The sequence below is a fragment of the Phoenix dactylifera genome, chromosome 18, assembly GCF_009389715.1.
Source record: "Phoenix dactylifera cultivar Barhee BC4 chromosome 18, palm_55x_up_171113_PBpolish2nd_filt_p, whole genome shotgun sequence".
NCBI lineage: Eukaryota > Viridiplantae > Streptophyta > Magnoliopsida > Arecales > Arecaceae > Phoenix > Phoenix dactylifera.
Window position 1 is genome coordinate 8,959,509 of NC_052409.1, and position 72,089 is coordinate 9,031,597.

The following is a 72,089-nucleotide window of genomic DNA, read 5'->3' on the forward strand; positions in this document are numbered from 1 at the left end:
CATTCTGCTGGCCACCAAGTCGTCGACTTCGCCGATCAAGCTGGCGGATTTTGGGCTCGCCGCCTATATCAAACCAGGTATTTTTTGAATTCTCAGAATTACACTTGATTCAATTCACTTTGTTTTCTTGTTGTTTGGTTTGAATTGGTGTTGAATAAATTGAACAGGGCAAAGCTTATATGGCACTGTTGGAAGCCCCTTTTACATAGCCCCGGAAGTACTGGCAGGGGGTTACAATGAGGCGGCCGATGTATGGAGTGCAGGGGTTATTCTTTACATTCTTCTCAGTGGAATGCCACCTTTTTGGGGAAAGACAAAGTCGAGAATTTTTGAGTCTGTTAGATCTGCTGAGCTATGGTTCCCATCTGATCCATGGGGTGGTGTATCTCAATCTGCGAAGGATTTGATAGCTGGAATGCTATGCAGGGACCCTGCTCAAAGGCTTACAGCCAAGCAGGTTCTAGGTAAGATGCAACTTCCTAATTTGATTGCATTAACTGAAACTAAGGGTGCGCCTAGGGTTGTAAAATAAATCGAGCTCAAGCAAGCCAGGCCTGGCTCACACTCAGCTCATTGTAATCGAGCCAAATGCAAACTGCTCACATATGGCTCATTGAAGAAATCTAGCAAGAGCCTGAGGTGCCTTAAGGCATTTATATGTACTTTGTGCTAATTTCCACAGTTATCTCAATATTATAGTTAAAGTATATTCTTTTTATTCATTAGTAATATATTCTTGAAATAATTCTAATACAATGGGTCGTTTTATTAGTAATGATAGTTCAAGTAATCTATTTGTACTCATGCTTAAGTGAGCTGAACTCAAGTGAGCGAACCCTAGCTCTGGCTTGGCTTGTTCGCTAAACAAGCTCGCTAAATTTTAGCCAAATTCTGAATTGAACACGAGCTGCTCATGGATGGCTCTGTTTGTAGCCCTAGGTGTGACCTATAAATTTCTAATGTGCTGACTATAAGTTCTTATATGATCAAAGTGATCTGTCTATTCAATTTTTGCATAATATATCTGCTCCAGATAAGTGTATTTAATTTTTTTTACATATATGTTGCTGCTTAATTGGTGGTAAGCTTTGGATAGCTACTATTTGAATTTATGGCAAATTAAAAACTGTCCAGCGTTACATGATCAACATTGATCCTATTTCCATGCCACTAACAGTATCCCAAGAAGGCAGTTGCAGTGACAACTGTATGAGAAAATCATTTTCTAGTTTTACTCTTTTTCTTGTATTTGGATGTTATTTTCATATCTGGGGCTTATTGGGCTGTATTGAAAGGCCGCATCAAACCTGACGTTGCTTGTACCATCGCGCAGATCATTCCTTTATATTGTAATCATTTGGTTCAGCTGATGGCATTTGCAAGCTTTTAAGCTGTTTTCTTCCCTTTTGCAGATCATGCCTGGATTAAAGACCATGCACAGGAACCAAATGTCTCCTGTGGTAACTGCAATGAAACTAATTCGGGACAAGGAGACATGCGAAATTGTTCTTTCTGTACCGCACTTGTCCCTGCAACTCGCGATATCAGTTTTAGTTCCCCTTCGCCTATCCCCTGTCGAACCCAGGCAGATCATTCTTCCCCTGCATTCTCCTGCAGATCATCATTCTCTCCTTTTATGGTGGATGCCACTCCTTGCTCCCCTCCTGTCGGTTGGTCTTTCCGCAGCAGCTTTGAGTCAAGCAGTCTCGAATTCTCAACGCCAATTCCATCGATGCCTAGTTTTTCTTTCTTCAGTCCTCTGAATGAGCAAGAAAACCTTTTGGGTTTCACGGCCGACAGATCAAATGTCAACACAATTCAGAGAGGTAAAAGCTGTCTCACTTCTGCTTCTAACTTCACATTTCTGTTTCTGTAAACTAAAGTCTGATATGCTTCTCTGTGTGCTGCAGACTCCAGCTTTGGAAAGTTCTTTATGTCTCCTGATCCTACTGCTTGCTTTAGCCATGATGTTAGAGAATCTGAACCCAAGGGGGTTAGAAAGGTCATTACAACTTGGTCTAGAGCCACTGGTATCCACCACAGACGGAACCACACTATCGGACTTGGGGAGCATGAGCAGCTCGATCTCATGGTTTCAGAGTCGATCATACGCTGGGCCTCATGCACACAACTCTCAAGCACACCATCTCTTAGATCGTCACTCGTTTGTTGAGATCGTGTGTCCTTTATCAATGTATGACTTGGGGACTTTACTGATTGGGGAGTGTAACTTGATCATGTGAATGAACTCTGTAACGCATTTTGGCTAATTCTTGATGATGTTATTGAAAATGTTGAGGGAAGGAAGCTCCAAATGTGGTGGTATATATTCTTTACTTCTGAGAACTTGTGTGTCAGCAGATACCTGACTGGTGTTTTTCTGTGTGAGAATGAGCTTGTGCCTTATAAATCATGATATTTGGAGATCAGTGTGGGGTTTACTTTGATCAATTGTTTGCTAAATGATATGGTGCGCTGGGTTGTAGTTCTCTGATTCAGATACCTGACTGGTGTTTTGCTGTGTGAGAATGAGCTTGTGCCTTATAAATCATGATATTTGGAGATCAGTGTGGGGTTTACTTTAATCAATTGTTTGCTAAATGATATGGTGCGCTGGGTCGTAGTTCTCTGATTCTTGGAGTTTGCTTAGCAGATACCTGACTGGTGTTTTGCTGTGTGAGAATGAGCCCATGACTTGTAAATCATGATATTTGGAGATCAAAATGGGGTTTACTTAGATCAATTGTTTGCTAAATGATATGGTGCACTGGGTCGTCGTAGTTCTCTGATTCGTGGAGTTTGCTTCTCCTTTTCGCAAAGTACTTACATCTCGCTTATGGGAATTTTCTTGAGTTGCAAAGGGAGGTTTGCATTTTAGTGTGCTATCAAGTTGGTAAGGCTTGGTAAACTTGTGCATGTCACGCGATAAGTCCTTGCATCTTCGGAGTGCAGTATGGTCATTGGTCACACACAAAGTCTTGCATGCAGGAATGATTCAACGCACTTCTTTATAGGAGATTATACTGCATGGCAATTTATTCAAAAGTTGGTGAACAAAGGCTTGCCATGTCTGCTGTTGACTCCAAGAAAAAGCTTGAAGGCTAGCAAAGGTTGACTGATGTCAATATCCTGATATTTTTGGAATGTAATTCCTAAAATTGAGCTAAATTTTATTTGGCAACATCAACCTTTTTCTTTTTTTTTTTTGGATACAAGGCAACATCAACAGCTTTTAATAAAAAAGCTTGTTTGTTGCTTGGTTACTATTTTTTGAAGTATCATAGAACTTTAACGTCTCTTTGCTAACCAAACTAAGGAAGTGCTTTGGTATCGAGAAACAATAAGAAACGGTATTAGATAACTGTCTCTACCATCAAAAATTTTTTTTAGAAAGTATTCTTAATTAATAAATTATTTATTTTAATATGTAATATAAGTATTATAATAAATATTTTTATTTTATGAAAAATACAATAATAATTTTATTAATTATATTGTATTGTATTATATTATATTATATTATATTATATTATATTATATTATATTATATTATATTATATTCTTCTTATATTGCACTATCAGAAATCAAAATATTATGAATCTATAATATATTTTTAAGTTAATTTGAAAAAGATCATTATTGGGACTCAAAGTTTTTTGAGTGAATTTTTGTCGAGCAAACAAAAAAAAAAAAAAAAAAGCTTCCGGATGCATTTGAAGTAGAGCTCTTGCCCAAAAGCTCCAAATTGGAGCTTTTTTCTATTAGATCTTTTTATAACTTTTTAAGGAACTAAAAAATTGCTATAAATTTTTTATCAAAAATTTCAAAATCATCTAAAGGAGCTCCTGGCTTTTGAAAAAGTGTTTCTTGATTCTCCAAAAACAATGCCAAACGAGGCTTAAGTCTAAAAGATAAAAGGATAGTCACCAAGGTAGTAGCCTGGTGGTAAGGGGGCGATAATTCCACTCAAGTTGCTTGGGTTCGAAACGCGCGGACGTCGATTAAATTAAGAGACCGGATATCCCACGTCTGGATGGCTCGTTGGCAGTTATACTTTTCTTCCACTTGTACAAAGGTGGTGCTGGGGTGACGTACCCACACGTGAGGCGGTGAGCCCACGGGTCAGGGAAAGCATGCGAAAACCTGTGATCTGTATCGAACATTCCCTGGTGGAAGAGGGGCCCAGTGGGGCCGGGGCTACTATGCGGATGGGCTGGTCCCTCCCCCTCCCCTCCTATTCATTTACCAAAAAAAAAAGAAAAAAAAAAAGGATAGGATCTTAAGAGAACAAGAGAATTTTTTAATCTTGTGTGTGTATCTTATGACTTGGCTAGGCAATCTAAATTATAATTCTCAAAGTAAGAACCCTTTATTGGAATCAAAAACTACTCTAGATCTCTTTTTAAATGAGTGACCAATCAAAGTTTTCTTTTCTTCTGGCATGTGTAGCACATCATACAATGACACTGCCTTCTCTGATGTCTTCCCCAATGTCAGCTTTAGGTCGACCATCCTTCTCCAATTATTTCAACTGCATCGAAATTGCTCATCATCACCCTCCCTAAAGCTGCTTTACATGAAGAAAAAAAAAAAAGCAGTCTGGTTATATTATACATGGATATTTGCTCCCATGTATATTATACATGCAACAATTAATGGAATGACATGCCAGAAAGGAAGCAGAAAAGACTAACCTTTCACCAAAGGTAGCAGAGGTGGACCCCAAACCAAGTCAGTTGGAGGGTTCGGTACCCTAGAAGTGTTCTTGGTTTGGCATTAGGGTTCTTGGCTTCTTGAATTTTGTCTATGTGGTCGTAACAAATTTTGGCTTTGCGACATGCAAAGGAAGGTAAAATGGACCTGTTTTCTGGAGATGACTAACATTTAATACATTTCATGCAATGATAATGGTGATGTTGGTTCCCATGCTCGAGTCTAAATCCTTCGACTAGAACGGATTTAGATAGTAACTATGTAGGTTCAGGTCTTGGGTCAATCTTTTCTTATTCACGATATTGTTCTTCTACACAAGGAGAATTCATGACCTCCTTAAGACACAATCATTCACACCAATGCTTGAGCTTCGAGGCAATTGATTTTTGAAGGAGGAAATTTTCGGTTATCCCCTTGTCCCTTTTAAGGCTGCAAATGGGTCGGGTCGACCCGTGACCCGACCCGACCCGACCCGCGTAGACCCGACCCGACCCGAATTTTAGGACCCGCGGGTCCGGGTCGGGTCCTAAAATTGGACCCGAATCATTTTCTGGGTCGGGTCTGGGTTTACCAAACGGACCCGACCCGACCCGAATGGACCCGAAGAGAGAGAGAGAGGAAAAACAAAAGAAAGTCTTTTCTTTTTTTTTTCTTTTTCTTTTTTTTTGGCGTGGGTTGTGGTACTGTTGGTCAGTGTGGGAGGATAGCAAGTTAGCAACAAGCATAGGTTCACAGAATCCAAAGGAACGTCGGCCTGTCAGGATTCTCTCTCGATCTATTACACTGTTGAGACCTCTGGTGTGTAGCTGCCTTTTTTTTTTTTCCTTCTGTTTTTTGGTTTTTGTTTCTTTTAACTTTTGAAGGGAGAAAGTGAGGGAACACTGCAACTGAATATGGGTCATGTGCCAGTTTTCTGTAATGGAATTGGATTTTGGAAGAAGGTCTGGGATTTTTTTTTGTCCTCGTGAGAGGGGAGCTGGGAGACACCGAGTTCCGTCCAATCAGTCATATAGATAAAAAATAGTGTGATATGAAATTTGGCTTGTAGACCGACTTAGTTAGTGAGTCATGGGTCATCTGTTCTGACTGGAGCTCAATTGCAAAGTCTTTCAAGTCATGGGTCACCCAGCACCTCATAATTATGGTATGACCAAATTAGATTTGTCCAAATTTTTTCCCAAAAGCACAAAAAATTGGACCCGATCGGACCCGGACCCGACCCGAATCAGACCCGGACCCGACCCAAACCCGACTCGGACCCGACCCGACCCAACCCGATCTTCAACCGGGTCGGGTCCGGGTCCAAAATTGGGACCCGAACAAAAAATCGGGTCGGATCGGGGTCACCTAGGACCCGACCCGATCCGACCCATTTGCACCCCTAGTCCCTTTGGTTTAATTTATGCACCAACCCTTGAATCTCATGGACTTGGTCTACCAAGGATCATGTGTCTACAATGGTGCGTCTCAAATATTTTTCCAAGTCATTTTTTTTTTACACCCATGTCCTCTACACCATATTTCTTTTCTAGCACACTTTGAGAGAGAATGATTATCATAAAGCATTAAGGCTAGGTTGAGTTCTACTAGTGCCAAGAAAGTTTTTTTTTTCTTTTTTACAAAAAAAAAAAAAAAAAAAAAAAACATTCATACCCCTCTTTTTCATCCTTAGAGGATGGATCCTTGGTAATGATGGAAAGAAGGTTCAACAGGGTGAACCTATGTACATTTGTTATTGCAACACTTGAAAAGTTCAGGCCCCGAAACTTCTCTAGCTTGGTGGAGTAAATGTCCCTGGTGTTAGAAGCCATGAGTACATGAAACATGGACAATCCAAATCTATGTCTATGGAATGTTCTCTAATATTGTTTGAAATAGATCAAAGGAGTCAAGACAAATATTTTAATCAAGAAAAGAGTACGAAAACTCAGCTCTTGAGGACAGAGAAAAAGGCATTTCTGTAGACCTGACTTTAAAGAAGATTTGCATCCTTCATGCCTAAAGTTCATGGCACGCTTCTTCAATATATAAGAGAACCTCCTCTCAATGATCTAAGGGTCACTTGATGCTAGAGGTGGCAATCGAGTAGGGTCAGGTCTGGTTGGATGCCTGTCAAGTCAAAAATTCATCAACTTGAATCTAATCTGTTTATTAAATAGTTCAAAAATTTAGATATGAGCCTGTTTGTTTATTAAATAAGTAACTTGACCGAGCTGCATAATCATTTATTAAATAAACCAAGTCAGGTTAAATAGATTAAGTGAGTTTTCAACGGATCAAATAGATTTAAACATATTAAATATGTTAAGTGGTTCGCATTAAATAGGATAAAAAAAAATTAAATATAATTTGAATGTGTTAAATAGATCTTAAATAGATTCAATAGGTTAGATCATGATTGAACTCAATTATTAAACAGGTCAAAATAGGTCAAATGGGTCAAAGGTCTAGGTCTCACCCATTTAATAAATAAGTATATATGAGTTGATTGTTTATGACCCAAACCCATTTATATCAAATTCGAAACTGCTTAAAGCGGGTCGTTTGTAAGTTGGATTGATAGATCGCGCCATAGATTGTCATCCTTATTTGAAACTTACATATTTATTTAATTTTTTTGAATTAATTAAATATTGATCTAGCTTTGATTCAAGCTTGAACCATGTTTTTGATTTCTAGTTCTATTTAGAAATTTCAAGCAAATCAGTTTAACTTGTGTTAAGCTGGATTCAAAATGAAGCTAGAATTGACCTATAAATCAAGCTCTCAACTAAGTCTCCGAGTGGTGAATGTTTAGTGCGCCCAATGAGCAGTTGGGTGGTAGGTTGCTTTAATTTTTATGTAGGCTTTGCGGGTTTTTGTCCAACGACTGGTGGGCACTGAGCCATGGGCGATCATAAGACAAGGCCGATGAAGGGGTCCTCTAGAGGCAAGGATCGGTAGACGGCCAGACAGGAGGAGAGCAACACGATGTGGGCAGACATTGTGCAGGGGCTTCCTCGGCAACCCAGATGGAAAACTAACTGAATCTCAAAAGAGAAAATTGAGAAGCTTCAGTGGTACTTCACCGATATTTTGGAGTTCCCGATGGAGTGCATAGTAGCATCCCAACAGACTTGGGAGAAGACGACAATAGTGTCTCGAAGTTTGGGGCAAGTGAGTCCTTGTTGAGTGGTTTGCCCAAGATCTCAAAACCTGGGAGAAACTTTACTACGATGTGGAAGTATTTCCATTGGCAGAGGACCACTACATCTTCCACTTTAGGAATGAGGCCGATCGGGACGCAGTCCGGATCGGCATGCCATGGTTGATGGCCGGACAGTTATAAGCAATGGAACCTTGGGTTCCAGACTTCATCCCCGAAGTGGATAAGGTGAAGATGATAGTAGTTTGGGTCCGACTTTTGTGCCTACCGCTGGAATACTGGGCAAAGGCCGCCGGCTCTTGGCGACTTCACCAAGTAGCTGCGGAAGCTAGGATATGCGCAGGTGAAGTTGGAAATCAATGCCTTGGATACACTCAAATCTGGAATTCGGATCCAAGGCGATCTAGGGTGTTCTGGCAGTGTTTTATCTATGAGAATACTTCGATGGCTGGCAGAAGCCGTCAAAGGTGGCTCGTCGGCGGTCTCTGGAGAAGGTGTATATCATGTCGGACTTAGCTTAGAACAACAGAGGAATGCATCAACTTGGCTCCGAGTTGGAGTCAAGAGTCGAGTTGCGGAGAGAGATGAATCGGGCCTAAAGCATGGATGTGGTGGATCGGGCCTGTGGGCATGGGTGCATAGACGAGGCTATGATGGAAGCCGACTCTAGCTCGAGCCTTAAATGGGCCAAGAGCCCACTCTCTGAGCGTGGGCCTATGCGAGTTGCTCTAGCACAGACTCGGAGGTAACCAGCTCTCCTCAGCCCAGTCGAAAGTGGTCCACTCGCATGTGCGACCGCCCTCTTCCTGACATATCATATGGGATTTTCCAAGCATCCTTCGTCGGCCTTGGCTTTGGCGGCCACGGCAGGAGTTCAGTCTTCAACAGTGGTTAGATTGGATGCGGAGGAGGACGTGGTGGCCGAGGATGCTACTAGGCGGACCCGGTTAGGAGGCATCCTCAATGACCACCCGTAGCAGCCTCTAATGCCAACGGTGGACAGCGAGGAGGTTGGAGCCTTCAGATCGAGAGAAGCAGCATTGCGGAAGAAGGATGCTGACCATGGTCAGGCCGTCCAAAAAATCTAAGCTGCTTTGGGAGGGGAGTTGCAAGGCTCTGGCAATAGTGGTTTGGCTGTAGGGAAGGTCATGATTGAGGGGCACCAGGTGGGGGCTAGTGCTGGAATTGGTGATGATCTAGGGGAGGACTCTCATCAAGTGTAACGAAATTGCTTGTTTGGAACTACAAAGGGGTTGGAAAGCCTTCCTTCTGGTCCGCCTTTAGGAGGTTAGTACATTTGAATGGATTGGATGTTTGTGTACTATTAGAAACAAGGTTGTCTTGAAGGAGTCTTTAGAGGGCCAGACGCCGATTTCCCCCTTCATAGAGATTTTTGGCTATCAAATTCTAGGGTTTATCTGGGGGTATTGTGGCGGTGTGGAGGCTGAGCCTTGCCAAGTTTGACATTTTCAATAAATGTAGTCAAGAAGCAATTATGGTTATTACTGAAAACAATGATGTCCCCTGGTGTTTTTAGTTGCGTATGCTACTATTGAGTACAGGGCCCGAAGGGAACTGTGGAGTGAGGTGTCTTGTATCATTCAGCAAGGCATCCCTATTATGGTGGCCGGCAACTTCAACTGCATTGATGAGTCAATCGAGAAGCGGGGGGAGGGGGTAAACAGTGCTTGAGCAAGATTGAAGTCATGGAGTTTCAAGACTTTATCTCGTCAATGCCCTTATGGATATGGGTGTCTCTGGGCCAAGGTTCACCTGGCGCAACAATTGATAGGGCCAAGCAAGAGTTTGGAAGAGGATTGATAGGGTCTTTGCCAAGATTGATGGGTTCAACGATACCCGGACTATCATGTCTGGCACTTATTCGCATCGGCGTGACTATAGTCTGATTCTCATTAGCACTGCTGCTCCTATCTAGTATTGTTGGCCATTCCGGTTTAAGAAGATCTGGCTCTCGTATCTGCACTCCTGGGACATTGTGAGGGAGGTGTGGCACAAGGCAGTTCGGGGGAATGCGATGTACGCAAGCTTGAGTTGCTTAAACGCCAGCTTCCGAGGTGGAATAGGAAGGAGGTAGGCAATATAATTAGAAGATTATAAGAGACTGAAGGCTGTATTGCTGGGCTACAGACTAAGGAGGAGCAAGACGTAAGTTTATCACCCGATGACTTGGCTAATCTGAAATCGCAGTTGGCCCTGCATCATACGTTTCTGCGCTAGTAGGTGACTTTTTGGCATTAGAAGTCTAGGATGCAATGGATCATGGAGGGAGACAGAAACACTAGATTTTTTCATCAAGCGGTACTCATCAGCAAACAGAGGAACCGAATTCGAAACCTCAGGGATAGCCATGGTCAGATGACGAAGGATGCAGGGAGTATTAGCTAGAAGCTTTTGCAGTTCTTCAGGTTGAGGTGGTCGGCCCAAATAGGGAGTGATGATCACATTTTTGGTCCAGGGCCTAAGGTGATAGTGTCGGAGTCCAAGAATGAAAACCTAATTAGGTCGGTGACGGTTAAGGATGTCCAGGAGGCTATCTGATTGCCGACGGAGCATAAGGCCCCAGGGCCAGATAGGTTTCCTTCCTTCTTCTTCAGGATGTACTAGGCTATTATCCAACATGAGGTGGTGTCCTCTGTCTAGCAGTTTTTCCACACAGCCTCGATGCCGAGGGAATGGAAGCAGACCTTTGTTACTCTGATCCCCAAGAGGCAGGAGACTATGGAGCCAAGTCACTTCAAGCCTATTGGCCTCTGTTCCACTCTCTATAAGGTAATCACCAGGGTCATCGTCACCAAACTTGGAGGCATTCTTTTCAGACTCATCAGGCCTGAGCAGGGAGCCTTCATGGGAGGCCGAAGCATCTCCGACAATATGTTGATTGCTCAAGAGTTTATGCATGATCTCAGGAGGGCCCCAAGTCACCGAAGCCTCATGGCGATCAAGTTGGACATGGAGCGTTCCCATGACCGAATGAGTTGGACATTTCTCTCCCATTCTCTAGCCAGCTTTGGATTCCATGAGGTGTGGATTTTATGGATCCATTCTTTGCCATTCTGGTGAATGGCACGCCCACGATCTTCTTTCACTCTACAATTGGCCTACGCCAAGATTGCCCTCTATCCCTCTACTATTATATGTGCGGATGCTTTGTCTAGAGCTCTTTGCGTGGCTTCCTTGTCCTAGGAGATTGAGGCTTACTAGCCCACTTTGTGCCTTGAGACGATCTCTTATCTTTTGTTTGCGGACGACTGCATGCTCCTAGCTTGGGCTACTAGGTAGAGTGCATGGGGATTAAGGGATCTTGGAGGACTACTGCTCTACTTTCGGTTAGTGTGTCAACCTAGCCAAATTAGTTATCTTCTTCAGTCCGAAGACCAAGCTGACTCCTAGAGCTGATATCATGGAGATCCTGGAGACTGGTGAGCAAATTGGTGGTTGGAGGTACCTTGCGGTTTCTATCACAGGGAGGCGGCTGCCGGTGGCAGAATGCAACAAGATTGAGCAGAGTATTAGAAGGAAGCTGGAGGGCTGGCAGGGAAAAGCTCTTTCAATGGTGGGGAGAGTTACCTTGGTGAGATCAATCCTTAGTTCTACCTCAGTCTACCTACTGTCCCACACCGTTCTACTAAAGGACTCGTTAGTAAAGGTGGAAAAGCTATTCAGGAACTTCATCTGGAGGGTGCAGGATGGCAGGAGGGGTCTTCACCTTGTGGCCTGGGAGACGGTTTGCCAACTGAGGGGTAGAGGGGGTCTGGGTATCTGTTCCCTATTGTTGAGAAGGAAGAGTATGGCAGCCAAGCATGTAGCCCGGTTCCTACTTGAACCGGATTGTTTGTGGAGCTCTTTGATGAGAGCTAAGTACGACAATTGGATCTTGGCATCAGACTTTTAGGCAGGTTGACACAGTTCGTTCATTTGACGAGAGATGCGCATTCGGACGCCGAAGGTGATCTCTCAGATCAGGTGGATAGTTGGGGATGACTAGTTGATTTATGTTCTGAAGGATGCCTGGGTGTCGGATCTCCCTCTCCGATTATGGCCCACTATGGTTGGTCTGGAGACCTCTGGTCTAATGGTTGGCGACCTTTTCATTCCTGAAGAGCAGAGATGAGATATTGCAAAAATCATGCGGCTTTTTGGGCCTTAGTTGGCGGAGAGAATTTTAGTTGTGCTGGTTCCTAGGGAGGAGAGCCTGACAGAAGAACTTGGAGTATGACTTGCAGATCCAAAGTGCGGGCTGCTGATCTAGATGAGCTCTATACAACTGAGGCTTCCTTTTCGATGGATGGCGGTTGACTGTGGAAGCTTCGTGTTCACCTTCGAGTTGCTTTGTTCCTATGGAAGGTGGCGTGGGTTGCCCCCCGACTAGGGGGTCTTGAGTAGATGGGGAATGGGACTCCACTCCTATTATGATGTGTGTCCGGATATGATAGAGTCTATTGGGCATATCCTTTTCCATTGTCCGAGAGCAGTTCAGGTGTGGCAGCAGGTTGGTTCTGACTGGTGCTTCCTACAATCCCTGAGCCGGTGGCAGCCTTCCTTGAGTATTTGAAAAGTTCATTGATGAGAACCTCCACTGATAGTGGGGGTATCAGGTCAGCTTACACTGCTATCATATATGGTTGCACATGAACTCCAGAATTTTTGAGGGGCGGCATCAGAATAGTAGGGTGGTGGTTGACAGGGCGCTCCTCTATGCTAATAAGTTCTTAGCTGTGCAGCTTTTTGGAGGACTTGAGACAGCGAGGGATATTTTGGCTTCCCACAACTCTTGGGGTGCCTTGGACGATATTCATCGCATGGGAGGCCCCACCCTAAGATTTCTCATGGTAAACTTCAATGGCAGCGTGTTTGATGATAGGAGGAGAGGAGGGGCTAGTTTTGTGATCAAAGATACTGATTCTAGATTCGTCGCTGCTGGAGGTTGTCGGCTCTATGGCACCTCTGTTTCTGGAGCTGAGCTCAGAGCCGCTTGGAAAGACATTATCTATATGCAGCTCACTTTGAGGGTGGACCGGGCTCACCTGGGAGGGGACTCGATAACGGTGATCGGGTGGATCCAGGGCCATGCTAGGTTTGGTGATGAGCATTCATTGTTGCAAGACATCCACAATCTATTGAGGGAACGAGGCTGCTGATTGGGTTGTATCATTTATTATGGAATACTCTGGTACATGGAGTTGTAATGACTATGATTTTTTTTTTTTCCTCTCACTATCCGCGCTAGAACGGAAAAATATATTCGGTTTACCGAAAAGAAAAAAACCAGCTCTCGACTTTCAAGCTGGAGATTAATTTTAAAACAAACTAGTTCAGACGAGGTTGGGCCGGGCTCGGGACGATTAATACCCCTGTTATCGTTCCCACACCACCACTTAAAACCCTGTCTCTGCGTCCGCTCTCCCAAAACCAATTAGCAGACGAGAGCATGGCCGCCTCCTCCGAATCGGAACAAGCCAAGCTCCATCGCTTCCTCCAATGGCTTCAGGTCTCTCTCCTGTCTTTCTTCTTCTCTCTCTCCCCTCTCCCCCCCTCTCTCTCTTTCTCTCGCGATCCATATAACAACGCTTTCAAGAATCTAGGCGAATGGGGTGGACCTGCGAGGAAGTAGCATCCGACACTGTGGCCCCAACAAAGGCTTCGGTGTTTTCTCCACCGCCCAGCCTGCCGGAAACCATGGCGACGGTAACCGCCCAGAATTCCCGCTGCCTCTAGCCCACCCAAATTCCATCTATACGAATGACCGACAAGTACTCTTTGGCAGGTGTTGTTATGGTAGTCCCGCTCGATCTGGCCATCACTCCGATGAGAGTCCTCCAAGACCCCACCTTGGGGCCCAGATGCAGGGCTTTGTTCGAGGAGGGGGACGTCGACGACCGCTTCCTTGTGATGATTTACTTGATGGTGCAGCGCCTACGGCCGAACTCGCTTTGGAAGCCGTAGGAACACTCAAAAACACTCTCAAGTTACTGCTTTATTTTTCCTTTTGGTACAACTCGAGTTAGTGTTTTAAAGTGGAAATTTAATACTTAATTTTGTTCAAATACATATCAATGGAATTGGTCATTCAAATGCTCATAATGCTGTTGTTTTTTTAGAGCAAACTTACAATGCCATTGTTATCTATAGTCTGTACCCGCTTCGCATAATTAGTCCAGCTTATCGTGGAAGCTGTAGGAACACCCAAACATACCCTCAATTTACTGTCCTGAAGTGGAAATTTCACACTTCCTGTAGTGTTAATTCAAGTAAGTATTAATAGAACTCGTCATTCAAATGATTGTAATGCCATTGTTTTCTATACCCCCATTGTGTAACTAGTCCAGACTCATTGTGGAAGCCATTGGAACACTCAACAACACACTAAAATACTGTTTTGAAGTCAAAATTTTATACTTCTTGTCATGTTAATTCAAATAAATATTAATAGAATCTGTAATTCAAATGATTGTAATGCCATTGTTACCTTCACCCCACTTTGTATGATTAATTAGATGGCTTCAATTAATGATCCCTTTTCATGACTGGTATTAGAAATCGGTAATAGTAAATTGCATGTTGAGATGAACAAGTAATTATCATCTGTGTTATTTATTTTTTTTTTGTTTATTGTCTTTTTGGCATTCTGATGCTTGGTACACACTTAATAGTTTAATTCAATTGGAGGAAACTATCTAGGTACTTGGACATGCTTCCGAGCACCTTTGGGAGTACACTGTGGTTCACAGAAGTTGAGCTTTCTGAGTTGAAAGGAACAACATTGTACCAAGCTACTGTGGTGCAGGTGAGTATCATTGTGCTGTCACTAGTTTGGTGATTTTGTATGCATTAACTACTTTATAACTCTTTTGTTATATGGGAGGTTGTTTTATAATTTGATTTTTGGCAGTTGAGTTATAGAAGGAATGATTTTCTGTTGCAGAGAAAAAAACTTCAAGCTTTATATGATGATAAGGTGAGGGGTCTGGTTGAGGAGCTTCTACATTGTGATGGGGAGTTGGAAAGGTGGGTTAAGTGATCTTATGCCTAATCCCTTTATTTGGTTAGATTAATTTGGTCATCTGATCTGTGTCTAATTGTATTTTGCAAAAGCTAATGCAGACAGAATATTTTTTTTCTTTTTCTTTTCTGTTTGTGTATTTGCTTCCTTCCAAAGGCATAACTCATTAGATACATGTCCATGTGATGCACATGTACACCCTATACTGAGTATAGGAGTCTGTAAACTGATATTTTATTTAAAAGCCATAACTCACATCATGTATTGCATGAGTTTTGATTTCTTTGAGTACTGTGAAAGTAATCTGCATTCTTTTATTTGAATGCACAAATGACCGTAGTTAATAACATACGAGAGATTGGTTTCTGATTATGAATAGACGGGTTAGTTTATCACAATTTAGTCTTATATATTGCTAACTTTTTTCAATATCTGAATAGATAATTGCCTAATGGCACTTTGTTGCATCTAAGAGCATTGGTAGGTACTGGGTATATCCTAGTTCCATGCATATGTAATTAGTAGGCCCCTTTGTTTGGGTCTAAAAGCCAAACATAGGTTACATAATCATAACACATGATTGATTCACCAACTCATGCAACGAAAGCCAACAAACAGTATATGTGTTCTATACTACATACTTTTGCCACTAACAAGCATCATTCTCATCATAGTTAGTTTTCCATGTGATTTTTTTAAAAATAAAACTGAAGCCTTCACCATCAACTCAAAGACAAAAACACCAAAAATGCTGTAAGCTTAAGAGGCTGAATTGGATCCTTTGGTCTTGTTATCATTGATTTATCTCATGGTTCTGCTTGATGGAGGGATTGGTGATTTATAGGAGGTGCTAAACAAGAAGGGAAATTATGGTTGGTTAGGAGTAGAATCAGTTCAGATTGGTATTGAGTGGACATAGATGGCAGCAACTGCACTGTGTACTTGTCCCTAAACTGATCTGAGCATAAAAAAATGAATTGGCCTTGGGAGCTCAAATTGAGCTAAGCAAATCCCTCTCGCATTTTCCCATAAATTGACCGTGAGGCGGACATGTGTATATGAAACTTTGAACCCATCGACAAAAAATGCTACAATAAGTAATTCCGTATCTATCCTCTAGACAAGGCTAACAAAAGAAATGTGGAGAGGCTGAGCTTAAGAGGCCTTGGACCAGCCAATATATTATGCATTCCAAGCACCTTACGAGTTTACATCACATTGCCCCCAAACAACCATGGCGTCAAGCTTTGGAGGCTATCTCTTAATTTTTTATTACAACTTCAAGCACATTTTGGAGTTTCTAGGAAGCATTTATATTGTTAAGGCCTTAAGGGACTTATCGAAAACACCAAACTACCAAAGCACCGAGCTTTGGGATCTTGTCTCTAAATCTAAGTTTTGTTTTTGAGATACACAATGGAGTTTTTTGGAAGTTCTTTGATTGTTAGAAGACACTACAAACAAGTTAGAAATGTCCCCTTTAAATGTCCTACTGACATCAGCAAAGTGTCCCACACTTGGCACTTGCACTTTTTTTTGGAGTGTCATGCAAGCTTTAAGTGTCGGACACTTTATGTTAAGTGTCTTTAAGGTTTTGTAGACAATTCAAATGAAGTGTTCTTATATTTTTACTATAAAGTTATCAAAATTATATGGTCATCTTAAGCAAATTGTCGCTATGTTTTATATAAAGTTATCATAATTATATGAACAGTTTATGTAAAATGTATTTATGTTTTAAATATCAACATATCACAGATAATTATCAATTTAAGTATCTTATACATCTTAAATAACTTTATATGAACCTAATGAATAAATTAATAACTTGCAAAAATCTAGATATTCCATTAATTTATTTGTTAGATAGCATCTATAATTCTAAGTTTCTCTTTTTTTGAATAAGCATTAGAATACACAAGCACATGCATGTATTATATATATGTGCTGTATATATATGTATATGTATTTATTTGTGTGTCGTGTTCCTGTGCCTAGATTTTTTTGAGGCCATCGTGTGAGGATCTGTGTGGGCATGTGTTTATTCCCACATCGGCTATGCAGTATATAGATCTTGGGTACTTATACAGAGCCAAGGAACCTAAATACTACCTTCTTGGCTAGTCTTTTTGGTGAGATCCTGAATTGTTATAAATGATATAAGAGCAGACCAGGTCCATAGTTTATATGGACTGAAGGATATTGCAGCACGAGCCTATTAGAATTGACCATGACTGATCGTGATATTTTTTATTGGATTTGACTATATTTGGACCCTTAGTCTAGCGAGGATGCCACAACTTAATTGGGGGGGGGGGGTGTGAGGACCTATGTGGAATTGTGTTAGTTCTATATTGGCTATGTATTGAGTAGATCTTAGATATTTATACAAAGCCAAGAAACCCAATAACACTTTTGGACTTGCTTTTTGGGTGAGATCTTGAATCATTATAAATGGTATCAATTTGTACCTAGGACCTCATCCAAAAAAACTATCTAAGAAGGTATTATTTAGGTTTCTTAGCCATATATAAGTTTTCAAGATATACCCCATGCATAATGATGTAGGATTAAATGCATGCTTGCACGGGTCCTCACCTCCCCTCTCGATTAAGCCCTAGCGTACTTGCGAGGCTAAGGGTCCAAATTTAATCACAAATACCACGATCAGCTTGTAGTCAGTCGTAAAAGAGTCCATGCTATAATGTCCCCAGCCCATATAGGCTATGGGCTACGTCTGCTCTGATACCATTTGCAATGATTTAGATCTCATCCTAAAAGCTAGCCGGAAGTGGATATTTGGGTACTTTGGTCCTATAGAAGTACCCAAGATCTATCTGATACATAACCAATGTACGCGTGCATGGGTGTGCGAGGGTCCGTATGGGCATGTGTTTAGTCCCACATTGTCTATATATTGGGTAGATCTTGTATACTTATACAGGGCTAAGGGATCCAAATAATATTTTCTTAGCTAGCTTTTTTGGGTGACGTCTTAGGTTGTCACAAATGATATCAGAGCAAACCCGATCTATGGTCCATATGAGCTAGGGGACACTGCAGCATGGGTCCATTTGAGATTGACTATGGGTTGATCGTGGTGTTGTGATTAGATTTGACTAGATTTGGACCCTTATCCTAGCAGGATGCCAGTGCTTAAACGAGGGGAGTAACTCGTGCGGACGTGTGTTTAGTCTTACATTGGTTATGCACCAGATAGATCTTAGGGTCCTGAGTCAATACACCATGTCTGACACTTGATGACACGTAGACACACTTGGCACTTATGCCAAGTGCCAAGTGTTTAGGTGACATTGGTTTTACATTGGTTGTATCTATCAGTTTGAACTTGAGAGACTAAAGTAAGTAATAGATATATAATTTTAGTTTTTTATACCTTTTTAGAATTTATTGCATTTAGTGTATGCTTAAAATTTCTTTTTAATTGTTTTTTTTTTTTGTACTTGAGATTGATTGTAGCATTTAATTTTATTGGTATTTTGCCAGTGTGACTGAAGTGCGATTTGAAGATTTCCTCTGGTATGCATCTTTTTAATTTTGTTACTAAATGTCATTTTGGAATGTAATTCAAGTTGTCATCTCTTTGATATTGAAAACTTATACTTTATTGTGCCTAATTTTGAATGCATTGACTCTTATATCCTAATAGACATATAGTAAGACAGACATTTATTACCAATGTAGGCAATAGTAGAGCAACATAGAAAGCACAATCAACACTAAGCTTCATCTGCAAATACAATTCTCCATTATAAGGTTGTAAGCTTGGTGCTAGTTTGAGTTTATGTATGTTTTGTAAAACTTGACAAGCATGTGATAACATTCTTAGTAGTTAGTAAATATGACAGTCTACTTAGTTTTCTAATTTGTCAACTGATAGCTATGTGGAAGGTAAATCACTTTTTGTCTTTTGAAAACCTAACAAAAATTACAAGCAGCAGTAGAATATCTATGCAAAATAGGGGGAAAAGCAGTAAAGAAAAAGATCTTAACTCAAAAAGGAAGAAAATTTAATCAGTAATTGTACTAATTCTCCAAAAGAATCTAAAAACCAACATTGCATTCAAATCCTGTATCAGTGTCAAAAACATAATTTTCAGCAGTTTGTTTGTATCCTCTTAGGTAAAAAAGATTTCTTATCCTGATATCTAATTTGAGTGATTCAAAATAAGCAGGAAAGCATATTTTATGAGCTCTCCAAAAGCACCCATTTCAAAATAAAGCTATTCTCTTTATGATGAAGCAATCCCTTAGCTGTTGTAGTTTCAGGGCAGACTGTTTTTTAGAAATTGTTGTTCACATTTGCTAGTTTTGCTGTGGTTTGCCTTTATTGCTGTTTGGAAAAATGTTCCTTCAGTAAGCTCATTCTTGCATCAAAATCTTTGTGCCCTCAAATTAGATTGTCAAGAGAACATTCGATAAGTAACGTTATATTACTTGGAAGCATTTTTATTATATAATCCATGCAATTAGATTTAAGGGTGATCATGATGCACAAAGGTAGACTATGAAAGAAAGGACCTTTGCAAGAGGAGGTTGCAATTACTCTCTTGTGGAAGCTTGTGAAATAGCTAATGAAGCCTTTTAGTCGCTTCTTTTGGAACACAAATGAACCAGGTCAGGAAATCAATCTAAAGATGGCAAAATTGATATTGATAGGAGTGCCATCCGGCGACTCGTAGGTATGATACCGGTCCATACTGTACTGAACCACGGTATGCAGGAATCATCGGGAGGGGGAGAGAGAGGGACGGAGAGGAAGGAGAGCGAGGGAGAGGGGTGAGGGAGAAGGAGAGGGTGGGGGAGAGAGAGAGAGGGGACACACCTATAGAATCGACATCTAGGGAGGAGATTGGGGCCATTGTCCAGCTCCAGAGGGGTTTAGAAGGAAAACTATAGATGGGGAGGGAGAGAGAGGGGTTGGAGGAGGAGCTGCGAGAGAGGCGAGGGTTTCCACGGGGGGAGATGGAGGGGGGAGATAGAGGCCGGAGGAGGCGAGAGAGAGGTGAAGGTTTCCGCACGAGGGGAGAGGGAGGGGGAGGAGAGGGAGAGAGAGGGAGGGGGAGGAGAGGGAGAGAGAGGTTGGACGAGGAGGCGGAGGGGCCGGAGGAGGGGGGATCCGTGATTGGGCACTAAGTTCGAAGGGTTTCGATGACATGGAGAGGCTTTTAGTATTTCGAAGAGAGGCCTTGAACCATGTCAGTAACCGGCGGGTCCAACTCATTACACCCCAAACCAAGCTGGTTCGACACGGTTCGGCAATCAATGAATCAAACAATAAAGCAGGAATTTTGGGCCACACCAAGCTTTAGAGCCAAGACCAAGCATGACATAGCATATCTCAATTTTTCACTCTATGGTTTTAAAGATTTGCTGATCATATTTTTCTTGCAATTCAGTTTTTTAGAAGATAGTTTTCTGGTCTTGTAGAAAGGTTTAGAGAAACCTCAGGGAATTTTTTGTAATACCTCTACAAATTAATACTTTAAATATGATCATTTGTATATGTGACTAAGTGTATTGTAGCAACTACTGATATATATGAATAGGATCATCATGGGAATTAATCTTTTGTACGGGAATTAGTAAGGACCAGAATTTAAGTACTAATAAGATCCTAAGTATGAATTAGAAAAGTTTAGGGACTAAATTGCTAATGTTAGAGAGTAACATCCACTCATGCTTGGTGCCACCTCATGCCTCTTGCCACCTCATACTTTCATTGCAGCCATCTCAAATTTGTTGCCACCTCATGCTTAAAGGCAATAGCCACCTCATGCTTAAACTGGCAGCTCCTAGTTGCACCACCTCATGTTAGAACTGCCATCTCATGTTTATTAGGAGCTGCCACCTTGTGCTAATTTCCTTTAAGCTGCAATCTCATGCTCGTTTGACCTCGTGGTAAAGCAGCCACTTCATGCTAGAAATTCAGCTGCTTAGCTGAAGCTTAACTTGACACCAATCTACTAATTGTGGTGACCAGACACCTCAATGCTCACAGGCTGCCTATTAATAGGAGGTTGCAGCCCTCGTACCATTTTTGCTACCTAAACAAAGTCAGCCATCTTCAAGGTAGGGAAATAGTGAAGGGAAGGAGAGAAAGTAAAAAGAAGAAATGGAGTCGGATAGCAAGCAATAAGTTTGGATATAAGAAGATTATAGAGTGAATTTCTATGTTCAAAATCTTTGAGTGTCCTTATATAGTTAACATCTTATTTTGTAAATGAATGTTTTTATGGTCTAGCGATTTCTAAAATGGTTTCTTAACCTCTTTCCATTTGACATTCAAAAGAACTTTATTCTATTGGAATTGAGATTTTACCATAATTTAATTGTAGTTAATGTTTGATTATGAAAACTAAATGTTTTGTTTAATGTACATAAATGCAACAACAGTTTTGATGATTTTTAAACCTTTTCTTGCTAATAATCGTATGCTAATTTAATTTTGTAAATCCTGTGTTTTGTGTAACTACTGAAATTTGAACTATCAAGTTTTACATGAGCTTTCTTAATTCAAATCTATATCATTGTATTAAAGAGATTTGTTTTCATCTCTACTAAGTCATTCAAAATATTTTTAATTGTTATATTGCCTAAAGGTGAAAATATCATTTTTTATGGATTGAAAAGAAACCTTTAGTCAATGAGTGAACCCTTAACCAAAATGTAAAATAATTGGTTACAATAAACCCCTAACTAGTAGGTTTTGTAGTTGGCCATCAATGGATCCTAGGATATTATAGCTGGTACATCAGTGAACCCTCGACCAGTGGGTACAATGGTTGGTCTAAGTGAACCTTATCTAAGGGGCCTATTACTCAGTGAACTTATGAGTCATGACCAATGGGTATAATAGTTGGTTGCTTTCTAGTTGGTGTTGATTTGATTTTGTTAAGTGATTCAAGTCAATTTCAATGTTTCTACAAATAAATATTTTCAACGAGATTAGAAAAGGCATGTATCTTGATTGTACTAATTGTTTTCGAGTGCACTCTAGTGTTTTCATACGAAGTCATATTGGTGACTTATTTTGATACCTATTATGAGATATCATTTCATAACTATTTGACTTTCAATAAATATTGATCCTTATTTCTTCTGTTGTTCATCTTTTTGGGTATTTATATTGTTTGCTATGTTTGCATACTTGCTGAATTGTGAAGCTCATCACTAAATTATAAAATTTCAGAGTGAAAGACCGATCAACATCAGTCTGCTAGCAAGCTTGAAGTGTTCTTGGTATACATAGTGAAGCTATCAGTGTAAAAAGAAAGACTTAGGTCCTTTTTGCATATCTTAAGGTAAGTCTTGTAATTATAGAAGTGGTTGGATTAGCAAAGAGGAAAGAGTTTTGAAATGTACCTGTACCTATACTGAAAGATGTAAAATATGTCTCTAAAATAAATTAAGTTTTGAATTATAAAGACAATGGAATGAAGTAAACTTTGTTACGATTCAGGTTGTGAACTGCAAAAATTTAAATTTGGATGAGACTTAATGCGAGGATCTTTGCGGGCGCATGCTTAGTCCTACATTAGCCATGCACTTGGAAGATCTTGGTTATTTATACAGGCCAAGAACTCCAAATTAGAAGTTCTGACAAGCCTTTTTGGGTGATGTCTTGGGTCATTACCCTTAGTTTGCTCCTCATGATCGAATAAACATTTATTTATGATCAAGGTACGTCGTACCAGTACCGGTAGGCATACCGGTCGCCTACCGGACCGGTACGGTTTCGGTTCGGACCGGTTTGAACTGGTATCAAATCGGCCAACAGAGCGCAGTGTGCGCGCGGAAAAAAATCTGCGGAAGCGCGTGCAGATGCGCGCGCCGCGTTAAATGTCACAGAGTAGCATTAAATGCCCCACGCGGGGACTGTGTGCGGGCGCGCTGCCCAGTGCGAGGAACCGTGTGCGGGCTTGCTGTCCAGGGTGCGTGTACGGGTGCGAACCGGTGCGGACCGGTTCGCACCGGTACCGGGCTTGTATTGCTCGGTTTCGGCCCCTTTTTCTACACTTGAACTAGACCGGTCAGGAACCGGACCAGTCCGGTACGGGCTGAACTAGCCGGTATGGGCCAGTTCAATATACCATGTTTATGATTATATGATTTGACATTTAAAATGAGATTTATATACTTCTGCAAAAAATAATTGAACTGGAATCAGGCAAATGATCGACCGTAATTGCATTCATGCTCAGAACTTGGCAGAGTTGGGTTCTAGGTCATGATACTTTCACCAGCAGGGCGATAGTGTTCTTTTCTTTCTATCACTCTTTTAATTAGGCATGGTTCAGTTTCCCTTATGGGGCATTAATCTTTTCCTTTTAGATGCAGATCTAAAAGGACTCGTGTTATAACAGCATGGGTGCTGGCCAACTAGTTAGATGAGGGTGTAGGTGGCTTTATGAATGGGCAATCTGTTTTGTTTTTATCTGTTATGTCCTAGAAGGACTTGATGGGGAGGGTTAGGTTTAGCTGATATGCTTTGGAAGAGAAGGTGGTCAGCTGGTTTTGTGGGCTGATTACATATTTCTTGAAGAAGGTTGTTTCTCCCTCCTCTTGTGATCTCCACTTTTTTTCCTAATTATTTCTTTTCCTCTTCAAATTTATATCTATATCAGCTTCAATTTGATGGCCTCTTCTTCTGCTTTTTTATGGAGATCTCTTCAAGCCTATATTCTGCAATTTAAGAACAATTCTGTCTAGTCTGAACCTCAGAGTTCTTTTGCTGCAGGCGGATTAGTTCTGTACTCATAGTTGAACTGATTAAATCCTTGGGTCAGATGTATTTCTTAGATCTTTCTTAAGAGAGTTAAGTAGCCTTCAGTCCCATATTATTCATGCCAAGCCACTATGATTTTTACAAACCTTGAAGAGTCAACCTTTTTGGCCTACTTTTGTTACATGGGATAGTTTCTCCCTTTAGGGTTCTTAGTCAACTAAACTAATATTTTTTAATAATTCAATTCAAAAAGAAGCGCTGAAGATTTATGTATTTCATATTGTATTCATGACAACTAGCACAAAAATATGCTCCACATTATTGTTTCCTTTTCTTTTCTTTAACCTGAACTAAATTTAACTACACTAGAATAGTGTATAGCTATATTTTGAACAAATAAATTTAGTTTCTAACCTACTGGAAGCTGACTCACAACCATTTTAGATATTTTTATTGATTGTTATATAACATGGGCACCACATAGTACCAATTAACCTATGATACAAGTTAATATTTCAAAACTATATTTATATATATTAACAACACCATAAGACTTAGTATGTATAGTGAAAATTATTGGTGGATCTTAACTATGCCCAAACATTAATAATATGTGGATGTTAGGCATGTTTTTGGTTCTTGAAAGCTTATATATTAGGAGGACTTCTGTTGGTACAATCATGTTGGACATGGACTGCTTTAACTCACATAAGTATTGAATACATATTTCATAGTTCTAGGATGGAGGGATAGCTGTTGTTTTTGTAGGATTAGGCACTATCTGGATGTTGAGGTTTGAAATCATTTGCTGTTAAAAATCATGCATGTACCGTTAGATTCTGTATCTAACTAATCATCGCATGTACAGGACAATAAACTATATGCAAAATAAGAACTGGGCATCTCAGAATGAAAATTTATGCTAGTATGTTGGAAGAAGCATAGTATTCCCATGAATTTGTGACTACTCATCATCAATAACTCTCATTGGCTAATTCCCATATGAATCATTTGCAGTTTCAAGCTAGACTTGGCTACACTTGAGTGGATCTCCACTAAGATCTGGTTAGATCTAGATTGGATAATGGGTATCTCACTTTGATGATTTGAGCGATTGGATGTGATTTACCACTTTTAAACTATGTTCACACAAAAAATCAAGTGATTTGGAGACCCCTAGCCCATGCATCAAGTGGTCAAAAAAATAGATAGTTTAAATAAAATTAAATTATGTGTTTTTCGATCACTTGATGCATAGCATAAAGGCATCCAAATCACATGATTTTTGGTCCGTAAGCAGTTGAGAAGTAGTAGATCACATCCAACAGCTTAAATCATCGATATGGGACCTCCATTATCTAGTGTAGATTTGATCGGATTTGAGCTGAGATCCATTTGAGTGTAGCCAAGTCCAGCTCTGGAGTTCCTTCCTAATAGCTCCATCCCTTTAGGATATTTCTTAGAGGTTTGCATAGTTAGATTTAAATTATAACAAAAAGTAATTTAATTAATTTTTTAAAAGAGGATCCTAGAATATAACCAAAAGATGAGTTACTTTGCACAAGGGCCAAGTGACCCCAATGTACAATCGGGTTGCAAAGCAATTTCTCTGGTGCCTTGCATATTTAATCCACAGGGATATGTAAACTTAGGCAAGCTTTAGAAAGCCACTTCGTCTTAAAACCTTGCTCTTCTAATCTGAAACAAGAGATAGAGGATCTATGAAGTAGAGATTAGAGGAGAAAATTTCAGCAGCTGGCAATAAATGACAGGCATTGAGAAGAAACACTTGGTTTGATGAGGTAGCAAGGTGTGTCCCCCCTTCATTCTTTTTCTCTTACCTCCTCTGCCACCTTTCCTCGATGAATCCTCTACTTGCTTTCCTAACCTTACACCCCCCCCCCCCCCCCCCCCCCCCCCCCCCCCCCCCCCCCCCCCCCCCCCCCCCCCCCCCCCCCCAAAAAAAAAAAAAAAAAAAAAACATTTTCCTCCACCCCTCTACTTCTCCATGTCTCCTCTTCATCCTCTCTTGCTGTGCCCTCCCCCTCCTCCCTTCACCTTTGCCATCTCTCTCTCTTTTTCTCTTCATCCTCTTTTTCTAGACACCTGCTTAAATATCTGTAAACCATCTTGGCACCATCAACATCCCTAGCTGTCCACATTACCATGGCCATTTTTTAGAATTTTATTTCTAGCTTTATTTAATCCTATCTTTTGACTGGACATCTAATTTCTTAAATGAAGCAGGAAAATAAAAAAGAAGAATACCTCTGAAATGTATTAAACGAAATCAAGATTGTTAAAGATAATTAGGCATGAGCATATATGGGGTTTAGGCTCATAATAATGTCAGGCAATACCATGCTGATATGGTAATGTTATAATGGCGTCCACTAATAAAAGAACATTTACCTAGATAAGTCCTATGCTTTAATCAACATATCTCAAGTATGTGCTGCTTTTGTTCATTATAAATTTATTAGCTGTGGCTTTTGTGTTTCTTGTGTCAATTCCTAAGTTGAGAACTTTGCATTTTGCATATATATATATATATATATGCATATATATATATATATATATATATATATATATATATATATATATATATATATATATATATATATATATGCATATATGTTTTGTTGTTTTTTCAGGCTGCTCTCTCATATCTGCATTCTGACAGGGCAAACTCTATATTTTGGACTCGAGCCTTGAACATTCCATTTCCTCGTTCTTATGTATTTCCTGATTCAATTAGAGGGCAAGACAATGATACGATGTGCCAAGGTAGTGAATGTGGTTATCCTGTAACCCAAAACCCTGGTGAAACGTCTGGTCATGGGCAGAGTGAAAAAAAAGAGGTCACCATTTCTCCTGACCAAATTACTTTCCCCCTTCTTTTTGAATATGGTTTGCACAGGACTAACTTAACATGTGGCTTAGCATTCATAATTTATTGCGGAGATACAAATGGTGGACATATTGTTCTTACAATTTTATCATGTGAATTGAATTTTTTTAACATTCAACTGATGAGCATTGGGTTTTTGTGTTAGGTTGCTAATATCATGGTGGAGAAAAGAAATGATGAAGCTTTAAAAACACTAAATGAAGAGACTATCTGGGTTGAAGGTCTTGTTCCTGGAATTGATTTCTGTAACCATGGTATGTTGGTATCTTAGTTGTCCCATTGTATATTTATATTTTATTCAAAGAACATCCACAAAATGAAAATGTGCAGCATGATAAATGATTTCTCGTGCATATAGAACAGACTGTTTCTTTGGAAAATGAAAGATTATCTTTAGTGGCAATTGAAGATTGCAACCATACTGTCAAGTCCCATCTCTTGTAGATAATCATGTAGGGAATCTAGTATATGTCTGAATTAACTGTTTAAGTAATTAACAATCTCAAAATCTTCTAGATTTATTCATTAGTAAAACTGTGGGCTCCGTTTTGTCTTATTAGTCCAAAGTTTAATAAACTTCTGGCCATACTTGCTCCTGCAAATTTACATTTTCCAAAAATGTCAGTTGTGTATAATTTTTTTAACATGGAAGGTAAGTGATCAGCAGCTGAATTATATGTATTTGCATTTATTATATATTATTATTAGAGAGGTTCTCAACAAAATATATACATTTATTTGAATCAATAGTTTGATAATTAACCTCAATTATGAGTGACTTAATCTAGTGAGTTTCCCAGGATGTATTCTGTGATAATGTCCTATTGTGAAAGATACATAGTTTTCCATATATTATAAAACATTAATATTTGAAATTACAGGAACAAACTCCATGTTGGAATCTATTTAATCTTATCACTCATTATAAGTCCTTGTATAAGTTGTTTATAGTAGTCTTGCAGTTGCAAGTGTCACTGCACAAGTACTTTCTTTATTTATATACCCTTTTAACCTTTTTTTTTGGTTTGATGACCAAGATATGGCCTATTTTTTTAAACCTCATTGGCTTTCTAATAGCTCCATTATAAACATTGTTTCCTTTTCTCTCTTCCAGCTTTGTTGGAAAATTTTAGTTAAACATTGATTTTGGGATTGTAAATTTTATGCGAGGCACCAACCTGTTTCTGTTAAACTAGTTAATTGAAGTTGGTGCTTATGTGTTTGTTTATCCATTGTAGGAGGCAATAGAATATTAAGAGAATATTGGTAAAAAAATCTATGGTTGTTCTGCAAGGCAGTATGGGGAAATAACTTGATGAACATAATAGTTGAAACTTGGAAGAAATGAGGTTGAGCAATATTGACAAGAATATGCCATTTTATGAGAAGCAAAATTGGAGAGGCTTGAGTGTTTCATTCAAAGCAAGTCATATACATATGCAATTATTTAGGTGCTGTGTTTAGCATAGTATCACAATAATCACGGTATGCTACATATATTTGGGCTATCAAAGGTGGCTGCCAAGGTCTAGGCTCTTAAGTAGCCTTAGCGCCTAGGCACCTGTTGCTTTCAAGGGTTCTAGGCAAGGTAGCTGTCCACATGCCTAAGTTGGCACCAGGTCTGTGATTAGACACCTATATGCAGCCTAGAGCTTGGGTAGCCGCTTTGGCTGTGACCCACAATTTAATGGCTGTCTTTAATTTATACATATAAATATCATTTCTGCTATATGTGTGCATAGAAGAAAAAGAAGAGGGACAATGCTATTGGATTCTTCACAAGAAAGAGACCGTAGAGAGAAAAACCTTGCGGGATTCTCAAGAGAGAGGAAGAGGGTGATGGTGTTGAATCTCTTATGAGAGAGAAAAGGAGACAAATGATCTAAGAGGAGGCTTTAGACTGGTTTCAGAGAGACTGATCGGAGGGGACGAAGTTTGGGATTTAAAGGGTATTGCCTAGGATATGCTGAACCATCCCGAATCGGTTGGTTCAGGGTTTATCGAATCAAACCAGCTAGGAATCAGAATGGATTATCTAATCAAAATGGAACACCTAACTGGTTAGAACTCGGCGAAACTAGGTTGGATTCAGCCGATTTTGATTAATTTGTCTCAGTTCACCTATAAACCGAATTGACTCATTTTATAAACCCCCCTGATCGCATTCAACTTCAATCTTTCTCCCCCCATCTTCTTTGAACCCTAGCCATCGTCGTCGCCCTCGATCAGCACTGTTGCCCTTAATTGACACCGATGTTATCATCATCGATTGACACCGACTTCGACGCCGACGCAGTCGCCCTCGATCGACGCTGACATTGACACTCATATAGTGGTTTGTTGATACAAGGCATTAGAGGCCATGTGGCACAATATGTGTTGCAGTTCTAGGTGGTATACGGATATCTTTCAGATGTTGCATCTAATGTATTGAAGCACACTAATTTGTATGCTAAGTTTGGTGCTCGCTAACACAGAATTTGCTTAAAACCAAGGTCTGCCGTACCGGTACCGCCCTGAATCGGTACCAGATCAGCGTGGAATCTGGTACCGGGAGCTTATCATTGGAGAACCGGTACAGGACCGGTATGTAGAACCCCAAAACTTGGCCATTCAACGGGACCGGTACCTGGCCGGTACACCGGACCTTGCTTAAAACTATCAACATATAGTGGGTGTCTATCAGGTTGATGTGGAATAACTTGCATTTGAGATTGCTGCTGGCATTTGTTGAAGTTGCCTAAGAAGCTGACTGATGAAAGAATTGATGCAAGACTTCCAAGAAGCAATGTTGGCTCAAGAAGACCTTTGAGTGTAAGCCAAATTAATTCACATATGTTAGCATCCTTTTTCTCATTCATTTGCAGATTTGAGGATAAAACAATGACATCCTTTTCCTTCATCATCTTTCTACCTAGAAAATTCGAAAAGTGGTTACTGCCAAAATTTTGTGCATTCCTAATTTTTTATTTTCAACTTCACATAGTGGGATTTTGCATCTTTCTAGTTATTGTGAGGACACATGAGGTGAGCTGCTACTTCAGAATTATGGGGGCACTATATAAAAAGGAAACCAAGGCATGCTAATAAAGGGAAATGTAACCGGCTGTTCTAGAAAATATCAAGTGAAACAGTACATTTACTGGTTGTGAATGTCATGACCATGGTCTACCGTACCGGTCTGTACCGGCCGGTACGTACCGATCCGGCCTGGGACCGGTACCGGATCAGCGTGGAATCTGGTACCGGTAGTTTATTGTTGGAGAATCGGTATGAGACCGGTTCGGACCGGTACGGGACTAGTATGGAACCGGTACGTACCGGTTCGGGCCGCCACCGATACGCTGACCGGTACCGGTATGGCGGACCTTGGTCATGACTATATAGATAAATGTATAATTCTTTTGGCGGATTATTGTGCTATGCCCTCTGGGGTCGGGTTGTATTCAAATAAGTTGTAATTCCTTTTTCATCCCTGTAGCTTCTCTTTCTTAGACCACTTTGCCTGTCATATATTTCATGCAGGTATTTGGATTAGCTAACAAAGTTAATTTTATTGTCATAATGTATTCCATTTCAAAAGAATTAAATACTATCAAGTTTATACTGGTGTATCATCTTACTGTTCGAAAGATAGTTTACAAACAACATCTTTGCTTCCTTTTGAGTTAAGCTAGAGATTCTTCCTATTAAAATTACTTTTGGTAGTAGCATATTTTACTAACTTATAAAATGGCCATGTGGAATGAATCGTTTGTACTTTTGTAGCATTAGGGAATTTCAGTTTTAAAAAATTGTTACGGCATGCAGAGTTTTGCGTTATTTAAAATGTTGAAAGATATAGTTTAATGGTTACTTATGAGAATCATGCTATTCAAATTGATATTTTGAAGATATTTTACAGAACTCATCATTGGTTTGTGCTTAAAAATTTTACCTTAGGAGATGATTTTGTTTCAGGTTTGAAGGCTGTGGCAACATGGGAGGTTGATCCGGCAGGAAAAATAACTGGAATTCCTGCCTCGATGTACCTCGTGATTGGTAATATCCATTTGAACTTTCTATTCTAAATTTTCCATCTTTAGAAAGAATTGGAAGGCTTTGCTACATCATGTTAGTAAAGTAAATTTCTGGTAATTATGTTATTTGTCTTATTTTATGCAATGATTAGACATTGGAGGAAATAAATTCTATCACTATTATTGTAATTTATGTTTATTTGCAAAGGCTAATAACTACTGTCACATCCCCTTGACTTAAAAGCATGTGCTGAGGGATGTGCTATAGACTGTCTCACTCCTTTCCAACTATACGTTACCATACCTGTATGGTAGCATTTGCAGTTTGGGACTTGATACCAATATTTAAACCCTTGGCATAACCTATATAATCAATTAGTATAATACATTTAGAGAAGAAAGTGTGGTAAGTTGTAAGTTCCTTATGGGCAGGACATCTTTGTTTAATTTCCTTCGTGCATTTTCTTTTCTAATTTCATAATGAAATACAGTTCAATGTCCATAAATTTCTATCAGTTTTTTCTGCCATTTGAATAATCACCATCTTTGTTTCTTTTTCCTTATCTTAAGTTGATCAAAGCACTGGTGAAGTTGAGAAAGAGATATATATTAGCTACGGTAACAAAGGAAATGAGGTATGTTGTTGTGCATTCTATTAGAATCTTCCCAGTCAATGTGTTGATGGTCCCAATATGATAAACTTTTAGAATCTATATGTTCAACCTGTTTTTGTTTGCAATTACTTGGTCTTCTTTTGTTTCATGTTTCTTTTCTATCTACTTGCTTACTTCTTTTAATTAGCTTGGTAATCTTATTTATGATTTATATGCTGAACAAAATTAGTTCGCATCTGATCATTGTATGGAGATGCAGATTTATATTAGGTAAGAAGTCGATTATAGTCAAACTTCATCATATAATTTGGTCTATACCGCCCTTATCTGCTCCATACTGACCTTAGAGATGATGAATTGATATCTCATCTACTATTTATCAATATCCATTAGTTCGGTTGCATGTTGTTTGATACCTTATGATGGATGCATCGTAATTGTTTGTCTTCAGTTTCCTAATAATTCTTCTTTGTTATTTTATTATATCAAACAAACTAAAGGGGTATAAGAACAACATGAATACTTTGGCGTATTATTTCTCTTTTGCTGGCTACATATACATCCATAAGTTTTAAAGTCTAATTAGCTGATTTTTCTACTTATTACTAAATTGCTGCAAGCTATTTCTCAATTCACGCGCTTAACATTGTGAAAACTATTTATATTCATGTATCACCAACAAGTGACTTGCTTTAGTTTTTGGTTGCAGGAATTGTTGTACCTTTATGGGTTCGTCATTGAAAATAATCCTGATGATTATCTCATGGTATAAAAACCTTCTAATAATTCATGAATTTTTAAGTCGCTATATTATCCATATCTTATGTAAAGGATGGTTTCATGCATTGACTAGCATGTACCATGCTAGGCCTGAATTGGTACTTGGCACAGCTTTGCATGGAGCAAAATATATGCTGGCAAGGCACGTGTCATGCCAACTGGTGACTAGCAGGGGTACTAGCACTGATATTTACATTCTTGATGTAAATTGGTTATGACTTCTTTTTGGTTTGTTTTCGTATACTGTTCTATTTATTGCACATTGTGGTGTACCATAAAACCTAAGCAAACTCGACCCAATCTGGCTCGGCCCGACCTGGTCCTGCTAGGCTTGGGCTAGGATTTTTGGCTTGTTGGGTTGGACCAGGCCTCACTTTTTTAGGCTTGACAAAATTCAAGCTTGGCTCAATCTTGGTTTTTTAATCCCAGCCTAGTCCAACCCAACTCGACCCAAAGTATATAATAATATTATATAATTATTATGTTGCTATACCTTTTATTTTAAAATTCGAAGAAATAAAAATAGCTTTTGCCATTAATATTTTTTTAAATTGATATATGCAATGGAATGAAGGTTGTACTATTCTCTTTTATTTTTTATTACATTCTATGTAAATATATTATTTCCATGCTGTATAGAGATTTTAAAAATAGTGATACACAAAATCAAATCAGGTCAAGCTTGGTTAGGTCGAGTTGGGCCGGGTAGGCTGGTCGGACTTAGGCCCTCCCAAACCAACTTGTTGGGTTAAGCAGGTCGGACCTAGGCTTACAAAAACTATATCGGGCCAGGCTTGGGTTCTGAATTTTAGGCTTGAGGTCAGGCTAAGTTGGGCTCAGGCCTAGTAGATTTCTGTTGATATGGGAACCATGCCCAGCCTGAACTTGGCCTGACCCGTCATATGCTCAGATCTATGTACCATGTATATCTAAAATAATGACAGTTACATTTTCTTCAAAGGTTCATGGTTTCATGGTCACTCATTCAGGTACACTATCCTATTGAAGCATTACAGGGTATCCCGTTATCTGATAGCAGAGCAAGACTCCTTGATATGCAGGTAGTTTGTGCACATAATTATTTTATGTTTACATAGAGTATTGTGAGAAATGATATAATGTTTACTGATTGTTAGAGATAGTAGTGAGGGTCTTATGTTGATGCACAATGTCCAGTCACAAATTATATTCACATGTTCTGTGAGACGAATCATATTAGGCTGTTGTTCCTTATAGTGGGCACATATTGCAAGTGCTCTGGTAATTGCTCTTTACATTAGTTCGTATCAAGTTTATGTATTTTGCTCTCATTAGGATAACTTCAAAAGCTTGTCCTTGGGCACATTCACATGCAAATTCCACCAATTGATTTGACTATTATCAGATGAATCACCTAAAATTGGTGAGGCCTGAAAATTTTTAGTCATATATAGGATTTTTGATGGAGATGCAAATGGGCTGGCTCATGGGCTGAAGTTAACATTGTACAGCCAGGTCATCTAGGCCAGCTCTTCTGAAAATTTTGCAAATCCTTGGCCTAGACCTGGCCCATTTTCATTCATGATGTTTCAATATGGATATGTTTGATCAAAAAAGAATATGGATCAGATAATTGATGTCTCACTGGATTTTGGCAGCTAGTTAATTGTCAGAGTGCCACTTTTCTTGAATTTCTTAGGCGTATGTCTACCATTTGCATTACAACCATTTCAACTAGATCATCTTAACCTTTATAAACTATGCAAAGCAATCTCAATGCAAATTGACCTGCTGTTTCAACACTAGATTATTTTCTACATAATTTGTTGGAGCCTCTTATTGTTTTTGTGTTGGCTTTGATCTATTCTGAACCATGGTATGCCATACCGGCCCGAACCGGGCAGTACAGGACGTACCGTATCGTACCAGTTCGGTATCGGTACTCGGTATGGGTGACATACCAATACTCAATATGCATAAAAAACTCCATACCATACTATACCGACACTGTGCTAGTGTGGCACCGGTATGGGGTCTGGAACTGAGACGACAAACCTTGTTCTGAACTCATTCAAATCTAATACTTTTTTATTACCTTTAGTTTGTTGTAGTTCATGTTGTGTTTATTATTTTATTTTCCTTGAGCTTCTTTTGTCCTCCTTTTTGTGGATTTAGGGTATTATGTCTTTCAGTGACCTTATTTGCATTCATTTGTTCATAAAATTGTTTGACACATCATTTATTAGAACTCCAAAAATGGGAGAATAATCTTCTAATGCTATATGGTTCTCATAATGTCCTTAATGTATTACCTTGTTCAACTATTGCCCTTCGGTGCTTTGTGTTGTTTTCAGTCTCTCCACCTTAATGTTATTGGTTAAGTATTAGGAACCCAGTCCATATAGGCAATACTATGTTGTACTGGGGAGAGATCCAGTTTTGGGATGCATCCTGGACATCAGGTCTTCCAAATCAAATCATCTTGGTTCACTGCAGGATGGTTGCATTTCGGCACATGGGACAACTTGGCATCATAGGACAACTTTTTTTTTATTTTTTATTCTCTTGATTCTTGTAAATGGTCATTTCAATCTATCTTGATGCCTATCACACCCCCAATCTGAAATCACAAGTCAGGGACATGGCAACCGTCGTATACTCATAGGACACTTCTCCCCCTCCCCCCACAAGCATGCAAGGCTACCATCATGATATCATAACAATCGCAGCACAATAAAATCAAGCAACGAAAATCCAATTTCCAAATTTCAATAATTAATAAATCTTATTTATTCTAGAATTTTTTGTTCTCAAGAGTCTTACATCCACTAATCTCCAAACACTAATCAAATTAAAAAGCGTACAACATATTTCCAACCAGGGTTGGCGGAATCGTCCCGAATTAGGCAGTTCCGGCTGTTCCAAGCTGTATTGGTGGCTCACCTGTACGGTTTCGGCAATGGAAACGAAATCTATTGCCGGAGCTGGAGAAGGAGAAGGAAAGAGAGAGCGGGTGGGGGAGGGAGAGGGGGAGGACGGGACGCGGGCAAAGGGCTGGCAAGGGTCGGCGGAGGCCGCGGGAGGCAAGACCGCAACTAGTTTCCTTGTTTCAAACGGCTCCGCCGGCCTCCTGTGGCCTCCACGGGTTCCCTCTCCCCTCTCTCTCTCTCTCCCACGGTATCGTACTCTCTCTTCTATCGGTACATGCCCGACACAGCCCGTACCGGCTCATGCTGTCGGAGAATCAGTACGGTGCCTGGTACCGATTCCGCCGACCTTGTTTCCAACAATATTCTAAGAAAGGCAGTACTAATTCTAAGCTATGTTGGTGCATTCTGCTTTCGCTTCTAACCACACGTTCATGGCAGTACCCCCATCAATGTCTAATTCTCCTAATTCATATGGAGAGAAAAGTCCAAATCAAGGTCCGCCGTACCGGTACCGGTGGCGGCCCGGACCGGTCCGTACCGGTCCATACCGGTCCGAACCGGTCCCGTACCGGTCCGTACCGATCCTGTACCGATTCTTCAACAATAAATTACCGGTACCGGATTTTACGATGATCCGGTACCGATCCCAGGCCGGACCGGTACGTACCGGCCCGTACCGGCCGGTACGGACCGGTATGGCAGACCATGGTCCAAATAATGAGCTCAACAACCTAGTAAGTAATGGGCACCTCAACTAGATAATTCAATAACAAATTAAATAAGTTTTCTTATTAATACTAATTATATAAGCAAAGTCAATATGCCTATATAAGGAAAAAAAAGAATTTCCATAATTTTTCATATCCTTAGTTCATATTCTTAAATACAATTTAAAATATCATGTCTATGTTCATGCTTATATATATAAGAATAATTCAAAAATATCATAATTTAGCTCAACTGCCTGTCTGACTATGACCATACATACATCTATTGCCGGGCTAGAATAATGAGCTTAAAATAATCAAAGTGCCAATGCATTACCCTCAACTGGTAGGGTGTTGATGTGCTAATATATAATCCCCACTGGTAGGATATTGATGTGCCAATGTATAATCCCCACTGACAGAAATTATTGTGCCAATATATAACCCCCACTAGTAGAGTATCAATGTACCAATGTATGACCTCCATAGGCAAGGTATCGATGTGCCAATGTATGACCTCCATAGGCAAGGTATCGATATACCAATATATAGCCCTCACTTGCAAGGTATTGATGTGCTTAAATATAACACCCCACTAGCAGTGTAATGATTTGCCAATGTATAACCCCTCATTGGCAGATATCGATATGCCAATGTATAACCACCACTAGCAAGGTATCAAAATATAGTTCGATTGCAAGTCCAAATCGGAAACATATCAAAGCTCTTTTTATAGAGTAATATGAGTTGTATTTCGATCAAAATATACATATTTCATATAAGATCAATAAGCAACATTATAATATTCGGTAAAATATTACTTATGAGTTACATGTTTATTTTCCATTCAAAACACTATTTCATAAAATGCATAAATCACATATAAATCAATTTACAATTTATTTGATGTCAAAAATAATGTTATTTAAATAAAAAATCTAGAATAGGAGGATCATTACTTACTTTACAAGTACACAGATAAATCCAAACAATTTTTGAAAATACTCCCTAAAAAATCTCGATTTAAGGACTATAGCATATTGCCCCTTGCTAGACCTCTTCTCGTCCAGACGATTGCACCCTTACATAGAAACAAGTCCAATAATTAGATAAGGTATGAGCAATTGTAGAAAAACAAGAGGAAGAGTAGAAGGAAATGAAGCTAGTTGGATGCAATGTTTTGAAACTCGGACTAGACTGGCCGGTTCGATTGGTTTGACTAAAAACCGAACAAGTCTTCAGTGCGAGTAGTTCAGAAATTCGGGAGTGGATAAAAACTGGCAAAAGCCAGCAAAACCGGATGGACCAATTAAACCAGACGGTCCAGTCTGAGTTGCCATTCTTTTATTTCAACATGGTTCGGCCCATATATGGATGCCATTGATGACCCTTCTTGTCTCCATTAAAACCCTCAGTTCCCATCCTTCTTTCCTCATCCGTGTATCCCCATTGCTTTGCTCTGCCCTCGCTCCTTAGATCTCTAGCCTCCAGAGCTCCGTCTTCCGGTTCTCCTCTGACTGGTTGCCATCGCAGTCGATGATGGCATGCTGCTTCTGCCTCTTCTTGGCGATATGGGTGGCTGCATCGTTGGCCTTGAAGGAGGTCTCAGTGGTGAGCTCGGTCTTGTAGACCTTGTACTCATTGAGATTGAGATAGCTCCACAACATCTTGTTTTTCCTGACAAGAAAGTAGTCGGAGTTGTGGTGGACAAATTTAGGGGTTTCTAGAGGCTTCTCGGAGTGGAGGAGGTGACGGTGTCTTGAGACCTTGGGGAGATCGCTGGGTAGAAAAGCTTCGATACCTTTAGGGCATACTTGTGGATGTTGGGTAGGTAAATAAAATCATCTTTGGAGAGATTGTCACTATGTAAATGAATTTTTTTGGATATTTGTCTATTTTTTGGAATTTTTTCTTATTTTTCTTATTTTTTATATTTTCATAATTCTTGAAAATAAAAATATATTTATGACATCCACATGTTGTCATGTTGACATCACCGATCGGACTACCGGCCAAGCTGGTGAACCAGCTAGGACCAAGTTGCCTTCCAGTTTGGTTTTCAAAACATTAGTTCGTTGGAGATGTTTGATGGGCTGGATTAGTTTGATTAGGTAATCCAACTTAACAAATTGCAAAGCAAGGGTTCGACCAGAATAATGATAATACAACAAGAATTGATGATGTTGTTCTACGATGCTCAACAAGAACCACGATGAGGGCTGACACACTGCCCGACCACCATAGTGGTTTAGGACCCTCTTACTAGGATTGACCAAGATCATAAGGAGGGACCCTCTAGGGTGCACCCATCACCAAAGAGAGAGAAGGGTGGAGAGAGGAAGAGGGGGAAAGAGACTAGGAGAGAGAACAAGAGTGGGTGGAAAAGGGGGTTTGCCGCCACTCATAGGAAGAGGGTGGAGGGTGACGACCAACGATAGATGGCCGGCGAGAGGCCAGAAAGCAAAGAAAAATAGAGGAAAGAGGATTAGACGTTGAATTGAGCCTCAGGCTGCTCATTGATGGCTAGGGCTCCGATGTCGGCCACGATCCATCGAGGAGGGATGACCGGAGAGGAGCAACAGTGTCCGACTTCAAGACAATCAAGGAATAGGGGCAATGATCGTCGGAACTAGGGACATGGTCCCACTTGATTTCCAGTGATTCTTTGCTAGAGTCAAAGCTGATGACAACGCTATTCATCAAGAATAGGAAGGGAGAGAGAGAGAGAGAGGAAGAAAGAGAAGAGACTTTGTTGCCTCATCTCCAACAAGGATCGGCCACGGTGACGACCAACGTAGTAGCAAATCATGGTAGTGAAGATCCAAAGAGAAAAGGAGAGAAAGGGTCTTTGAGTGCATTCGCACGACGGGGTGGTAGGGAAGTTAAATAGCTGGTGAGGCTTGCTGGAGTTGGAGGAGACAAAGTTCATCTCTATCTCGGCTTCGAATAAGGGCTCTACCCAGTGAAAAGTGGGAGCAAGCCTTTGGGCCTCGCTCTGGCTCCAAGTCGCAGCCCTAGGAGCCGGACCACTGCTAGGCCTCTCGGTCAATGGACCGAGCCAAGCCTTACTATACCTTACTGACTTGGCTCTTGATCAAGATGGGCTCCAGTACCAGGATTTAGACCCTTGGTTATAACTCTCAATGACCATGTAGATTTGATTATAACTCTCCATGACCATGTATATTTGGTTTACCATCACTAGCTTCTTGAATTTCAGGTTCATAATTCATTCTGTTATGACCTGTGCCGGTGTATGTTTAGTCCCACATTGGCTATGCATTGTTGAGGTCTTATATGTTTAAGTAGGGTCAAGGACCTCGAATAAAACTTTTTGGCTAGCCTCAGTGGTAGCAAAACAAATCGAATTTGTGATTCTGTTTTTGATTGGACCCTTCCCCTAGCAAGGATGCCCGGGCTTAATTCGAAGAGTGCATCCAAACCCCTTCTGGCATTTGTTAAGTCTCACATCAGTTGTATGGTTGGGGTCTTAGGTGTTTAAGTAGGGATAAGGACCTTGAGTAAAATCTTCTTGTTAGCCTTTTTGGGTAAAGATCCTGGTCATAATGATCCCCACCCTAAGGGGTGCAAATTCTGGTATGTTGATCATTTAGATTTGATCCCATATTCTTTTTGCCTCTTTTAGATATTGGAGATGCTTGGCTCAATTTAGTCATTAGCTTTTTGTGACAATGGGTATCTGTTGGTCACATATGTTGAGATGTACGAGTCGTTTAGGTTTGAGCTAATAGTTTTTGCCACATGGAGATTTTGAGGTGCTTCACTTAACTAACTCATCATCTGCTACTAGCTTCAAATTCATCCGAAGGACACTTCTATCTTATGACATCAGTTGAGCGGTGTCGTCATTCTCACTGTGCCAACTTCTAGATAGCTTCATAGAGTCTCTCAATTTCAATGTGCAGTTCAGCTGTGTCCATTGGTGTCAACTTTTTTTATGACCACTGTTATGCCCAACATGCTGTACAATCTCCAGAAGGTCACCGCTCTCATGTTGGGTGGTTGATACATATTTTGAGTTATGAAGCCAAGACATCTTCATCCTTGCAACTAAACTATCTATGCTTCAATAGCAATTAACAATTTTGTTTCTGTTAGATGTTCTCCACCCCGAGTTATAGTCACTCAAGGCTACTTGCTTTATCAAGAACCTTGTCTCTTTTCAAAATTGTGATCTCTAAGATGGTCACTGAGAAGACCTATGTCTGTAGCCTACCATTGCATCTTACTCTTATATTTTGATGCTGTTTCTTGCCCCTCTTTGATCCCCATTTTACTCAGTGGTGTATAATCAAGTTATAGCTCTTAACTCTTGTGAATTGGTTTTCTTGTGATGCATAGGCTAGAGTATAGGCACAAATATGAGTTGGGGCTCTTTTATTTATAGATTATATACACTTTCCTTATGGTTCATCAAGTTAGTTTTTTTTCCTTTTTTGTGTGGATATTAGCATAGGCTATTTGGAGTTTCTTTCTCTTTGAATAATATTTGTTGTGATTCATCAAACTAAATAGGTTGCCAGTTGACACTTCCTTTTCATCTAATTGAACGGTCTTTTGCAAATATGATCTTACTATGTCTAATATAAAGGTGCTACCCTGATGCCGAGGTTCTGTAATCCAACAAATGTTGGAGGCCTTGTAGCAGGCTGTCTGCTAGGAAGATGGGCTGCTAACAAGTTCAGGCAGATGGATTAGCAGCAAACCTTTGGGGTTGTCTTGCACTAGGTTTAGGGATTAAAGCAAAGAAAAGATGAAACTGCAGCAATCTAAAGAGAAGAAAAGGGGAAAAAGAAGATAACAAACAAATAAAAGGAGAGGAGGATAGATCCAGACTCGCTCTAGGAAGGCCTCACAGCTATCTTCAGGTTGCAAGAGGAGAAGAAACTTAATAGAGAAGGGGGTGGCCGAATTAAATAGGGTTTGTTTGATTTTTCATGACCAAATACCCCTCTACAAATTCATATTGCAATCAATACACTTAAGAATAGAACAATAATAGAACACAACAGAATAAGAGAACATAACAAGAATATAAAGTGAATATTGAAAATAAATACATCAATGACTGAACCAACTAATTAATGAGTCACCATCTAATTAATGACTCAATCTACTAACAAAGATACATTCTGAAATCTTAATTCATCTAGTAAATCTCTTGCTCCGTGCCTTGTCATCCACAAACTCTGGGAAATCCAGGGTTATGTTTGATGATAAGTTCAGAACTTGCAATAGTCTTCACCCTTTCATTTGTTGTTTCCTGGTAGTTCATTTCTGTTGCCCAAGGTGACAACCCAGGGGGGGGGTGAATTGGGTTTTCTAAATTTTTGGCGCCTTTAAATCTTTCTTGTTAAGTGCAGTGGATGCTATCTTAAACTACTTGAATGAATTAAACTAGAGCAATGATAAAAGATAAAGCAAGAAGCACAAGATCAAGCACAACACAAACACAACGATATATAGTGGTTCGGTGCACCCCAAGGCACCTACGTCCACTTCCCAAGCTTTTCCTTGGGAATTCACTATAATCCCTTGTATTACAGTTGGATTGTCTTCCGGGCTCACAATCCAAAACCTATACAATTGGTTTTACGGGTTCACCAATAAACCTAAATGTTGGTTTTACGGGCTCACCAACAACTTACGTTGGTTTTACGGGCTCACCAATAACCTACGTTGGTTTTACGGGCTCACCAACAACCTATATGTTGGTTTTGCGGGCTCACCAACAACCTAACCGTTGGTTTTACGGGCTCACCAACAACCTACATTGTTGATTTTACGGGCTTACCAACAAACCTTACAACAAGAATAGAAAACAAATGAACAAAGCTCCTAAATGAGCAAATATGACAATTATGCACTAAAAGAAGAGATAAGAAAATAGTTATCGCTTTGATGAAGCTCTTCTCTTCTTTGCCAAGGTTGCTTCACTCCTCAAGGGTTGGTAGAGCTCTTGATGTCCCTTTGAATCTGCTCAACCACCTTCTTTTGGCTTTTGGAATGAGGCACTTGGATGAAGCTTTCTTTTCTAGGGTTTCCACTTGAATGCTCTTCTCGATTGGCCAAGAATACCTTCCTCTGATGAATAGTCCCTCTTAAATACTTCTCCAACCTTCAAATAGACCTTCCTAGCCGTTGGATTGAAGAAACTAGCCGTTTATAGCCGTTGGGGACTTAAAAAATAATTCTGCACAATTAGCCGTTATGCTGTTAGTCGTGCTCGGGTCGACCCCAACTTTCCTCGGATCGACCCCACCTTCACTGGGGACCTGGGGTCGACCCCAACTCTTCTGGGGTCGGCTCAACAGTGCTGGGGTCGACCCCAATACTTCTAGGGTCGGCCCTGACAGAAAATCCAGAGAGTATGTTTTTTTTTCCATTCCAGCTACGGCGCTCTCGGGTCGACCCCGCTACAGTGTTTTCAGGGAATAATTCTTCTTCATTGTCTTGTTGGGGTTGGCTCTTGATTTCTTGGGGTCGGCTCCACTGGGGTCGGCTCCAACTTTCCTGGGGTCGACCCAACCTTGTGCCACTGATCCAAAATGTGCCATTCTTGTGCCATTTTGCTCCAAATGTTTTAGGGTCGACTCCATTTCTTCTGGGGTCGACTCCAACTGTGTGCCAAATATTTCAAGGGTGTGCCACATGGTGCCAAGGCATGCCAAATGTATCGGAGTCGACTCTTAGCTTTCAGGAGTCGACTCGAGGACTGTTCTCTTGACTTTTTCTTGGAATTGCTCCTCCAACTTGAATGCTTTGAACTTGTAACTTGTCCCGATGAAGTGGAGCATTCTTCCAACCTTTATGAGAACTTTGAAGCCCTCCTTGTATTCTTCCAACTTGCTATGCTCCTAGCAAAACAAATTGTCTTTCTTCTTACAACACAAACATTAGTAATTATACTTCAAGGTTTTGTGATCATCAAAATCAATCTTTGGGTCATCAATTTCTATGACATTCTCATCTACATCGTCTTCATATTCTTTAGGTTTTTGAAGTTCTTAGTGGGGTGACACCTTACACTAATTTAACAATTGTTCCTTCATGCACTGTCAGATGATTTTTCCTGGTTTGCGGTGTCTTTTAATGGGATTGTTGCTAACCCTGACGAAGTGTGTTATCATTGAAAAGTGGCCCAAAGCTCAAAACATTCATAAAGTCCTAAATTTTGTGGTGCGGCTTTCATTTTTAGGAGGTTAGTTAGGACATTCAATTCAGTTATGGCTTGTATCATGATTTGCTTGTATAAATGGGAGTTTAAACGGCCCAAAATTGCAACCCAGGTGTTTTAGCAAATTAAAGAGAGGATGACATTGTCTCCAATGCTGCTGTCCCTGATTTTTATATATTCTTTGAGGTAATGTGCAATGCCTCAGGTGTAGGGATAGGTGGTGTATTGAGTTAAGAGGGTCATCCTGCCACATTCTTTAGTGGAAAATAAAATGAGGTCCAACAAGAGTACCCTACCTTTGACAACAAATTTTATGTGGTTGTTCATGCCTGAGTTATAGGCATCATTACCTTTTATCTAGGGAATTTATCCTCTGTTCTTACCATCAAGCTTCGAGATATTTAAGTTTACAAAAGAAATTAGGGCCCAAGCACATTAAATGGGCTGATTGCATTCAAGAGTACGCATTTATTCTTAAACATTGTTCTAGTATTAAGAATAAGCAACTAATGCACTATGTGGAAAGGTGGCCATTTTGCATTTGGCATGTTTTTACATGGTTGGTTTGTTCACATTGAAAACAAGTACAATGTGTGGGCATTTTATGACATCCACACATTTTTTTGGATGATGCACATGGTACGAGTGTATATTTTGTTATTCACGTGGTTAGTTGTCTGATAGTAGTCATTTTTGTGCATAATTACTTCATCTTTTAGGATTTTGTGGGTTGGAAGTTGCATATTAGGAGTGCCGCTGGTCACTTTGGACATGAAAAGATGATTGCATGGTTAACGATGGAGTTTTGACCTAGCCTCAAGACTCAAGAGGGATTGACATGTATTGTTTTACAGTGTTGCACGTGTTAGATTAGAAAGGGTGGTTGACAAATTAAGGGGCTTATTGCTTTTGCCACAACTCCCAAGGCAAGATCTTGCCATAGATTTCATTTTTAGGTTTGCCTAAGCCAATTAGGGCCCATTCTTCAGTTCTTGTTTGGGTGGATAGTTTTCAAATATGGCACAGTTTTTCCCTACAACAAAATAGCCGATGCACTGCATTTACTCCAATTTTTCTTCAGGAAATAGTTAGGTTGCATGGTCTTCCTCAAATAATTGTTAGTGATAGAGACTTTAGGTTTATGAGTTATTTTTGGATAACCTAATGGAAAAACGTTGAATAATAAATCACATGTTTCCTCTACTTATCATCCACAAATGTAAGAGTCATTAATAGGAGTGGGGTGATCTTCTTAGGTGCTTGTTAGGTGATCATAAGTCTACCTGGGATTAGTTTTTGCTTGTTGAAGTTTGCATACAGTTCTCTCAATCACTCCACTAGCCATTATTGTTTTTAAGGTTGTCAAGGGCCATAAATCTTGGAAACCCATAGATATTCACTTATTAACTGAATCAAGACCTAACGGACTAGTTTCATTATCTGTTAGGCATTTGTATGATTTGCATGCTGAGAAGATGTGGTATTATTTTAAGCAATGAAAAATTACAACTCTACTGCAGACCTCTATTGCAGGTTTCATTGGTTTCTAGAGCAAGAAATGATGATGGTACATATCCATTCAAAGAAATTTCCCTCGACTCAGACCCAAACCTGGATGCTTTATGGCTTGGTCAATGGTCTGGTGACTCCGGTCTTTAAAATATTGCTATCTAATATGTGCCCCTCCTCCCGCCCTAAATTCTCCTCTCTGTTTTTTTCTTGTTTTTCTTTTTCATGGTTTGGCAAAAACATAGGTTTGGCTTCTCATTTCTGAGTTTTTTCTTCTTTGGCAACACTGAAGACTGGTGCAGGACCTTTCCTATGTCTGGGTTCCTTTTTCTGTCTCTCTTTAATTTGCTCCGCATCTTCTTCTTTTCTGATAAGCAGTTGTTGCTTCTCTTTCCCTGGTTTTAAACCCTAATCCTATCCAGAAAATACCCCCAAACCCTGTATCTGTTTCACCCACCTGGAACGAGGTAGCAACCAGCTACCTACCTGGCATCCAGCCTGCTACCAGGCCCGAAGCACGTATCGAACTGATCTTTGTTACAGAATAGAGACTGGCACTCCAGATTCCAGGCCCACGAATATCTTCCAGCGGGGTTGATTCTCTCCTCTTTTGTGCTTGAACCTTCCTGGTATCTTTGTTTATTTACAGTTTCAGACCGCCACCTTCTTTCCTCCGAATCTGTTCCAAAACCCTTCTTTCCTATCCTTTGAATCACCACCAAAGGGTTCTTGATGCACTTCAAGATCACTGATCATGGAGAATCAGGATGCTTCTTTGCTGATTGGTATTAAACATTCTTCACTTTGCCTGGAGGAACCTTTGGGGATGAAACAAATTCCATTGATGCAGTGATCTTCTGAGCCATGATCCTGTGTTGAGCTCCTAGCTGTAGATTGCTTCTTTTGTTGATGGAATAATTGCATCTAATATCAGTCTTGCACATTGCAGGCATTACAATAAGTCATCTTGCATTAGATTAGATCGCATGTTTGGTTGTTTTTATATTAACCTGTTAGACAATAATCTTTTTGGAATTTAGGTTTGTTTTCTTGATTACTTTAGTTTCACATTTTATTAATTTCATTATTAGCTTGTTCATTGCATCTTTAGGAACGCATATAAAGTCTTCCCTTGGGTTGTCTTATGTCACATGTGGATACTTGTTACAACAAACTTACACCTCCATTTTGACCAGTTGTTTTTATTTGTTCAGTACAGTCGGCACTTATTCCCATTGAAGGTTTTATTTGAAGCTTTTTATAATATTTCCCAAATTCCGCTTGATTTGGTCAATTATCATGCAGTCTCATCAGAAGCCTAGAACTTGCTTCCACCACTTCTTCCATCTCACCAGAGAATTGAGACTCCACCATTACTTAATGAGTTGGTGATGCTAATGATTGAGATTTTATCACTATTTCTACATTTTTGCTTTGTGACTGTCAATTTGGAAAAACAAGAAAGAAAATGGACACCCACTTCTTAGTTCTTACTACTGTATCAAGGCTATGTATAGTACGGTGGTCTACTGTGGGGCCAACTTGTGAAGTTGGTAAGTCATTGGTGGTGGTACTGGCGCTCAATGACCCGGGTTCAAATCCAGTTGTGGGGGATAACCCCCTCCCTTCTCTTAAAAAAAAGTTGCTGGTCTATTTTATTGCAGAAATTGGTTGATCTCAATGACATCTCTTTCTCAAACATCACATTCACTAATTTTGTATTGTTTTTATTTCAATAACTAGACTTATATTCGATTAGTAGGATTTTGGTATTTCACTAGCATAAGAAATACATTGAGGTAGCAGCTATCTAGCAATTAATACATTGGTATTTCAATGACTTCTCTACCCGAGATGGAACACCTCAAGGATATCTTAACAAGGTTCATGACTGTTTGCACTTTCAATATCAATTACGGAACTCTTGAGGTTATATTGATGTACGATGTTTACTTTTTACATTGTGTTGAAATTTTTAGAGAATCATTCCTCAATCTGTATGACATTTCCTGGTCAAGCTACACGCGATGTCAATAAACTTATATATATATATATATATATATGATTACAATATTCTCATTAGCATCATGTTATGTTGATTTGGTCTCATGAAATCATTATCTTTCAGCCTAGTTATTTAGGGAACCTTACTAGTATTTTCAGAAGGCTGGACTAGTATATCTCCTACCTATAATATTTCTTTATCATGGACGTGTTGATGCTAGTGTACTTTTTTCATGTTTCAGAAAGCTGAATTGAGGTGTCTTCTACCTAGAAATTTGCTTGATCATGGTTTTTTTGCTGGATCCCCTCTCCGAAATGAAGATAATGGAGAAGGCCCTACAAGTCGGCTTTGCAATTATAGCTGGAGTGGTCAGCGCAAGGTTCCTTCTTATTTAAATAAGCTTGTTTTTCCTCAGGAGTTCGTAGCAGCTTTACGGACCATTGCCATGAAAGAACATGAGCTTAGCCTGGTTGCTTCATTATTAGAAGAGGTAATGTCGTATGTCTTACCTTGTGTGTTTACTTAGACATGTTTGTCCTAGTAGCCACTATTTGTTATTGCACAATTATCTTCCTAATTAAGAGATCTAGGTGACTGGTGTATGGCTTTTAACTGAAGCAGTTGTTAGAAAAAGTATAATACTAAAGAATGTTTGTTAATTAACGTGAGATTCATATTTTGAAAGAAGACCTAGGTGTGGCAATGGGTTGGGTCTAATCTGATGCCGAAAGAGGTTAGGAGAATATGTACCCAAACCAACCCTACCCAACATCATGTCGAGACCCTTCAACCCATTCCCTTGCGAAGCTCAACCCTTGACTAACACAACCTAGCCTATCTAACCCTATTCTTACAACTCCTAGTGACTCATTCCCAAAATACACTATACAATTGGTATTTGTTATCTTGTAGCAGAATCATGGAAATGAATTGTCTCTGGTATGAGGAATAAATTTTATTCCCTATTCCCTATCACTTAGGGTCAAAACTTATAATTATTTGGATAAATAGATACAAAATCCAAAAGATTCGCAATGGATAACTTCGACAACTCGATATTTGATTTTAATTTCCATCCCGTGTGCTGACACACTCACTCACAGGATTCAAAAGTTTTTGGTCAAAAGTCCTGCGGATTTCCACCAAAGTCAGCATTAGTTTTCACTAGATTTCCATATGTCTATGGTTAAATAATTTTAGCATGTTTTCTTTCATGATTGAGTCAGATAATTCTGATTCTAGTATGAATAATTTGATGTCTCCCTTTCTCCAATTTGTTTTGCTATATCTCCTTTTTGCGCACCACCTATTCCTTTTTCTGGGCTACTGAAAGATGCAACTGGTTTGTCTCCTTGTGATCATGCACACAGAGAAGGAATGCTCTGAGCTTGGGATATTGTACCTCGGAGCCGTTGTAGGCTGGCCAACACCTGCATATATTGGAGATGTCAAAGGTTTTAGGGCAGCATTTTCATGCGCCTTGATCCCAGGCCAACATTATTATTCTCTAACACTTTTCTGTATGCCAGCTTGGTTGCGCATATATGAGTTCAATTTTTGGTGCTTTCTAACATTTTGCCAATTCCTATTTAGGTCACCTATGAAAAACTAGGGATGTTCTAACATTCGCACACATCAAATTTGGATCCATTTCATTGACCTTCCACCTCTGTCAACATAACATCAGCCTTCCACCTTTCTTATCTAAGTTTGCAACCAGCAACATCTGTATTGTTTAAAATAACACGATATCTCGTAATTCAATCTGGCTTTCGCTTTTTAGATTCATCCATACAAATACAATTTCCTTCTTATCTGTATAACAACCTTGTTGTTTTCTTCTTGTCATGCTTCCATTTAATTTTTCTTTTACAAAATTTTGCTTGAATTTTTTGGTAAGCCGTTTTTAACCTTTCATTTCAAATATATAGATGATGCTAGGTTTATATATAGAATATGACAGGTCATTCTCATTCAAAAGTTTTTATTACTTTTTGACTTCAGTAGAAGCACTCACCAGGAACAAGTCATTTTATCTGTATATTTGTTTTTCTAACACTCTCCCCTACTTACCTTGATTTTTCAAGCTTGTCGGATCTGGAACAGAAAAACAACCATCTGATGTAGAAGTTCAAGCAGCGGTATGGGAAGCTTGTGGGGATCTTGAAGCCTTAGAGTTACTTGTTGATCTTCTTCGTGTCAAGTAAGAACCCTTAGTCTTTAGATATCCTTATTATATCCTTTTGGTAGCATTCTTGTAAAGAGAGGTCCCACATGGGTAGGATGGATATTGTTGTTGATCTAACACCAATAATATATTTAGTTGTCATGCCAACTAACATACCTCAAGGTACTTCAACTTGATTCTTTAGCTGATAGGACTGAGCACTTTGATTGGATACCTTTAACTAAATTTTGTAGAATGAATGGCCATTCATTGTTCTGATCATATGTTAATGCAATCTAGTTTAGTCCATGAGTTCCTGAACTTATTCGCTTTGAAACTGTGGGCATAAATTGGCCAAGCCAAAGGCCCTTCTTGGACTAGATTTTGTCCTATTTTTGCCTGTCCATTTGGTCTTGCTTTAAAAAGAGAGTTTCAGGGCCTAGTCTTGGCTCATTGCTACTCAACTTGACAATAATTTTGAAATGATCTTCTTTCCTTAAGTCTGCATACTTTGCATTTTGCAAGGATGATGGAACTTGAAGAGGGTTCTGGAACAGAGGCTTCTGACACTGAACTTCTTGAGAGGTTCCATTTTGGAGAAGTTGAAGACCATGAGAGGTATGCTGAGTATATGGTATTGAATGTTTGTGGGGAATATTTTCTGCATATTAAAAATGACTAAAATGTCATACAATTAGAGCCAAAATTTAGTCAATTTTAAATCATCATTAAGTTGACGTTGATCCAAGGATTCAAGTCTCATGGAATGGGAGTGTATTGATGATGTGTCAATATGATATGCACCAGAATGGATGTCATATTGTGGAAGTGTGCCAACTAATACACTTTGTTGCAGCTAGTTTGGCCTATGGTCTATTTTGACATCCAAAATATTTTTTACCTTTTATGTTATATTGTTTTGTGCTATGCTTTCACATAAATGTGGTACTTTTGTCAACTTAAATAACATAGCCATCTTATCCTATGTGTGCTCAAGTTTTTATTGCTAGTTTAATACATAATTTTATGTTAAGTTGCAATTAGAACTATATTGAAAAATTATATGCATGTGATAGCAATTGAAATGTAACTAGGTTATTGGAAATCAATGAACTTATGAATGACACCGCTACCCAAACGAAATAGTCTACTAGTAGCTTTGATTTGACAAATTATAGGTGCTTATTAAATTAGTAATAATTAGTCATGAATAACTATATATTAATTTATTTATTTATCTGAAAAGTCATACAATGAATCATTTGGCCAAGAGGAAAAAGAAGAAAAGAACATTTCAAGATTTTTAAAGGCATCAAATCAGCATTTAGTCACCTAATTAGCATTCAACCTAGAACCCTGAATTTTCTTGATTTTGATTTCAAATTCATGCTATAGGATTTGAATCTGGAGTTCATACACAATCTAATCTTCCTATCACAGCCCCTGCATGATTTCTTCAAATTTCCCATCATGTACTCCTTGGGTTTTTTGGGGAAAAAAAAAAGGGGGGGAAGCTAGAAGCTTGTTTCTATCCCCAAACCCTGCAATCTAAGCTCACCAATGTGCAGCTTCTCATTTTTTACTCCAAATTCCCTCTCCCAGCTGATGCTACCTTCAGATGGTGGAAAAGGAGAGGGAAAAGGAAAAAAACATTATGAGGGGGTCCTGATTGCTATTGGGCAGTATTAGGTGGTATAGCGCAATTTTATACCCAATATGGCTCAATCTATCCCCATCCAGCATGATTCGGGTGGCGTAGGCATACCAGCCCCATGTGAAACGTCTGATTTGGACACTATGATACCGGCCACGTGCAGTACAACTAGTTCGGGCCGGTAAACACAAATCTCAAATCCTTGTCCGGTACATCTTTCCAAGCGTTAACCAGAGTTCTAATTCTTCCACCTTCGAACCTTCTTTTCCAAGTTTTTTTTAATCTGATATTAATTCTTGATCAAAATTGAATTATGCGACTTCCACTCGTGCAGTTAGTAATGCTTCGAAGATTATTATGTTTTTATTTTTCTTTTATATTCAAACAACAGCTTCAGATTTTTTTAAGCATTTAGCTTTAATATGTATTTAAGGTTTATTTTTGCTAATCTGCTAGTTTGAATCAGCTTTCCCCTAAATCTTTTGTTGCTTCTATGTATATTTCTAGGACTATCAAAACATGAGTTTTTGGATGTATCTGCTCTTTTAATGCTAGACATGTGGACATCTGTTGTGCCTTCTTGCATGATAGTGGAGATGTATGTCCTAGATTTACGTTGTTAGTATTTCCGTTATGCCTTATATGATACTTTTTTGTTCAATTGCAGCAGAAACAATAAATATAGTGAAGATAAGTTGATGAGTAGAAATCGGTGGTCTAGTATAGTTTACAGAAAAGGGCAGAAACAACTCACTAGCCTATTTTTGAGAGAAGCAGAGCATGCTCTGGAGTTGTGCGCAAGCGAACAGTCATAAACAATGCTTTAGACTGGGATGCAGCATTGCGCAATTATCAGTCTGCACAATTTGTAAGTGGACCTCTCTCTCTCTCTCTCTCTCTCTCTCTCTCTCTCTCTCTCTTGGTTCTTTTATCTTCAGAATTTTCACCTTTGGTGGAACTATCTACACTTCAGACAACGCAAACCAAGGATCTTTAGCTCCAATTCATATAAGCATTTTAAGCTAGTGTTTCTTTTCAATTTCATGAGATGATCACTCACTGCACATCCTCCAGCTTTTCATTCTGTGGTTTAAATCATGTTTTTAGTGTTTGCAACTTAGCCTTAAGATTTGTAATCACACAAACACTAAACTCACTTCACGGGTGCTCAACTTTCAGGTCAGCTCCAGGCAGGCTTCGTAGTTAACAGTCACTACCACGCTTCTGGAGATATCTGACTTCAACCGGACCTCAACTCTTTGGAATAGGTAACATGTCAGTTGTGAAGATTCATCAAGGGTATGTGGAACTTCCAATCTCAGATCTTACCGAGTATGTGAGAAGCAGTAGCGCATCCAATCATCTATTGTATTAACAGGCATCTCATAAATGGAGAATTTTTTGAGTCAAAATATCATTAATCTATATTAATTTTTATAATCCTTTGGTATTGGTGTCTGTTTTCTTTTAACATGGCCATGTTAGATATCGATCTATATCAATGTTAGATATCAATCTTTTAACAGTTCTACTTCTTTACAATTTTATGGCCATTTTATCAAGCAATAAATTTCTGTTTGCAAAGTTGGATACAAACCATCATCTATTGGCCACACTATGTAAGAAAAAACGATAGAGAACAAACTGTTCTAGATTCAAGAATATAGCTACACATCAAAACCAAGAGCAAACACATCAGGTCTAAGATTTTCTTTGATATTTGCAAGGGCCACAGAGTATTAGCTTCCACAATGAGTAGATGCAGTTTGAAGTCTGTAAGATTAGTCATGCATGCCCACATTTCGAAGCATCCACCCTATTTAAGTATGCGCATGTCACTGCAATGCATCCTTTGAACAGAGTAGCTGCAGCAGAGTGCAGGTACTCTTGCCCAGAGATCTTGGCCTTGGCAAGCCCGAGAAGTGCAAGAGCAAGTGCCGAGAGAATGCATGCCCCAAGGAACTTGGTGCCTTGGCAGTCATCTTCTCATCAACTAGTATGTCTTTGTATTTTGAGAACACATTCACCATCTGTATTCACCAACCAAAATTTGCTTGGCAACAAGATGGAAGCCTGAGATACAAACTAATGAAGTTGGATGAAGATGAACCTTTTCCTTTGTTTTCTTTTCAAGGATGGTTGTAATTATTAAGATGCTACAATGAAGAGATTGATGGTACTTAAAAATAAATAAATAAATAAATGATGTTAAAACAACAATCGCCACCCCCACCTGCTCATGAAAAAAAGAGAGAGGTATGATTGTGTTTATATTATTGTGCAATATACATTTTTGTCTTTGGCCTGGACGAACTCATTCCTCTTCATCCATGCAATTTTTGAAAGAGAAACAAAAACAAAAGAGCAAGACAGAAGAAAGTTTGTTTTCTTATTATATATAAAAAAAGGAAGAATACTTGTAGTTATTATTTTTCAAGAATATAGATTGGAGACTGTATATGTATAATAAATTTGATGAGTCTTATCAACAATGATTTAAAGAGCATCAATACAAAGGGAAATGGTCAGTGCAAAGATGACATACAGGAGCGGCATCCTCCAAGTCCATCCCCCACGCTTGGTATGTGGAGAGCAACAGCCCTGCTGGAAGCTGGTGGATTTGCGCCCTCTCCTTCTTAGCCATCTCCTTCTCAGTGCTGGTTGATACAAAATCTCCAAAACCCATTGATATGCCATCGGCCACCAAGTTTGCAAACCCCAAGGCTTCAACTGCGCCAACATTTGTTCGAACATCAAAATAGAAACACCACCCCCCCCAAACCAACCAACCGAAAAAAAAAAAGGCCATTTAGGTCCATTTAGATTCGGACTCCATCATGAAATAAGTTTTGGCGCACTAATGAATAGAGGATGGATCCATGTTGGTGTTGGAAACTCAATTTCCAACTCATTTTGGTAAAAGTAAGATTCATACCTAGATCTCTTTAGTATACCATCTTAATAATACAATTGCTTCGATATTAACCAACCACAGCGGATCTCGAGACAATAATACAATAAATCAACTAGTGCGGTAAGAATCCAAGTTTGCAAGAGATGACTTATCCCAGTGGGAGAATATAGCAGAAGAACAAAAATTATATGGTAGCTAATTAGTTGAGAGTTGGAAGTACTCGAGGAGAGGCGGCCAGCGGCGATGGAGGAAATGAGGGAGAAGGAGGTGACAATGGCGTCAAGACCCGCATAGACTTACACTCTTGACGCCATCCCCGCTCCAAAAGCTTTCCCTCCCTACACTACCACCACCCTTTACCACCACCCTTCTCCTCAGGCCAGCGGCCTCCTCGCCATGAGGTCGAGTTATGGAAGAGCTGCCAGAGTTATGTTGTGGGGAAGAGGTGGTGAAGGAATGTGTGTAAAATTTCACCACAGTAATAGTTAAAAAATGGCTACAAGGAGGGGAAGAGGCTTCGGTTTCAGCGTGCATGGGAGTTCCCCTGACACGTTTCATGTGTGTGCTGCTCCTAAAACAACGTGATAATTGAGCAGGTTTATGGAAGTATGGTGGTTGGCGTAGAATCGGGTCGTCTTTGGCAGCTTCATCCACGAGAGCAATGCAAGCTAGTGGAGGGCTTGTGAGGCCCAGGCCCACCTGATTGGCTGGCCCAGGTAAGCCCGCACGGGCTCGGCGAGAGAACCAGAGGGCCGCGCGAACGGGCGGGACTCTGGTTTCCTTTTTTTTTTTTTTTAACGCTGCTTGAGAAAGCCCAATAATAAATACAACTCCTCGCATCGGTCATGACAAATATTCCGGAAGCATTGCGATAGAGAAAAAGAAACCTTCTATAGTACTGCACGCTATGGTCCGCCACATAAGCAGCAATCCAGTTAGTAGTACTGTTGACCTCCATATAGATATGTTTAGTTATATAGAAACCGACACTTAATGCGAACCTCCAAATATCTGCCAACAAGGGGTGACTTACTTCCTCATGGTCTTCCCCTTTACTAATCCACGACATGATCATTCTGGAGTCTCCTTCCAATATTATATTCTCAGCCCTTAACATGGATATAGCACCCAAGCTGCTCTCGATTCGTCCAGTGGAACAATTATAGTGTAGATTGAAGTCCACCAAACAGCCGCCATGGTTGATTTGAAGTCATGGATAACAAATCTAGCTTCTTCAATCTGCCCACAGCTTCCCATTGCTATCAAAGTTGATCTTGAGGAAGTTATGAGATGAAGATTTTTAAATGAGCCACACGAGGCAAGCAACTAGAGTTGGCAATATGACCCAACCCATTTTCGACCAACAATAAGCAGATTTAGATTTGGGCTAAATAGGTTCAGGTCATAAACAAGTTGACCGGGTTCCAGGCTTTTGATTCGTTTAACCCATTTAATCATCAAATCTGGTCAAGTTACGCAAGTTACCTATTTATCAAATAAGTTAACATGTTATATAATTTATATAGGTTAACGGATTAAACAGATTACCTGTTTATTAAACAGATTAAGCGAATGGTCGGGTCGAGTTATTTATTTACTAAACATGGATGGTTTAGGTTTTAAACTCTAATCTATTTAATAAATAGATTAGGTTCGGGTTTGAAATTTTTCGACTCAACCCATATATAACCTGACCCAATTGCCACCCCTAAACTGCTAATGTTGTATTCCAAGTTCCCCTAACTATGAAGGACCTCTCCAAATTCCTGGCCTAAATGAAGTCCCAGGCTTGGAGTGAAGCTCCATGGCAACCACCAAAGAGTTCTCCCCAATGTTCCATTATTCGTAGCCAGCCAAATATAGTAAGCATCATAGCATAGAGCAATCGACTCCTGATACCATTTTGCTCAGCATTCTCCTTTAGATGTTATTGGGTTATTTTTAAGTTCCAAAGCCGAAAATAAACTACCAAATGCCATGATCCAAATCGTCCTCGCTTTAGGGCACTCAAGAAGCGTATGGTCAATAGTCTCCTACTATCATAGTAGGGGGAGATTCGCCAATTCCGTCACTTTCTGAAGCCATCCAGGCATCATGGATGACATTAATGGACCTACCATCACCAATCATCTACATGTATCTAAACGCTAGCATAGGTTCGCACAAATATAACACTTTCCAGATGAAGGAGCTTCTGAAGTGGGAGTTCCTTGCATTGGCCACCCTCAACTCCCTGTACTTCTGCCTCACCTCATCAAGGAGCACCAAAGGTTTTCTCACTCTAACACTAACTCAACTGCATGTCATCATCAAAGCATCCAGCCCTCGCGACAAACTCTTTGTCCTGGCTGCAAATGCCGAGTTTTCAGGATTTTTGCATGGAGTCCGGCAGGGCTGGTGCGGACAATCTTTCGTCGATCAGATCAGATCGCCGGGCAACAAGGATCACCTGCCTCTCCGATGCTCTTGATTTTCTGTACTCGGGCACCGGCGCAATACTCATGGGGGCATTAAAACCCGCAATACTTTTGTGGGTGATCTGAAGCGCCCGAAACTTGGAGATCGTTCGAGACACAACTGAAGCCGCTCATCTTGCTCGACTGGTTTGAGAATCAAGAGCATGCAGCAGAATTCCTTGCAGCAGCTACGTCCTTCAGATGGCTCCACAATAATAACTGCATGGATCACCTGGCAAACGTCCATATGCAACCCCACCTGCTTGCAAGATATCAGGAACATGGCCGACAGGCTATCAGATACTAAATACCAGAACACATCCCATGAAGGCAGCCAAGAAGAAGAAGAAAGGAAAAAACACTATCAACGGTTGAGTAGTTCAGCTCTGGGAAACCGAATGGGTCAAACTGGCGGCATGCGACATGCTGATGAAGCACCATGAGCTAATCTTTCCATCCATATAGAGGAATACAAATTCGTCCAAGAGATCAAGACAGATGGTGGTGTTAGCTAAATAAACTATATCAGAGTTCTCTACTTATTTTCAGAGCCTGACTGAGAAATAAATGCAATGCCTTCTCCATCCAAGGAAAGAATTCCATTAATGCAGCAAACCGAGGCTTCACATAATAACTTCCCGGCAATTTAGGTGAGCCATATGCTGCTCTCTTGAGCAAGAAAAGAAAGGCTTGCAATTTTTTTTCTTCTCTGTTTTTGAATTCAATTTTGACAATGTTCTAACAAAGACAATCCCAGTTCCCAGCTCGGGTTTCCGCTTCTCTTCACAAGCCGGTTGCAAGGAAAAAGGGGCAAAGGAAAACACACAATTCAGACTCAAAATCAAGAGCCGCAGCTCATCTGATATACTTGCCTGAGATAATATACAGCAGGAAAGAACGAAATTGCAGCTCACGGTACCATCCCAAGATCCTTGAAGTACTCATGCTCAAGAGCATTCCGAGCTGTGATTCTTCTGCTCGGATCCAAGCAAAGCATTTTCTGCGAAACATGAGCATTAGTTACATAGTTAGCAACCAGAAAGTCATCCATAAGCATCTAAGACCCCTACTTTGCTCTTCCTTCCCAACTGCAGGCGAATTCACAAAGGCATGCCAAATGAGCATCTCCACATCAGGAATTAGCATATTGTTGATCCAATTTTTTTTCAGTATGACCATATGGTTACACAGCACCAGGGGCATTGGAACTGATCAACTTACTCAGATCTAAACTTAAGCAGGCCACTCTGCTTGCAAGCTCACCAGTTATCAGAATTTAGAAAACAATTATAAAAATGCAACCTCCTTTGTGCATCTCAATATGTACGCCATTTCTTATTCTACAACTGACATTTTAAATGACTGTGTACCTAGAGAATAGCTAAGCTAGAATATGTGTACGTTAAACAATTATGCTTCTCATGCGCTATGCATGGCCACCTTGAGTGAGAGAATCGGAAACCAGAAGCACGGTATTGACACTCGAATGTATCAACCTAGTAATGCCCTAACATATATGATGCAGGAAAAGTAACAACAGATTGCCCAAGCAGCTTTGTTAGTGTACATACCGAGAGAAGATCCACTCCTGCTGGTTCAAGATTTGGGACCACTGTTGCTAGGTCCTGCACAGCCAACACTACATCAGAACCTTGATGTTGGAACAAACTAATAGAAATTAATCTAACAATTATCAACAATCATGCACTCACATATAAAAGTTAAAGAAACTAGAGAATCTGGCCTGGATGAGGCATGAGTATCCCTGCCCTAAAACCTATAATGCCTCCCCTATATGTAGGTCTAGGTGGCAACAGCAGCTCCAATATACAACCCCAGGCTCTCAGCAACCTTATTCTGTGTGCATGAACGCAGGAGGCAATGGAACAGACCCTTTTTCAGTTGCTTAGAAAAAGAAGAAAAAAATTGGGAAGGAAAGAAATCTCAATAGGAAGAGGAGCCCAGAAAATAGTAAGGAACTTAGAAGACTTCAAATCTTTCTACGATGGTATTCCACTCTCAGAAGGACTCCTATATAGATCCATGTATTGTAACATTGGGCCTCAACAACATGAAGAGAGATTTTCTCCAACAGACCTCAAGTCTCGCAACAAGCCCACAAATCCCTGAACAACCCACCACTGTTAAAAAACAAATAACCCATCACATAGAGATAAGAATAAGATAAAAGAAAGTTTTTTGAAATTTAGGAATTTAAGAAAATTGAATACTTAAAAAATTCAAAATAATTAATAAAACTAATTAGAAAAGGTCGAATTCCATTAGTCCCTCACAAGGTTCAAAACATTCAAAATTAATAAATCAAATTTCTGGGCAACTTATACCGTGCAATTGATGCATGTGTCTTCCAGACTTGAACTTATACTTTAGTGTTGACAATTTCAATCTCAGACACCATAGAGAACTAAGTCTTGAACTAGGTCCTCGGACCAGACTTCAACCAATCACAAACACAAGACAGACATAGGGTCAGGTTCAGGCGGTTAGCACTACTAAAGATCATGCGCTAGCACCTTGATTTTCAAGAGAATTTTCTAGGGAATAGCCCAATACCCGTAGTTGTTGCCTCCTCATATAAATGGGTCCTCCAAGGGTACTTGTCATTGGTACCTTGCAGACTCCTGCCTCCAAGGGTCCTTGTGACTAGTACATCATAGATTCCTACCTCTGGCTTATTGACTCTTCCTAATTGCTCACATAGTAAGCATTGTCACTATAGCAATAGGGTGGAGAATCTCTTCAAAACTAGTGCTCTATCAAGTCATGCAATCAGCTTGTCCCTACCCAATGAACCTTCTTTATAGGATCTCCAATCACAAAGGCTAGGTTTCTAGTTTCTACTATATGTGACTCCTTTAGAAGTTTTAACCCCATCCCCTCAATGATTCTAGGATTGCACCTTTCCTCAGCTGATTAACAACATTCTTCTTAAATCTTACAAAATCAAGAGAAGTAACTTTGTTAACACGGCTTTTCGCAGATTTAAATCTACCGAGCATATGTCAATTTATCTTCTTATTGTATGTTTCTGATTCATTAAATCAATCAAAGCTTTATAATCACAATGAACATAAATAGTTAGAACAGGTTTAATAATTAAAGGAATCTTAGACAATAACTTTCTTAACCACAAGTTCCATTGAAAGCTACAAGCTCAACCTCCATGGTGCTCCTGCATACCACTATTTCTTTGATTGATCCTAGGAGATGGCAGCTCTTCTTATGACAAACACATACCTAGTAGTGGACTTAATGTCCAAACTGTCATTGATCCAATCTGCATCACTAAAACACTCCAAAACACTATAAGATCTTATATAGAATAAGAAATAATCAGTGGTTCTCTTCAACTATTTCAATTCCCTAAAGCAGTCCAAAGCTCTCTACTGACGTTAGGTGTCTACCTACTCAATCTATCTACAGCATAGGCTATATCTAGTCTAGTCCCATTGATTATATATAAGAGAGATCCTATAATTTGAGTATACTTCGACTGATATACATGCTCCCCTAGGTTCTTAAGATGTATGCTAGAGTCATAAGGTGTAGAGACAGGTTTATAATCAAAGTAGTTGAATCCCTTCAACATCTTTTCAATAGCAGCAAACTGATTGAAACTTATCCCTTTTGAAGTTCTTGTTAGCTTCATTCATAGGATAACATCTACATGGCCCAAGTCCTCATCTCAAAGGTGTTTGATAGATAGAATTTGACATCCTCTGCAACACAGGTTTGTCCCAAAAACCAAATGTCATCAGCCTACAAATATAAGAGAAACGCATACTAACCTACTACCTTGCTGCATAAACAGTTATCAAATTAATTAACTATAAAGCCTTAGGATAGGACTACTCTATCAAACTTTTCATGCCACTGTTTAGGAGCCTATTTAAGTCCATACAGGGACTTTACCAATTTGCACACTTTCTTTTCTTGCCCCTTACCAATAAAACTTTCAGGTTGTTCCATATAGATCCCCTCATCTAGATCCACATTTAATAATGCGGTTTTAACATCTATTTGGTGAATAATTAATTTTATATACTGATGTTAAAGCTAACAAGTTTCTAATAATAGTAATTCTAGCTATATAGGAGAACTCTATTCCTTTCTAGGTAAAATCTTTAGCTATTAGTCCAGTCTTATATTTTCCGACATGGCCATCCAATCTCAACTTTTTCCTAAATACCCATTACACCCTACAGGTTTATTTCCTGGAGGTAAGCCAGCTAGAATCCAAGTATGTTCTCAATAATTGGAACTCAGAGTTAACGGCTTCTTCCCAGGAAGGTGCATTTGTAGAAGTCATGGCTTCATTCATAAGCTGCAGGTTCAACTTCTATTTGAAAACATGAAGAAATCTTCACCCAAGTAAGTTCTTCTCAACCCTTGCCCTTTTACGTCTTCAAGATTCAACTTTTAAGGTTCGGTTTCCAAAAGGTCTAAAGGAGCTACTGGACTAAATAGAAGAGGGTTGGTTATTAAAATAGCTTGGAATTCTAGTTCTAAATGAAAGGACATCCTCAAAGAAAGTAGAATTTCTTGCTTCAGTAATGGAGTTGTTGGTAATCTCACTGAGCCCTAAGTTTATCACCAAGAACCTATTAGCACTACTATTCATGCCATGGCCTATGAACACTACATCTACTTTCTAGGCCCTACCTTCTTCCTTTTAGGCTCAATTATTACTACCTTAGCCAAGCACCCCAATATTTTCAGATAATCTAACCTAGAGGTCCTCTTCTTCCAAGTCAAATTGAGTCTTCTCACTGTCTTTGAAAAGAACCCCGTTAAGGATGCAACAGGGAGATAGGAGTGCCTCCCCTCACAAGCTTTGAAGTAAACTAGAACTGATCAACATAGCATTCACCATGTCCATCAAAGTTTGGTTTTTCCTTTCAGCTACTCCATTAAATTTAGGTGCATAGGGAACAGTAACCTCATGAGCAATCCCATGATCCTCGTAGAGTAGGGTCATCTCATTCGAAGTGTACTCACCAGCTCAATCAAATCTAAGACCTCAACTTTTCTATCTATTTGATTCCCTACTTCTACTTCATAAGTTTTCAACTTATCCAGCCCTTCATTCTTAGACCTTATAAAATAAGGGTAACAATATTTAGAAAAATCATCTATAAAGGTCACAAAATATCTAGTACCAGCTCTTGTATGGATTCAGTTGGAATCACAAACATCGCTATGAGTCAACTCTAGAGGTTCGTAAGCCTCTCAATTGATTTAGAGGGGTTTTCTCGAGTGTTTGGTTTGGATACATATTTCACATTCATGTTTAAGATCAATGTTTGACTTAGGAATCAAAATTAAGGTTCATTATCCTCTTTATAGTTCTGACAAAATCGACCATACCGAACACAAGAAGACAAAATACTGATAACAATTAGAGAAATTTTATTACTTCCAAGAACATATTGTACACTTATTTTAAAGATGCTTTCACATACATAGCCTTTCCCCATGAACAAACTAACCTTAGTAATAATAACACTATTACACTCCATTGCAACTTTATAACCCTGCTGAAGCAAAGCCAGGAATCAGGTTTCTCCTAATTTCAGGAACATGTCGCACATCAAGGGTTAAGATCATATCGGACCTCATCTTCAAATAGGTGCATCCCATCCCAATCATTTAAGCAGGAGTCATTCTCAAGACACAATTCCTCCACTTAGGGCATGTTAGCTCCAGAATCCAACCATCAGTCACTACAAAACCAGGTTAAGCTAATTAGAGGAGGAATAAAATCAAACCTAAAGAAGGGTCAAACGAGTTCTCTCCAGCCATTAACATATTCAATTGATCCATTGAAGCACCTTGACCATTCTAGTTGGACCTGAACTCTCTAGTCTTCTAATAGAAACAGTCCCAAGCTCCCTATAATTATGCTGGTTGTTCTTCTTAGGGTTTTGGTTTTGATTGAAGTTCTTCCCCCTAGGCCCAAAAAGGTTTCAAGGCCTCAAACCATTCTGATCTCTAAGTCTTCCTTGGTTCTCAATCAAGTTAACCTTAGCCCTCAAATCATTATTTGGTTTGGACCTAAGCCTGTGTTGCTCTTAAATCCTAATTGAATTAAAGGCTTTGGTAAGGGTTACTCCCTATTTAAGCCTAAGTTCGTTGGCATAATCAGACCATGAAGATAGAAGTCTATATATCACATGTCATACCTTATATTACTCAACAAACACCAATCTACCAGTTTCAGCTCCCTTAAGGAGTTCTTGATACTCATGAATCTGTTCACTAACAGGTTTACCCACTGTCATTACATAACTTTGAATCGGGGAATTCTAAACATATCGAGGCCTGAACTATCTAGGTCATATTCACCTTCCAAAGCATTCCAGAGTTATTTGGTACTTTTTGTCGAGTAATAAAGATCATACAGACAATCTGATAGTGCACTAAGAATGCGGTTCTTGCAAAGAAAGCCAATCCCTTAAGGTGCCCTTGCTATAGACTGAGGACACCTAGAATAGGATCTAAGGTTGGAGGTAGAGGGTGATCGGTCAGAACTAGTATGTGGGTTTGACCCTCTATCAGACTTATCACTAGATGTAGGGTCCAAGACAGGTAGACAGCTAAGACCAGGCATATGGTGGTGAGCCAGTACTTCACCTAGTTCTGCCACCTCCTAGAACATAACCCATCAAACTTCTCAGGTTTGCAACTATTAAAGTCTTCTAAAGAGGCTATAAGTCCAATAGGAGGAGAATGCAAATTAGAAGAAATATAAATTAAAAGTTCAGAAAAAAATTCTCATCTAGTTCTCAAGTAGATGAGAATAGGTTTTACCAAAAATATGCTTTCTAACTATACCACTAGTGTGTCAAAGTTTCAGTTTTCTAGTTAGCATAAGGACCTTAGATCAGATTATGAAAGGTAGCGTGTTTTCAGTTTTGCAGGGTATGAGCAGCAAGTTAAAGGAAGACCCATTTAATCTCTAGAGTAAATTACAAAAACCTTCTTAAGGTTTTCGTTTATTATACTTACACCCAATAGTTTGTAAAACTTATACTTACACCTAGTTAAATTAACGGCATTAATGAATCCATTTCCCTCGTGAAAAATTAAAATTGCCCCCGTCTGATGAGTAAATTACAAAAACCCCTGAGTTTAAAGATAAATTATACTTACATCCAGTGGTTTGAAAAACCTACGCTTATTCCTCTGATATTTATTTTTATTCAATACTTTAACCCATAATTTAACAGAACGTTAGCCAAACCGTAAACTTAAATAGGACCTAAATTCCACGTCAGAAAAATTCTAAAAAATAACCAAACTGGCCTTAAGTGATATAACATCCACCCAAGGAGGAAAACAACCATGAAGCACCATATGTCTAGAGCTTGATCTTGATGAATCATCAGAAAAGAGCTATGTGCCGAAGGAAAAGCAATCTAAATCTCTTGGACAAGTAGATGCCTCTAAAATTTTCTATTGCAAGGAACTAGTATCAAAAGTTTTGTCGCTTGAGCCAAGCCTATCTATGGTCCAAGCCAAGCCATGGAATCACAATTGATGCACCCTCCAAAAAGAAGAGTTCTCATGCACGTACCAATTTTGATATAGTCTCAAGACTCCATCTTATACTTAGTTTATGTTTTTTGTTGTTTCTGTATTTTCCATCCAAAGCCATGTTTAGGCTTGAATTTTCAATCGAGTCATGTACTAGTACTGCAAAGCAAAAAGGGTCCACCTAGGTGTGATAGGAAGCCTAACCCAACTCCAAACCACCACACTTAATTGCTTGAGCCTTAACCTTTCTTCAATGCCCACGATCATCACTCATCTCTAGGAACGGAGGAGGATATATGATAGTCTTGAAAATAGAATTGTTGAATGTATGAAAAAAGGGGGAAGAAAGTTAGAAACGAAAAAAAAGATACAATATAAATCTGTAGAAATACGCAGAAATCTACAGAAAACAACACAAAAAAAAATACTATTCACGTGAACAGTAACCCGACCCGTTACTGTTCACAGAACAGTAACCCGATCCGTTACTGTTCACGAAACAGTAACCCGACCCGTTACTGTTCACGAAACAGTAACCCGACCCGGTTACTATTCACCGAACAGTAACTCAGCTTATAAAAAGAGAGGACAACAGCCAAAAAAAAAAGAGAGAGAAAAAACCCTAGAAAGGTGAGTGCCACCGTGGGCGAAGCCCTGAGAGATCCTTTCCTTCCACTTTTATCCTGCTTCTTGACCTATTTCTTCCTGGAGTCACCTTCTTAACCCCGTTATCCTTCATCTCGATACCTTGGTGGAGCGCGGCCTGAAGATTCTCATTGGATTGGATGGACCAAACTTGCAGAGGTAATTATCTGACTAGTTCTATCACCATCTTTTGCCCAGCCCTTGTTTCTTCATCCATCAATCATTATCTCCACCCATCATCATTACCATCGTAGTCATCTATCACATCCTTGAAACCCGAGTTTATTGGCAGTATTTTTTTATTGTTCTATTGTGGTTATTTTTAGTTTGCTGCCCTAGTTATATTTCATTGATTAGGCTTCATTAATAAGATATCCATCATGTTATGTTTTGCGTTCACATACCTCTATAATGTTTTTTTGGAATGATGAGTATTTGCTGAAGTGTCTAATCAATCGCACCATAATTGATTATTATGAAATCAATCTACATATGTAGTAATCGATTATAGATTGCACCAAAGTGGTATCAGAGCAAATAGGTCTTGCATATCTAGGAATTTTTATTATTGTGTTTGCATCATAACATTCATTTTTTCTGCACTTTAAATTCTGAGTATTAAATTTCTGCACTTCAAAACAGACAAATATATTTTTTGGATTAAAAAAATAGTAAATTATATTTTCTGCATTTAAAACTACAAAAATTTTAATTTTTGAAAAATACAAAAAAATAGTTTTTACATTAAAAAAAATTCTACATTCATTTTTCCCATTTTAAAAATAAAAAAAAATCTGCATTAAAATATTAATTTCTGTATTAAAATATTCATTTTCGGCGTTAAAAAAAATCGAAAAAAATCTGAAAAAAAAAAATCTGTTTCACCTCCATAACATTAGAAGCACCTTCGAAACAGTTTTGGATCAAATTTTAGCCTACAATCATGTCTGATAATTGGCAAGATACATTTAGAACCCAACAACAAACCTTAAAGCAAATCCAACGATAGGTGAAACACCTCTCCAACTTCATGACTAGACTAGAATTGAACATACCTAAGATAGTGAGATAGAGGAGAGAGGAAAACCATCGGGATGAGCCAAGATGTAGAGTCAGACCTCAAGGTAGACAAAGGATCAATCAGAGGGTAGTCGAGAGTAGTGAGTCAGATGAGATTGAAAATGACTTAGACGACCAACCACTGCGTAGGAACAGAGAGAGATCACCACATAGAGAACTCCCTCGTGCAAGACGTTGGGATGATGGCATTCACATTGATGTTGGAAATTTTGAGAGGCGTTTCCAGCCAGATGCTTTTCTTGATTGGGTCGACAAAATCGGCCAATATTTTGATTGAAAGAAAATCCCTGAGGATAAAAAAGTCAAATTTGTGACCCTCAAATTAAAAAGGCATGCACTGGTTTGGTGGAAGCAACTCCAGGAACGAAGAGTTCAGCAAGTAAGGATAAGATCCGTACCTGAAGTAAGATGAAGAAGAAGTTGAGAAAGCAATTTGTCCCATTGGATTATCGCCAAAACCTCCGACAAGGGATTAGGACCATGGATGAGTACACCGAGGAGTTCTATGAGCTCCAAGCAAGAAACGGCCTTAGTGAGGACCCCATTTATGTTGCTAGTAGATATATCAATGGCTTGAGACGAAACATCCTGGACCAAGTGAAGATGTTCGATGTCTTGAGTATTGATGATGCCCATCGCCGTGCACTGAGAGTGGAAGCACGACAAAGGCGAACTAGTGGTGATTCACTGTGTCATGGTCGCGCCTAGGCAACCCGTCCAGGACAATTGGTTGAGGCGAAGTATTTTCTTGACTATAGGTACTGCAGGAGGATATAGATGTTCTATTTTGATTGATAGTGGCAGTATTGAAAACTTCGTGTCTAAATACATGGTTGATAAACTAAAGATACCTACACAAAAGATTCATAAACCATATAAAGTATCTTGGGCTTGAATGGATTAAATTTTTCCATTTTAGGCTTTCAAATATTGAAATTTCAACAATAAAATTTCAATAGATCATAAAGCAGCAGTAACAGATAATACAAGAGCACAGAAAACCAAGTTTTCCAAATTTGAAAATAGCTGAAACATATAGTACAGATATTTAAACCAGAATTCCAGCAGTTAAACAGAAAAATGTGGCCACTAATTTCATAGCAAGTTTTAATCTAGGGAATAACTTTCAAGAAAAAGAAATATACAGCATGCTACAGAATCATAGAAATTATGTATCAGAAGGTTTAGACTGTTGGAACCAAGGTCGACGGAACTGTCCCGAACCGGAAGATTTTGGCTGATCCAAGCCGTACCGATGGCTCTGGTACGGTTCCGACAACAAAAATAAGACCCGTTGCCAAAGCAAAAAAAAGAGAGCGAGCAGGGGAGGAAGGAAGAGGGAGAGGTCGGGAGAGCCAGCAAATCGCTTGCTGACTTCACTTAAAAATTTTGAATTTTTTTAATTTCGCGATTTTTAAGTGAAGTCAGCAAGTGATTTGTCTTCGCTTAAAAAACTTTTTTAAGCCGCAGCCGGATCCCTATTTCATTCAAAACAGGGGAACTGGCAGCGGCTTTGCCTGTCACGGCCTCCGCCACCCCCCGCGGCCTCCGCCAGCCCTCTATCGGCGTCCACTTCCCTCCCTCTCTTCTCCTTCTCTCTTTCTTTTCCTCTCTCCCATGGTACCATGCCCTCGCTCATCGGTACACGCTCGGTACGAGCCGTACCGGCTCATACCGCTAGAGAACCAGTACAATGCCCAGTACTAGTTCCTCCGACCTTAGTTAGAACTAACAAAAATTAATTCAGTAATTATCAACAAACATGCATTCATATATAAATATTAACGAAAATAGAGAATCTGGCTTGGATGAGGCACAAGTATCACTGCACAAAAACCTCTGATGCCTCCGCTACATGCAGGTCCACGGGGCAACAGTGGCTCCAAGGTACAACCCCTCGATAACCCTAACCTATGAGTACAATCATGATAGGCAATATAACCATCTCTATCTCTCTCTCTCTCTCACACACACACACACACAGTTGCCCAGAAAAAGAAGAAACAAATTGGGAAGGAGAGAAATATCAATGGGAAGAGTGCATAAAATGATAAGGAATGCGGGTACTTCAAGTCTTTCTGTGATGGTATTCCACTCAGAAGGACTCATATATAGACCTATGTATTATAATGCTGGACCTCAATGATGTGGAGAGAGATTTTCTCTGACAGACCTCAGGTCTCGCAACAAGCCTGCAAACCCCTCAACAACCAGCCACTAAAGTTGAAAAACAATAAGCCACCAAATAGAGATAAGAATAAGATAAGAGGAAAGTTTTGAAGCTTAAGGAATTTGAGAAAACTAAAATACTTAAGAAATTTGGAATAATTAAAATTAATTAAAAAGGTCAAATTCTAATGCTCGAATAATCCTAAATGGTTATAATATTTTTCGAGCAATGATTGTCATCTCAGCCTGAACCGCTCGATTCGGCGCATGCCAACCCTACTGTGTTTGGAACTAGGACGAGATAGGATTTTGGCTTTCTACAGGCCCCATATCGACCTAAACTGACCTATATTGGTCCAAACCGAGCAGTATTGTCCCATACCGAGGTGCATATAATATCATACCAACCTGTACTACCCAATTTCAGGCACTATCATGATACAAATTGAGAAAAAAGAATCAGAAGTTGCCGCAATACAGGGCAAAATTCGCCGTCTCAGTACCAAACCCCGTACCAGTGCCACGCTAGCACAGTATCGGTACGGTATGATACGAAATTTTTTGGCGTATCGAGTGTTGGTATGCTACATGTATTGGGCACTAGTACCGAACTGGTACAGTACGATATGCCTTGTACCGCTCAATTCGCGCCGATACAATTACCATGGTACGGGGTACGTATCGCACCATACCGAATTGGTAATGTACTGATATAGTATCTAGTACCAAGATTATAGATCCTGGTTCCAAGAGAAAAAAAAATGGTTATCATGGTAATCTAATGTGCGCCAACTATTAACCTTTAATAGATTTAATTGCTTCAATAAATAAACGTGGAATTTCAATAGGCCATGTCTCATAGTATAAAACAAAAATAAAAGCACTTATAACTTTTTATAGGATTTAATAATCAAAATGGATCTCACAGATAAGAATAAAAAATGTCGACACACCCAAGTAATTCATTGCTTAATTGATTCAATACCTTGGGAGGCCACTTGGGGAAAGCAGACTTGTAGTCGGGCAAGGAAGAAACACCAAGCCAAGTTTCTTCATTTGGAGTACCCAAAACTCTTCAAAGTTATACATGCACAAGAATTTGCATATAAGCGTTAGGTACAAAAGCAACACAGAGTGAAACCATAATATTAAATTCATGATCAGAGTATCTATTAAACCTGAAAATCTTAAACAATTCATCAATCTCAGAATCTCCAGGAAACAATGGCCGTTGGTTCACCATTTCAGCAAAAATACAACCCACCGACCAAACATCAACGGGGGTGGAGTAATTGCGAGACCCAAGAAGAATTTCTGGTGCCCTATACCATAGTGTCACCACCTATCGAAAAAAAGATAAGTAAAGAACAGGGGAAAAAAGAAAAATCTGCAACATTATTACTAGAAGGGACAAAAGTTGAAAGAAAGTTTCATTTTCTTGATTGAAAGAGACATTTTTTCATTAAAATACAAATGCATACACTCTTATATGCCCAGTGGTTAAAAACAGCCAAACAAATGCACAGCACCAATAGATCTTGAATTAATGCAATATGCTTAGGGCCTGTTTGGCATCACTTCTATTTTTTACTTTATTTTTAAAAACAAAATCATAGAAACCAAGATAAACAAACATGTTTATACTTTATACCATTATTTTTTATTTTCCATTTTTCAAAATTTATTTTCATTATTTCTAGAAAAAATGAAAGTAAGAATCTTTAAATCATGTCTTTTACCACCACCTCCGAGACCACCTCCATCATTGCCACAATCATTGTCATTGTCACCACTATCGTCTCCACCACCACCATTGCCACCGTCCCCCCACCTCTTCCGCCATACTATCTTCGCCACCATAGGATCTATCACATGGCCACCACCATCATCATTGCTACCACCACATCATCTGTGCCCCTATCACTGCGACTAGCACCACATAGCTAACATCCTCCTGCCATCGTCCCTGACACCAACTCCACTATGGCCTCCACTTCTCCACCACCACAATCACTGCCTCAGCCACCATTATTATGGTTATGCTTTTAAAAATAACTGATTATACCAAAAAGAATGATTATTACCTAGTTTTGGTCCCGGGGAGGGGGGGGGGGAATGGGGGCAAACCTAACCTTTAGCATTTTTTGCGCAAAGTAGCTGCTCCAGGACTTTAAATTGTGCCATTGCATTTTTCATCCTAGGCCTTTTACCATTATACCAAGCAATGGCCCCTTATATTTATATTTTCAAAAATTTAGAAATAAAATAGAAACATTTTTTTCTATTTTTGAAAATAAGAAAAGTGAAAGTATGCCAAACAACACCTTATATTCTATCTTTTTTCCCAAAGTTAAATGAATTCCACAACGCTATTTTTGACAGAAATAGTCTGAGAAATTCTCGTCTGAGCCACAAGTAAAGCAATTTTTTACCTACCCCATAAAAAATTGAACTTTCTGAAGAATGGAAGAAAAATTGCTGAAGCACAAAGGTACCTCATGAGTAAATGTCCGGACAGGGATACCAAATGCCCTGGCTAGTCCAAAGTCTGCAAGCTTCAGGGCATTAGTGCGTCGATCTATAAGCAAGTTCTGAGGTTTCAAATCTCGGTGAAGAACCCTATGAGAATGGCAGTATGCTATACCACAGAGGATCTGGTAGAGAAACATCTGCAGGAAAAAGAAAAGAAACAATATATCAGCTCTGAAGTTCAAACTGATAGTAGCCTAAAATGAGACTATAGCCACCATCTGGCATTTTTACTTGTTTACATTGGCTATTCAGCTACACAACTAAATTAGTTAGTACATCAAATGGTTAGAAATGCAGGTCAGCCACACTTCTCTAATTAATAAAATATAAGATCAAAGTCGTCAAATATAAAGTAAAACCATATTTATCATCAGCAATAAACTACTTGTAATAAAATGAGATCAATTATGGAGCACAGCTGTCTCCCTCAAATGATCGACCAGAATTCTAGTATTAGCTGTCAATCTAACATCAAGCCTCTTAGGACTGCTGTTGGATTCTTTCCCAAGGCAGTTAGGCAAGAAAGAACCAGCCATGAGACCTAGAGTACTAGTTGGTGGGTGGACAGAGCTATTTATTGCTCATGGTTTAATTCATGCAAGAAAAAAGCAAACCTCCATATTTCTGATCTCAGAAAGCATCTAAATGGAAAGGAAGATAGCAGGTCTGATAATAGGAAACAAATCTTCAAGGCACAGATTATAAGCCAAAGAGCAAACCAAAAGACAATCCATATACAAAGAAATATGATTAACCCACAGTAGATCATATACAAAAAAGGAAAGGGCTCCAATGTAAACATTCCGGGAAGCTTAATGAGTCCACCTGATGATAAGAAATCTTCTATAATAAGATCAGCAAGTACTCTAGTAATTAAAAGAAGCTTTCTGAAATAATTATGTTTCAAGTACTAACTCATACAAGTTCAACCATATAGGATGAAAGGCAACAGTGAATAGCAATTCTATAAAGAGTACATAGTCACTGTATAGGGTTTCTTACAAGTATATGATTAAGCATTACCAAGGTAATATGTCAGGAATATAATGTGAATGTAAAATTTATAATGAATACATATAAAACGGGATAAGAACCTCACTTTTATTAAGCGCGGATCTTTAGCAAGTTCTGGACAAGAATCCATGTGCTTTTTCAAGTCCAGGTCAAGATACTCAAAGACTAAGTATATTCGTTTCTCACTGTGCACCACATCTTGCAACCTGCTACTCAAACACCATTTGAATGCTTTAGAGTTTTAATTTGTGCTCAATATAAAGCCATAATAGACAAGCTAAAAATCGCAAAATGAGGATTAAATACGAAAAAAAGTGCTAGTAAGTGTTTCTGCAGAGAAAAGCCACAAATCACGAGATAAATATTGCAAAATAAGAAGAAAATGCAAAACAGAAATGTGTGTTCTACCGAATGAACTCATGCCTAGTGTTTCTGCAAGATACCAGCAAATGGATGGACATTCTGATGATAGTTTTTGACACGTCTCAAACCATTACAATAGTAACAAATATACGTAGAAGATTCACCAGCTTAACAGAAAAGAGTGCATAGTTAACATATCAAAAACATTTCACCAAATTTCTCAGACAACATCTACCAAATATTATGGTAGCATTACAGATGATTTCACTCGCATTCATGGCAGTTGTAGCATCAGCCCCCATTATCAAAAAAAAAGGGGGGGAAAGACAAAGGTAACATGTCAAAACATGTACGTACTAACAGATTCCTTAAAACCTGCAAACAGAATTAAAGAGTTCACATTCCAAACAATATTGGTAACATTTCTTTCGATTACCATAGAATACAAAACTAATAAAAGTTCAAAATTGTTGATATAATAGTAAGTTTCCCCTGTAAAACTCATAATTCAACCTAGACATTAAAGTCATACATGAAATTTACCACGAAACTAGGAATTATTTTGTCTCAAATAATGGGGTTACTAAAACTGGAAGTATTAAAATAAGAATTTGCCTATCACATGTATTGGCTTCATCATATTTCTGCAGAACTCTAGCTTGTAGACTTGAACAGTCAAGCCAGAATGTGTACCTAAATATTTCAAAGCTGAATCAAATCAAAAAATCAAAACAAAAGTTTTATGATATGAAGATTGAAGGGTCATTAAAGCTCTTCCGAACTCCTAGCATCTTGTCAATTAATATGATTTTCATACACAACTTGAAATAGTAATCCATGAAAGCAAACTAGTTCCATACTTAAGAAAGTGACAATAAACAATTTATAGTCATCCAGCTTTTTAGCTCATGATGTTATAGTATTTTAATGTGCTTTGGTCATTTAGCACTAAGAACAAACATGTGTTAGCATGAAGGGGTCATCAGTTTTAAATTGTAGAGACTAGATAGTATGTTTAACATGTCATGCACTGTGGGAAAAAGATACAATAAATGCCACTCTCCATGTTCTGCTTATCTGATCCAACTTCCGATTAACAGGCAAGAAATTAGCCATAATGCAGTTATTCATTAGACACAAAATATGATCATAGAGAAACCTGACACAAATCTTATTAGCTGGCAAGCTAAGATGGAAAAGTAATAGAATAACCCAAATAGCCGACTAGCCTAGCCTTGAAGATTTAACCCATATAAA

General features: G+C 39.3%; 3 protein-coding genes across 9 annotated transcripts in view; 2 read left to right on the forward strand and 1 right to left on the reverse strand.

Moving 5' to 3' along the window:
• The window catches only part of LOC103721378 (calcium-dependent protein kinase 26-like), a 3,538-nt gene extending 1,192 nt beyond the window's left edge, over positions 1-2,346 (forward strand). The window contains exons 2-5 of the mRNA XM_008811559.4: positions 1-77; positions 168-464; positions 1,413-1,826; positions 1,911-2,346. The exon at positions 1-77 is cut by the window's left edge and continues 650 nt beyond it. Coding sequence (XP_008809781.2) covers positions 1-77; positions 168-464; positions 1,413-1,826; positions 1,911-2,173 — 1,051 coding nt within the window. The 3' untranslated portion in view covers positions 2,174-2,346. The remainder of the gene's footprint in view (positions 78-167; positions 465-1,412; positions 1,827-1,910) is intronic.
• Positions 2,347-13,217: 10,871 nt separating this feature from the next.
• On the forward strand, positions 13,218-51,627 carry LOC103721376. Of its 6 annotated transcripts, none has more exons than XM_008811552.4 (17): positions 13,224-13,368; positions 13,463-13,565; positions 13,645-13,819; positions 14,559-14,664; positions 14,803-14,885; positions 18,388-18,420; positions 26,313-26,490; positions 26,686-26,794; positions 30,501-30,581; positions 31,130-31,194; positions 31,883-31,939; positions 32,943-33,014; positions 46,523-46,771; positions 48,369-48,484; positions 48,974-49,066; positions 50,773-50,970; positions 51,282-51,627. In XM_008811552.4, the coding sequence occupies exons 1-16, from the start codon at positions 13,309-13,311 to the stop codon at positions 50,915-50,917; spliced, it is 1,725 nt and encodes a 574-aa protein (XP_008809774.1). In that variant the 5' UTR covers positions 13,224-13,308; the 3' UTR covers positions 50,918-50,970; positions 51,282-51,627. The 6 variants fall into 6 exon arrangements, with proteins under 6 accessions (XP_017701740.1, XP_026665942.1, XP_008809774.1 ...); XM_008811551.4 differs by having other exon boundaries at positions 13,225-13,368; positions 50,770-50,970; XM_008811554.4 differs by having other exon boundaries at positions 13,235-13,368; positions 13,456-13,565; positions 50,770-50,970.
• A 4,246-nt stretch (positions 51,628-55,873) lies between these two features.
• The window catches only part of LOC103721375 (cell division control protein 2 homolog), a 21,185-nt gene continuing 4,969 nt past the window's right edge, over positions 55,874-72,089 (reverse strand). For both annotated transcript variants that reach the window (XM_008811549.3, XM_008811550.4), the window contains exons 4-9: positions 70,555-70,675; positions 69,419-69,592; positions 68,102-68,265; positions 67,909-67,996; positions 57,044-57,097; positions 55,874-56,472 (exon numbers count right to left, since the gene is read on the reverse strand). In XM_008811549.3, coding sequence (XP_008809771.1) covers positions 56,383-56,472; positions 57,044-57,097; positions 67,909-67,996; positions 68,102-68,265; positions 69,419-69,592; positions 70,555-70,675 — 691 coding nt within the window. In that variant the 3' untranslated portion in view covers positions 55,874-56,382. The remainder of the gene's footprint in view (positions 56,473-57,043; positions 57,098-67,908; positions 67,997-68,101; positions 68,266-69,418; positions 69,593-70,554; positions 70,676-72,089) is intronic.

Excerpts from the sequence above, each read along its gene's own strand:
- LOC103721376 (XM_008811551.4), top strand. The coding sequence starts at position 13,309 with ATGGCCGCCTCCTCCGAATCGGAACAAGCCAAGCTCCATCGCTTCCTC. Across the intron at positions 26,491-26,685 it reads GGCAGAGTGAAAAAAAAGAG|GTTGCTAATATCATGGTGGA; the intron begins GTCACCATTTCT and ends TTTTTGTGTTAG. Across the intron at positions 33,015-46,522 it reads CAAGACTCCTTGATATGCAG|AAAGCTGAATTGAGGTGTCT; the intron begins GTAGTTTGTGCA and ends TTCATGTTTCAG.